General features: G+C 43.2%; 1 protein-coding gene across 5 annotated transcripts; it reads left to right on the forward strand.

Annotated features, from left to right (window-relative positions):
* Positions 1-20729: 20729 nt before the first annotated feature.
* Positions 20730-51916, forward strand: TP53INP2 (tumor protein p53 inducible nuclear protein 2). Of its 5 annotated transcripts, none has more exons than XM_033153309.1 (4): positions 20730-21134; positions 39873-40231; positions 49045-49390; positions 51409-51916. In XM_033153309.1, exons 2-4 carry the CDS (start codon positions 40108-40110, stop codon positions 51656-51658), a joined length of 720 nt encoding a protein of 239 aa, XP_033009200.1. In that variant the 5' UTR covers positions 20730-21134; positions 39873-40107; the 3' UTR covers positions 51659-51916. The 5 variants fall into 5 exon arrangements, with proteins under 5 accessions (XP_033009200.1, XP_033009204.1, XP_033009203.1 ...); XM_033153313.1 differs by having other exon boundaries at positions 20738-21134; positions 49258-49390; XM_033153312.1 differs by having other exon boundaries at positions 20743-21134; positions 49255-49390.
* Positions 51917-64241: the final 12325 nt, after the last annotated feature.

Below are 64241 nucleotides of genomic sequence, written 5' to 3' on the forward strand. Positions count from 1 at the left end.
CCCATCGGCTCCACCCCGCCTTCTTAATGACTTAATGGAGTATGTTACCTAACACCGAGACTGGGATTTGTTTTAATAAACAGTCAGATCACTAGTAGAGCAAAACATTCAAGGTAGTGTACTGATGCAACAAATTCCACTCTGCAATTGCAAAATGGAAAGCCTTGGAGAGATAGTTGAAGAAGAGCTGGGGGAAATGCAAGACAGAGAGCAACCAGCAGTGGACAACATGATGGGGCTCTGGGGCTCAACTGACCTCAATCCAACTGAGTCACTGCAGCACACCTGGATAGAAAATGTGGGGGTGCAGCAATAGCAGAGAGACTGGCACAGTGCAAATGCACCAGCAGGAATAATAGAATTGTAGAATCCTCCACTGCAGGAATCTCAACTAAAGCATCAGTGACAGGTGTCCATCCAACCTCTGTTTAAAAACCTGCAAGGAAGGAGAGTCCACCACCTTCTGAGCGAGTCCATTCCACATGCCCCTCCATCTCTCCATCCTGGTATGCTGTAATAGCACAGGCAGCCAGAGGTCAGGCAAGCAGTTCAGCCCCAACATGCTGCCTGCTGTTGGGAGCAAGACACTGAGTACAGTGGTACCTCGGGTTAAGAACTTAATTTGTTCTGGAGGTCCGTTCTTAACCTGAAACTGTTCTTAACCTGAAGCACCACTTTAGCTAATGGGACCTCCCGCTGCTGCTGCGCCGCCAGAGCACGATTTCTGTTCTTATCCTGAAGCCAAGTTCTTAACCTGAAGCGTTATTTCTGGGCTAGCGGAGTCTGTAACCTGAAGCGTATGTAACCCGAGGTACCACTGTATATGCACAGCCGTGTCAAACGTCTCCTCACTCCTATTTTGTACTCCAGCATTGTGACCACAGGATATGACCCAAACACATTGTACTAAGCTCACAGTCCAAACAGATCAGGGAAGGATGACCAAGTAAGTACAGGTTGTTAACTATGCTGTGCAAATGCTGTAGCAGCAGTGGTGGCCATGCTTTGCAGTGGTCCTTCGTGGAGGAGGCCTCCAAATTTAGTTTGCTTATACACCAAGTATCCAATGACATGCAATCTGACTGGAGGTGAAACATGATTATGAGAAGAAGAAATTTAATTAAAGATGAAATACATATCTTCAGAATGGATATACATTACAGATGCATCTTTATATGTGGTATTAACTGACATGACAAAGTTTTATTATTATTATTATTATTATTATTATTATTATTATTATTAAAGATAAATAACTTCAAACCTTCCCTAACAAAATCCACAGCTTTATCACACTAATCCCAAACCAGATACAGATAGAACGCAAATGAAAAACTATCGTCCAATCTCCCTTTTGAATGTGGATTACAAAATTTTTGCAAATGTGATGGCTACAAGATTAAAAAGAGTGCTGAAAGATTACATACATAAAGATCAAGCGGGTTTCCTTCCAGGAAGACAAATAAGCAACAATACAAGAATTATTGTGGACATCTTAGAAAAACTGGAAAGAAACATAAATACAGAGGCAGCACTATTGTTTATTGACGCGGAGAAAGCCTTTGACAAGATTTCTTGGATGTTTATGAAAAAGAATTTGGAAAAGATGGGAGTTGGAGAAAGATTCTTAAATGGTATTAAAGCCATTTATACAAAACAAAGAGCAAAAATAATAGTAAATGGTGTGATATCGGAGGAAATTGAAGTTGAAAAAGGAACAAGACAAGGGTGCCCTATCTCCCCTTTATTATTTATTACGGTCCTGGAGGTCCTTTTAAATATGCTACGAAAAGAGAAACAGATAAAAGGAATTAGGGTGGGAGAGAAAGAATATAAATTACGCGCCTTTGCAGATGATTTGATGCTATCCCTACAAGAACCGGAAAGCAGTGTCCCCAAAGCCTTGGAACTAATTGAACAATTTGGACGTGTAGCTGGCTTCAAATTAAATAAACAGAAAACCAAAGTTTTAAGTAAAAATATGAGTGCAGAACAGATACAAGGATTACAAGTTGGCACAGGCCTCAGTTTTGTTAAATCTGTAAAATATCTAGGTATCAATCTCACAGCAAAAAATGTGAACCTGTACAAAGATAATTACGAAAAACTGTGGACTGAGATAAAAAAAGATTTGGAGATATGGACAAGGTTGAAACTGTCGTTAATGGGAAGAATAGCCGTGATTAAAATGAATGTCCTACCAAGGATGCTGTTTTTATTCCAAGCCATACCAATTCTGGATAAAATGGACTGTTTTAAGATATGGCAAAGGGACTTATCGAAGTTTATATGGCAGGGCAAAAAGCCGAGAATTAAGTTTAAGGTATTGACAGACTCTAAAGAGAGAGGAGGCTTTGCCCTGCCGGACTTAAGACTTTATTTTGAAGCTGCGGCCTTTTGCTGGTTAAGAGATTGGTTCAAACTAGAAAATGTAGATGTGTTGGACTTGGAAGGACACGATAATATGTTTGGCTGGCACGCATACCTTTGGTATGACAAAGTTAAAATCCACAGAACTTTTAAGAGTCATATAATTAGGAAATCTTTGTATCAGGTTTGGATCAGGTATAAGGACTTATTGGAGAGAAAGACTCCTAGATGGATATCACCAGTGGAGGCCAAGGCCTATAAGAGACCAAACATGTCTGCAAGTTGGTTACGATATATGGACATATTGCAGCAGGAAGGGGACTCATTTAAGCTGAAAAGCTATGACCAGGTCAAAAGTCAAGTCCCTGACTGGCTGCAATATCATCAGGTTCACGAAACATTTAAACTAGACAAAAAATTGGTTTTCAAGTGGAAAAATCAAAACTGGAAACAGAACTGATCGAATCGAACTCCAAAAACCTTTCCAAGATGTATAATTTGTTGCTAGAGTGGCATACGAAAGATGAATTGGTTAAATCAACAATGATAGATTGGGCCAAAGATGTGGGCCATAACATTATGATGGATGACTGGGAGAGATTGTGGCAGAAAGGTATCAATTTTACTGTGTGTAATAGTCTAAGAGAAAATGTAATGAAAATGATATATAGATGGTATCTGACACCAGTTAAATTAGCTAGAATGAATTCTAAAATGTCGGATGTGTGTTGGAAATGTAAATCGTCGAAAGGTACCTTTTATCATATGTGGTGGTCGTGCCCAGGGGTAAAAGCCTTCTGGGATAAGATTTATAATGAGCTAAAGAAGGTAATGAAAATTACCTTTTCTAAGAAACCAGAGGCATTTCTTTTGAGCATGACCAACGAAGAGATACCCAGTCAGGATAGAGTATTTTTAATGTATGCCACGACAGCGGCTAGAATTTTATTGGCAAGAACTTGGAAGGGTGAAGAGATACCGACAATTGAAGAATGGCAGATGAAGCTGATGGAGTACATGGAGCTCGCAGATCTGACCGCCAGAATCCGGGACCAGAGGGAGGAGAAGGTGTCGCAAGATTGGAAGAAATTCAAGGACTATTTAGTTAAGCATGCTAAATTGAATGTTTGAATATTTGTGCAGAAATATATAAAAGAATCGGCTTTAGAAGTTTAAGATTAGTTATAATGGGTTTAGAGAAAAGTTTTGATATGTTAGATTTATCTGTATAAGAAGTTGATAAGATACAGAACACAAGCTAAGAAATTTATTGGTTTAGATAAATTTGAAGAACATTAGGATATTGAGTATAAGTCAATGGGGAAAGAAATGAAGCTACCTAAAAAGTATATATGTATTTGAAGACAGAGGAGGGACCAGGGGAAGTCCCCCTTAAGAAGTATAAAACAAGTTCAGAAATTAAGATAAGGTTTTGGTAAGGTATGTATAAGTTTTCTTTTTATTTTGTATGGTATTGTTGTGTTTTTTACTGTTGATTGTGTTTTATGTTTTTACTGTGTTTATGTAATGTTGTTCTTGTTTTGTTTTGTTTTATGATAAAAGAATAAAATCTTATAAAAAAAAAAGAACTTAATTTGTTCTGGAGGTCCGTTCTTAACCTGAAACTGTTCTTAACCTGAAGCACCACTTTAGCTAATGGGACCTCCCGCTGCTGCTGCGCCGCCAGAGCACGATTTCTGTTCTTATCCTGAAGCCAAGTTCTTAACCTGAAGCGTTATTTCTGGGCTAGCGGAGTCTGTAACCTGAAGCGTATGTAACCCGAGGTACCACTGTATATGCACAGCCATGTCAAACGTCTCCTCACTCCTATTTTGTACTCCAGCATTGTGACCACAGGATATGACCCAAACACATTGTACTAAGCTCACAGTCCAAACAGATCAGGGAAGGATGACCAAGTAAGTACAGGTTGTTAACTATGCTGTGCAAATGCTGTAGCAGCAGTGGTGGCCATGCTTTGCAGTGGTCCTTCGTGGAGGAGGCCTCCAAATTTAGTTTGCTTATACACCAAGTATCCAATGACATGCAATCTGACTGGAGGTGAAACATGATTATGAGAAGAAGAAATTTAATTAAAGATGAAATACATATCTTCAGAATGGATATACATTACAGATGCATCTTTATATGTGGTATTAACTGACATGACAAAGTTTTATTATTATTATTATTATTATTATTATTATTATTATTATTATTAAAGATAAATAACTTCAAACCTTCCCTAACAAAATCCACAGCTTTTCAGCTTGAGTGCCATTGTACCTTCCTCCTTCCCTCTGAGATGAGCAAAGTCATAAATGATTCTTGGAGTACCCACCGGATGGTCTTGTTTAGCAAAAGAACAGATAGTCCTCCAAGTCTGCATTCCTAAGTAGGAGATTGGAAGGGCCTTTACATTACCACTCTGTTCTTGAAGATAAACAACTATGGGAGTCAAAAAGAGAGCAGAATAAACAGTCAGCAGAACAGGAAAACCTCCTTCTCTGGGCTTCCTTGATAAATGGCAGACTTGGGACATTTTTGTGAGAGAGACTTTTAAAACAAAGCTAAAATGGTCGTATGTTGTAATTTAATAAGATTTCTGGGCCGGTGGTTCCCCTACAGCCTGTGAGTCTTCATTTACCACACAACTTACATGGCCATCACTGTGCAGCCACCATTAGAAGCAATATGAAAAGGGGAAACCCTGGCAGACAATCACAGTGCTAGGGGACAGTCAGGTTGTGCATTCATGGCAGTGACCAGAGGAGGAATGACCACTGGGAGGAGTGCAGAGAGAAGAAATGCCATGGTGCAAGTGCAGCAGCACAACCATCTGCCCCAACTGCAACAAAACATGTCTTTCCTGCATTGGTCTTTATAGTCAGAGCAGGCGCTGTAACCTTTGAACAGTTTGACTTCACCCCCAAAGGCACACTCCTCCACAGTCTCCCAGGATGGATGGATGCCAACCAACTTGTTCAGAACCTTGAGGACTGGGCTCTTATTTTATGTTTAACAAGTGAAACATAGCTTGGCATTAGAGCACATGCTTTGCATGCAGAATGTCCCTGGTTCAGTCCTGGCTTCTCTTGGCAGGGCTGGGAAAGACCTCTGCTTGAAACCCTGAAGAAGAGCAGCTGCCAATCAGTGTATGCTAGGGCTGCCAAACGTCCAGGTTTCCCCCAGAGATATCTGGGATTCGGCCATCGAAAATGGCATCCGGGGGGAATTTTCACAAATTGGCAAAATGTCCAGGAAAACCTGGACATATGGCAACCCATTTCGGAACTGAAGTTCAAAAGCAACTTTTTGAAGCTCAACAAATTTTGTGTCTGGATTTTCACTTTTTGAAATACGACAACTGTAGACAGTACAAAGCTAGATGGACCAATATTCTCCCTTGGAATGAGTCAGTTTCTTAATGAGAACCTCTTCCCTTTGCTGGTTTTTTTTTTAATTATTCTTTATAATTTAACATGTTAACGATCACAAATTCCACATTCATCAACATGAATGCCCCCTAAGTTGCTGTCTCCCATTTTTGTCATCGCTCTCTTCTCCGGAAGGTAATTAGGTGAGTCACTAACACGGTACTAGGGCACTGAAAGTCATTTTATCCTAGCCAGCCCTCTCATTCACTGTAACCCAGACAGGACTCTCCACCCCACCCACCCACCCACCCAGAAAATAGTTCTGCATGTCAGCATTTGCTGTTTTTGCAAATATGCTATTAATAGAGTGTTCCGGTCTCTTGCTATGGATGAGAACAAAATGATTGACAGGTCCCTCATACCATCACAGGCTGTGACCCAAAGCCCTTTAGACGCATAGCAATCGCTGTTGCTTACTATGGCAGATGAAATTCCATGCATACGGAATTCGTTGCTTATAGCCCTGTTTGTGTGCATAGGGCTGCATTTATAATTTGTTGGAAGCCGCCCAGAGTGGCTGGGGCAACCCAGTTAGATGGGCGGGGTATAAATAATAACTTATTATTAATTATTATTGTTGTTGCTGTTGGGCTGCACTCTCCTGCTCCACCCATAATAGGCAAAAGGAGTCAGGCAAAAGCACCACTAGAATGCGGAGCAATATGTGCAATTGTGAGTGGTGAGGGACAACAGGCTATACACCGACGTCAAAATGAACACATAGGTCTCAGACACAAAAATGCGGTGGAAACCACAGAAAGGTGGTTTTTGCTCAGGTTCTGCATGTTTCCTACAGGCATCTGGGTTGCCACTGTGAGAACAGGATGCTGGACTAGATGGGCCATGGGTCTGATCCTGCAAGCACTTCTTTGTGCTCTTATGTCTCTGCTTAAAAGATGAATTCTGAACAAATCCACCAGTGCATACTCTTAAGAGAGAAAGTTAGCAACACACCACTGTCCTAGCTGTTCCAATCAGCAGAGCTGGCTTACCCATGGGATTTGTACTACTGTAGATGCAAATAAAAGAGTCCCAAGTCCCCAGTGAATGGATGTGGCAACATTAGCAACAAGCATGATCTTTGTGCCGGGTTTGGTTTTCAATAGCAGCAGCAGGAGGAGGAGGAGGACCCAGGGTGATTAGCAGCAGTGCAGAGACTAATAATAATAATAGTGAGCTTATGTGTCTTTTGGAATGTTCAAAGCACTTATTTAAGTGGAACACTCAATGAGTGAGCTCTATTCCAACTGGGTCTCATATGGCCCCATCATGAAGGGCACTTCCAGGCTGTCACTATTTTTGTGTGGGATTCAATCACATACCAGCAAATCCAGGCCTTGCCATTATTGTGGACTGGGATGTCTTGCACAACAAACCCGCTTCCCCAAAAGATCAGACCTTTTTTGAGAAAAGGAATGTAATGAGAAATTGCACAGGAGAATGTCAGATAAGACTTGCTGTGATGAAACTGCACCTAACCTCTCCAGCAAAGCAATCAATCAATCAATCAATCAATCAATGCTTTTATTTGTATGCTGCCTTTACAAAGTTAAAACCATGCTGAAGGAGGCTTACAATGTATTTTAAAAAATTGCAGAATTACAAGCAAAGCAGAAGGAGTCATGAACAGTAAAGAAAACATCAAAAAGTACACAACCAAACCAAACAATTTCCACATAAAATGTAAGATCCAAAATGAAAATAGAAAAAATAGCATCTACAACAGTAACAACCCCTCTCCCCTATACAATACCCCAGCCCAAGATTCTGTTCAGCAGCAGCAGCAGCATTTGTATCTGGAGTCAGTCACATCCCCAGCCTCCCAGGGCAGTTGGGAAAAGCTTGCAAGGCAGGGAGCAAGTCTTTCAGGACTCACAGCCAATATGGTAAAGTTGAATGCTTAAGAAACAGGTGGTCTGGAAGGTATTCAAATAGGCATTAAACACCTACTTGCTCTTCCAAAGTACTTTATCTTGAAAGTATATGATCCTGTTGCTCCTTGATCTGCTTGTTGCTGTTTTACTGATATTTTATTGTGGCTTATCCCTACAGCTGCCTCCTTTTGGCCAAAGGGCCATATGCATCTTGGACCAACTCTTTGGGGTGGTGCAGGTGCCCCCCCAACACTCTTGCATATACAGAGCCCACATCCCTCCTCAGTTGCTCCATGCAAATCAGCTGAGCACAGCAGCTATCATCCCCTCTCTGCTCATCAAATGTTCACTCTGATGACCTGGGAGGGGGCAATTCACCCTGGGGGGGGGCAGGGGGGGGAGATGTGGTAGAAAAAAATTGCCAGCAAAGTTATTGAGATTGCAGCAAAAGTAAGAGCTGAAGCAGAGGCATGACTCTACAAAGCAGTTCATGTAAATAGGCAAAGCAGGTCATTTTAATGTTCCTGTTAGGATCAGTGGTGGTGGAGGAAATGAGAGCATGAAGCTTAGAGGGAGGGAAAAATATTCCCTTTCATTTAAGGAACAACTCTGGGCCAAACAGGTGGATAAATTTAGGCATGCTAGGGCATGCATGTTATTTCTCTTAAGCCTCCTTAGATAATGATAGTAACAGATGTTTATCACAAAGTCACAGTGAGGCAAATATAGCTACATACAGACACATAAAACTTATTACAGCAATGTGGATCAGGTGCCAGTACACAAAGTACACATTTTTGCATCACCCTTGACTAATCCATCAATATCATTTCTCTCTGGCTATCTATTTCCTCCAGTCTACAATAATAGAATAGAAGGGCCATCTAGTCCAATCTCCAGCAATGCAGGAATCTCAACTAAAGCATCCATAACAGAAGGGCCATCCACCCTCTGCTTAAAAACCTCCAATGAAGGAGTGTGATTATTTCACTACCTGAAGCCCAAATTACCTTTGAGACCTGCCTTTCATAATCTTATCTTGAAAACCTGGAGGGAGATGCTGTCAGACTGAAATCACTGGATTAATACATTCTGCAATATATTTATCCATGAAGGTGTTCCTCTGGGACTTCTTCCTCTCTCCGAAGTAAATGTACTAAGCTAGTAATTATATGCTGTATAAACAGAGAGATGGGGAAGAAGAGAAAGTTGTGAAATCAGTGGTCTGACCAGTATCATTTACCAGCTGTGCTGTTTACAAGTTCTGCTCAAATGTTCGGCTGAACATGTGAGGGCTCAAACTCTGTAGGGGCCATGAGGTCATGTGCACCATTCATCTCCCATGGCTGCATTCACACTGGCCATGGCCAGTGGATCATTGCAGACTGGAAAGATGCAAAAGAAATTTTTTAAATCTTGGTTTTGCTTCATTTAAAGCACTTGCATACTGCTTTATATTAAAACATATAAATAGTATTAACATATTTATAAATATGTTTATTTATAAACATATTTACATTTATATTTAACATATATTTATAAATGCATTCACCTATTTTAAAATTTGGTAAGCCCAGCCCTCTTGTTTAGGGGGTCACTCCTACTTACTCTACTGAGTGAGGGCCCTGAAGTCTTGTTTTGACAGCAGCACTGAGATCATGCCCCTTCCACTAGTTATCTATTATTTTATATTTCTATACCGCCCTTCATCTGTGGATCCCAGGGCAGATTACAATAAATTTCATTCTTGGCACATTAGTCCAAATTCCCCTGCCTGAACAAGCCTGCAAAGATGCAATAAGTAAAACATTCCAAATTAAACCACTCAGATTTCAAAAACCACCTATTCAAATCAGTTGCAGTCTTTCCAAAGGAGCCTAGTCACTATTTCAAGTCCCCTGCATTCTTCTTCCACAGTGTTAGCTGCCAGTGTTAGTCTGCTGCAGATAAATCAATGTAGAGTCTTGTGGTACCCTAAAAACTTCCAACTGACCTGCTAACTGAACATTCATCCTTGTTTGTTTGCAGAAATTTTGTGGTGAGGTTATGTGACAGCAGTTGTTTATTGAACATTCAGGTTTCTTTGCGGGGAGGTTAGTATTATGTTGGGTCAAACAACTGTTATTCCACACTTTCCAATGCATTTTCTTGTTACTTTCCTTATTATGTAAAGGTGGATGTGGAAATCATATTCCCTGCACAATAGAGCCAAATCCACTTCAACTACACAACCTGAATTTTCTAGTATGCAGCTGAATCTCACCACAAATAGTGACAGTCTGGAAGTGCCCAAATTTTCTAGGGCATAAGCTTTGCTGTTCTCTAGCATCCTTTCCCCTCTTCAGATAACATACAAAATAATAGAAATAGACACCCATGATGCTATGGAGAGACTAGATCTATCTAAATTGCCACTCATCTCAGGAAAGATAAACAAAACACTTCACAGGAGCCCATGACACGAATTTTAAACAACAGGAAGGGGACACACACACACACACACACACACACACGATGGGAATGATTTATAATGAAGGGAACTCCTAGAGGATGTTGGACTAATTGCAATAATAGAAATGTCTTTTCCAGTCTGGTCAAGCCTGTTAAAAGACACACCACAGAGAAAAATTGTGCGTTTAGAAAGCTTTGCAATCCATCAGACAAAGGTGATGGGATCTCCTGCATCTCACTCCTGGAGATACAGTTATTATGGGAGTTGAAATAGTTCGTGTGTGTTTGTATGTGTATACATGCAAGCACACACATTTGCAGCCACAGATCATGACGTAATAGTCTTTTCCATCTTTCCATTGTGCTGACAAGAGATACAAGAACAAAATACTCTGAGAATGAATCACACTAACATCTATCTAGGGTTTTTCCAGCATGTTCTAGGATGACTGAAACAAAGGAGTAAGTTCCATAAGATGTTAGAGTCAGCATAGGTATAGGAGGAGAAGGGGTCCATGGCAATGAGCCAAAGGTTGCTTACTCCAATACAGGGCCGGCCCAAGACATTTTGGTACCTGATGCAAATGGCAAAATGATGCCCCCTTCCCTGCCAGGGAAGAAGGGATGGGTGAAGATCTATATCAGAAACAAGGAGGGAATAAAGCTTGACATCGAGAACTACAGCCCCTGTGGATCCTGCCACCTGAGGTGGTTGCCTCGCCTTTCCTCATGAGTGGGCCGGCCCTGCCCCAATACTCTCTCATTTCTGAATCTGTTAATTTCTGGTTCTGTTAATCCACTGCATACAGTACATGTATTTAGTCTTTTATCTTAAGTCATAACATCGTAACTAATTTCTCAGGATTTGGACAAACTAAAAGATCACACTCTAGAAGGAACAACTCTACCCAGTGTTGTTCAACGGTTAGACTGTCAGGTTTGGACTGGGAAGATGTGAATTGTCACTCAGTCACACAGCTCACTGTGTGATCTTGTGCCAGTCACTATCTCTTAGTCTGATTTATTTCCCAGGTTTGTTGTGTGGATAAAATGGGGATTCCCCATGTATTCACCTTGCGCAGCTTGGAGGAAGATTGCAATGTTTGATTTGATTTATTGTATTTCTAAGCTGCTTTTCATCATGTTATTGCCATAGCATTCCCAGATTTCCTGATATGGCTCTGTTTCCATAACAAATGGGTTTCCTCATGTTCATGACCTGATGATCTCCTCCCTTCAGCTGAAAGTGAGGCGAGTCACTGTGTTTTAGGTTGTCCATAAAACTGGTGTTCACATTGAATGAAGAAAAGTTAGACTAACACTGCAATCCTATGCAGTGTTAGTCTAACTAGGAGTTCCCATTGGCAAGTCCCACTAACCTCAGTAGGAATTTCTTCTAAGTAAACATGCACAGGATTGGGCCATAAGATCATTGACTCCTGTTGAAAAAAGACTAACAGAAAGTTCACAGTCAAGTTCAGTGATGTGGCAGTTCAAAGATCTATGGCCCACCTGTTGTTTAGTGTTCTCTTTTGGATAGAAGATGTTTGTGAACATTACACAGAAGCTGCAAGATTTATATAGAATGAATGAAGGAACACACCCAAGAATGCCAAAGGTAAGAGGAGCAGGCACATCTCTCTGTCTTTGTGCTTCCTTATTTGTGAGCCAAGAAGCAACATGGGCAAAATAAAGTTGTTTATCAAGCTCTTCTAAGTAACAGTAATTGCCCACTGAGTCAGAAAATTCTTGAAAGGTTCCACCAAACATCTTTATGAACTGTACAGCATTCGTGGTATGAATTTACCTACAGCAACGTGGCAGATCAGATTGCACTCCAACATTTTATGTTACTTTTTTCACAAGACATTCTAGATTTCAGCCCACAGGCAACTTTGTTCTTGCTTAGATTGATAAATTCATTCTCAATTTTTACTTAAAAGCGGCCATTATGTCATCATGGAGTATGACAAGAAGCTTTGCATTGTAGAGAAGTACCCAACCATCATGTTTTAACTTCTATTTGATAGATCAGATGAGACCATCTCGAAGCATGGTTCTACAGGTGCCCAACTGGATTGCGACTTTAAGCAGCAAAAGGAACAGGAAGTTTCAAAAGATGAGGCAAAGTGTCAGATGCCTTCAGCTGCAAAATAGCCAAAGTGCACACAAGAGGCAGGAACTACTTCCAGCGAGACTCTTTAACTTGACCCTGCAAGCATTATTCAGCTAATTACAAGCATAGCATTGGGCAGAATAAAGGTTCCTGTTCAGCTGAGCACAATTATCTCTGCTAAAATACACTGAAGGTATGTACCGACTCCTTTATAGGCATCTGAGGTGTGGCTCTGGAAACTCCAGATAAGGGACAGGCAGATGAAACCAACCTTGTCATGTTCACAAAACCCCAAGACGTGTCAATTCCAGGCCACACCTAACAGAGTCTGACAAGAAGCTGCTGAACCCCCTCAGGTTTAATGGAATGAGGTGGTTATGGAGATGGAAGTTAGGCATATGTGAGGAGAACTTCAAAGTCAGTATCAGCAATGGAGGACATGGAAGAGGAGGAATTTACCACCATGGCTAAAGACATTTGTCAGACTGTAAGAAGACTGGAGAATGTACAATAGGGTTCTTGGATTCCTTGAAGACACTTAAGGTACTTTCATTACTTCAGTATCAATATTTTAATCAGCATATATGTAACACCCACACACGTACACACACATATCTAGTACTAGCCACAATGGCTATTCTCTACCTCCACTGCCCCTGAATTCTAGTTGCTAGGAATCACAGGTGGACAGAGAGCTTGCAGGCTTCCCATGGGCATCTGACTGGCCACTGTACAAACAGGATGCTGGGCTAGATGGACCATTGGCCCAATCCAGTAGGCTTTTCTTCTTTTCTTATCTGTATTGCAGTAAAACAGAGACATTCCTTGACTAGGTGAGGGCTCTGTCTTACTAAAAGTGATTATCCCTGCGATTAACTAACATACAAAAATCTAAGACCAATAAATAAATAAATATTGACATTTGGGGGGGTTGAAAAAAATCAAATAAAACTTAAGCGAGACAGGCTCAAAGACTATCATGTCATGGTTGAGGTGAGGGCCCCTTATTGATTAACTTTCAATAGGATAAATTTTAATAACCTTAAAAGGACAACCCTCCCTGTCAACTATTGTGCTATAAATCAACAAGGTCAGGGTCTAATCTCCTAAATTAAATTCTTTATTAGAGCAATTCCTGCAACTTCACAATCCTGCTTCTAGGATCCCCAGGCAGCAAAATGGTAACTGCAAAAGCAACAACACATGAGTAAACTGGAAGTCTCCTTAAACTGACCTTCCTGGATACTAACAAATTTGAACAGAGGGTGGAGCCCCCTGAGGAAACTAAATGTAATAAAGCTAACATCTTAACACTCATTTGGAGTTTGCTTTTACAGTGACAAAGCCGCCACACCCAGGCTGCTTGGAAGCTCACCATCAAGTGATTCAAGAGCCCACTGTATGCAAGGAGGAAGACTATTTTAAAGGGCAAAATCATTGACCCATGACATGATGCAACCTTTGGTCAACAAGAAGAGTGTTGTCCAGTTTATGCTCCTCATTTTCACCTGATGTTTTGTGCAATTTTAAAAGTATGTGTGCACATGAATGTACACACACATTTGGTTCAACAAATATTGAAGTGTCTCCTCAATTGGATAACATCTCAAGCTATCTGAATGGGGCCTGGTCTGTACTTTAAAACAAAACAAAGCAGCTGTCTGGCTCAAACCACAATTCATATCTTTTTTTTTAAAAAAAGAAAATATAGTGTTAGCCTTTTATGAGCTACTACCTCTCTTATCTACTCTTAACAACATGTGGACCATGGAATACCTTAACTGTGAGCTTTTATTTACAAACCAAAGTTCTTGAGGCACCTTGCCATAAACTCAAAAAACAAACTTAGGCAAACTTAGTTACTAAGGAGCAGGGGTGACTTATCCCATTTCATCACCTTAGGTGACCTGCGAATTGCTGCCCCCTGCACCTGCCCACCCTGCAACTTCTGCTGATGGAATGCCTTGGCTCTCACCAAACTTGGCAAGATCAATGTGTACCGCAAAGCACTGCCACTTGGCTTCTCTGCCCAGGGGGTGGGGAAACCGAGCACCAACATGGTGCCCAGGAACATCCTGGCCTTGCTGAACTTGGCATGAACTAGGGCTTTTTGCAAAGCTTTTTGTTATTTGGCTTCTCCGCACACCAGAATGCCTCCTTCGTACCAGTGGTGGGGCAGGCAGAGTGTTGCCTCTTGTGCTTCTGCCACCTGAGGCACTCACTTTAATAGGGAGACAGGAGTGCCTGGCGCGCTCTGGTCCATGGGATCACGAAGAGTCGGACACGACTAAACGACTAAACAACAACAAAGCAAGGGTGTATGCGAGCTTTCTCACAGATGTTCCAGCTGCTACTCTTGCTTCTGAATCTCTGGACAATGGTGGAGTTTAGAAGAACTAACCCAGAAATGGCTTCCAGAGCAGACAGATCTTAGCTGCTACTGGAGTGGGCTTCCCTACCTGGGCTCCATTTTTATAACTTGATTAAATAATAATAATAATAATAATAATAATAGTAATAGCTCTTGGGAACAAACGGCACTCAGTGCATATGTAATTGCTGACATTTCCATGCTGCTGAGCATTCAGAGCCCTGCCAAAGTACACACAGCCAAAGATAGTGTGAGACATTTACTGATAGGCCAGCACTCTTCACCTGTCAGGTTCTACAGACATTAGAATTTCTATCCCTTCAGGGTACTTTGTAATGTGATTGCGGAAAATATTTGTGCATTCCTGAAATGGGCACTTGCTGTTGGGCATTTTTGCCAATTAGAAGGTCCATGCATTAAAATACAAGATGTTACAATATTAGGGATACTGAACCAAGACTAAGTTAGTTACGATTCACTGAAATGGAAGGGGCTTTTGCTGATTTCACTGGGAATTGAGGAGAACTAACTTCTTCTGGATTCATCTTATTTCGTAAAATGGTATATCAGGGTGTGCATACAAGGCTTCAGAGGAGCTACTTTCAAACTGCATGTGTGTGTACAGCATATATCAGTATATACTCACTGATGAACAAGCACCTTGCTGCAATCATAACCCTACTTACCTGGTAGTAAGCCCCACTGAATTTGATAGGGATTGCTTATAAGCAGACATGCTTAGGGTTGTGCTGCTATTTCTGAAGATCTAACGTTAATAGATTTAGTGTAAGGTACTTTCTCACAATAAGCATTGCAAAGTATAAAAGGATGCGAAGAAACCCAAAGCATGCACCACACAGAAAATGTGAAGTGTGCCTAACTGGCACAGTGGGATAGTAACATTTTGCTGGTCCTAGCTATATAGAGTACCACCTGATGGTTCAATGTAGAACAAAAGAGATCCCTATTAATTAGATGTCTAGGTGTTTTGGGGTGTTTGTATGTGTGGTGGAAAGGAGTTGGCTGATGGTGAACCTTTGGAGCCTACATCTGCTCAGTTTCAAGCTGGGAGGAGGAAGCAGACATTCAAATGAGGCTCTGTCCGGCGCTGTGCATGATTCATGTTGCAGCAAAGGCTGTTGCGAAGAAAGAACATACAGGTGTGTGTGTTTCTTAATATACCTAGTGAGCCATCTCATCCTTGCTTTGCACAATTTTGTGCCCCTGGAATCCTGGTGAGGTAAGACCTGCAGTTACACTGTGTGGTGCCTGAAAAATAATAATCAAGGAACATTTTGACTTCAGCATCTTCTCTGTTATTAAAAGTGGAGGACAATGAATGCCCTTGCACATCTAGAGGGCGTTGTAATAAGCAATGCTTAATTTGTTCTTAACCCACGATTCTACAATTACAATGTGTTATGCCAGAGCAAAGTAGAGTTATTTAATGTAAGGCAACCACATAAACGAAGGCAAGTCAATTTAGTTTGTCCACATGATGCCCGGGAACTCACAGGATTCTAATGACAGAGTGCAGGGAACTGCAAAATTAGCTCTATTTACAAACTGGTTAAGTCATTATTTAAATGAGTCTGCTAATATACATATTTATGTAGATAAATCACCTCTCTCTAATGTATGTTCCATCTTAATGTAAGAGGGAGGACATGCTCAGCTTCAACCACTGGCAACATGTGCACCAAGCAGGAGCTGGAGCAGTAGTGGAGAACTCTGCCTCATAGCCTTATTAGGCCCGTGAGGCTGTTTTGGTCCTGCACACACCCCTCCCACCCCATGGCACCATGCACCTGTCAATCACCCAACACTACAATGACAACTATTGACCCATTTTCACCCAGCTGATCATTGATGCTTGCAGAGAGCCTTGCGTGGTGCTTTGAAGCCACAACAACCAGCTAACTGCTGATGCTTCAAAGCACTGCGCATGGTTTAATTTCAAACCACGCGGGCAAAATTAGTTCACCTGAAGTCATTGATGTCCTGTGACTGACAGGTGGGGGGGGGCAGTCTGCCTTCCAGCCACATGGGGGAAGATAAAGTTCCAGCATACCAGCCAGATCCAATCCCCTATCCTGATGTAGAGTTGTCTAATATTCTCAAGTCAACTGCTAAAGTTGGCTTGTAATTCCTAGCTCACAGAGGATGTGCCAAAGTTATAGATGCTGGAGTGTTCACCGACTGTTGTTTCTATGGGCCACTGAACTCACGTCAATAACATACAGGCAGGAGAACCAAGAGATGGGTGAACTGCCCTCAGCCCCACAGCTAACATGGGAAGCTTCAAGATGCAGTATCCCCACCACCACCACCGCCGCCTTGTTTTTCTGGTAAGGCAGATATTGTTTCTTTCATTGCCTTTTTAACCAAGCAAGTGGGGGTTCGTTTTATCATTTAACACCACTTCCTGGCTTTTCAGCTGTTTTTAGCTGAAACTATCTTTGCTGCTACTGTGACAGCCACTTCCCCTAGAGAGGAGAACACCACCCAGCATTTGGATAATAATGTGCAGAGGGGTAGGCAGCAGACTAGTCTCTTACTTACAGCATCACTATAAAATGTTCTTGCAGCAGCTGAGAAAGATGTATTGTGGCGGATTAGAGGCCACTTTATCAACTTAGGGTGGCATTCAACTAAGTTTTATTCAGACTAGACCAATTGAAATTAATGGACCTAACTTAGTAGTGTTCCTTAATTGCAACATGTCTACTCCAAGTACAACTTAATTGAATACCACTCTTTTGCTGCAATAAGTGCCCATCCAGGCCATACATTTAAAGCACTACGAGACCACTTCAAACCGTCATGGCATCCCCCAAAGGATAATTCTGAGTGAGAGTTGTTAGGAGGCCCCTTATTCCTCTTAATGAGCTACAATTCCCAGAATTCCATGTGAAGAGGGATTGACTGTTAAATGGCTCTGTGAGAACAGAGGTCTCCCCATAACTCTCAGCACCCATAACAAATCACAACGCCCAGAATTCATAGTGCTTTGAATGTATCCTAAATCTATCTTATCTTATGTTGTTTTACTTTTTAGATAACGTGCACACAGTGAAACAGTGGATTCAGATCAGTTAAGGGTCCAATATAGGATTTCTCCTAAATTTCTATTGGCGTGGAAACTTGTTAGTGCATTTGTGTGTGTGTGTGATATCATTTCAGTGAGTGGCTTCTGACACTATAACATACTTCCATTTGCTCCTCACCTGGGCACATCCTAGCCATTTTGTTTCCAGCAGCCCAGCCAATGTGCCAGTTGCTACCGTACATGCTGAAGGCACATAGGAATCTCAACAACCCAGTTGGGAGCAGCTTTTGTGTCAAGATCTCAGCCTTGCAGACTGTAATTGTAGTACGTACACCCTGATTTTTTTTTAAAAAAGTGTTTTTTAATACAGAGGCCTTGTGTAAGATCTCTTGCATTATTATTATTATTATTACAGTCATACCTTATGTTGTGTACGCTCCGTGTTGTGTACGTTTGAGTTATGTATCTCCGTGACCAGGAAGTCCTCCACAAAGCGTGCGCGACGTGCGGGTGCGCAGAAGCGCAAAAACCCGCAAACTTCCAGGTTTTTTGTTTGTTTGTTTTGTTCATTCGCATTACATACCCCTGGGTTACATGGCGCGACCCGGAACGGATCGCGAACGTAACATGGGGTACCACTGTATTATTAAAGTCCAATGGAAATGGATGCTGTGCAAGCACGCCCCTAAAGAAATAAATAAAGCACAACTCTCCACTCTGTTTATTGTGAAACAACATTAATAAGTGCTGGCATTATTTGCTCTTGCTGTCTTGCACACTTGAAAACAAATTAAAGATACACACACACACACACACACAGGCAGAAATACCTGTGTGCATGCAGATGTTGTGGAGAGAGGGAGAGAGGCAATTGAGGGGAGGAGCCAGAACACACGAAGATGAAATATTTCATCAACTCCCCACTGATGTGAACAGGAAATAGCAGTATAACTGTAGGAAGCATAAGACAAATCATGCATGCACAGATACAATCAGAATTAAACAACTCATTTGTGAAATATCGCCTCTGCCTGGAAGCATCCAAAGTTAACCTAACAAATTCAGCAAGAATTCCCTCCAATACCATCTTAATATTGAAATAATGTATTAACAGTATGCTTTCACTCAGAAATACATATTTGATTCTTCCAGGGGTTTTCTCCTATTGCATGAATATGCAGGAAGATGATGAGCTGTGCTATCTCAAAATCTTGCATATTGCATTGCGCACATGGGCTAGTCCTACTAACAGTTTTATTTTTGTGACCTTGTGCATCTGGACTTGGCCCTCATTTGAATCACTGACAATGAAGTGTCTATTGTCACCTTTGAAACTAACCAATGGCATTATGGCACAAGACTTTATGGATTAGAAGAGGAGTGGGTAGCCTGCAACCCTCCAGTTTTGCTGGGCCCCCAATCCCTTTGGCTCCAACCAGTACACCAGTGGTCAGGGAGGGTGGTGGGACTTGTGTACCAGCCAGATCTGGAAAGCCACAGGTTATCCACACCGTTGCAAAGAATATTATCACCATTTGGTAGGCATACACCTGTATGTAGATTGAGAACAACTGAGAAATCTAAAACAGCAAGGTCATATGACAATAACATAAAAAGGCATAATTTATGACAAGTCCAATAACACTTATATAGGTAAAGGTAAAGGGACGACTCCAGGGTTGCGGCGCTCATCTCGCTTTACTGGCCAAAGGAGCCAGTGTACAACTTCCGGGTCATGTGGCCAGCATGACTAAGCTGCTTCTGGCGAACCAGAGCAGCGCACGGGAACGCCGTTTACCTTCCCGCCGGAGCGGTACCTATTTATCTACTTGCACTTTGGCGTGCTTTCGAACTGCTAGGTTGGCAGGAGCAGGGACCGAGCAACGGGAGCTCACCCCGTCGCGGGGATTCGAACCGCCAACCTTCTGATTGGCAAGCCCTAGGCTCTGTGGTTTAACCCACAGTGCCACCCGCGTCCCTCCCAACACTTATATATTGTTGTTGTCGTTTAGTCGTGTCTGACTCTTCATGACCCCATGGACCAGAGCATGCCAGGCACTCCTGTTTTCCACACACGTATATATATGCAAAATATATACCTCAATCCATGCAGGCAAGGCCAGCCCAAGACATTATATAGCACCTGAGGCAGACTCCAAAATGGCCCCAGGGAAGAAGGGGTGAGGGAAGAGCTACATCAGGAACAAGGGAAGAAAGATTGACATTGGGATCTGCTGTCCCGGTGGCTCCTGCCACTTGAGGTGGTCACCTCACCTTGCCCCGTGGATGGCAATGCAGGAAACCCACTATGACAGCATACTTGACAGATGGCCATCCAGCCTCAAAATCCTGCAGTACACCATCTTCTGAGGCATCAGTTTACGTCCCACTGTCAATCAGGTGGCACAAACCTCCCCTGTTGACCAGGGCTGAGGAACCTCCATATTACCCTCCAGAAACTGTTGAACTCCCACCAGCCCCCACCAACATGGCCTATGGTCAGGAATGATCGGATGTCGGTGGACTCCTGAGGGCAACATCCCTACAGACCAGTCTTCTACCACATACAAGCTACACCTAACAGATGACTATTTCTTAACTTCAATAAGCGCGACAGTCCCGCAGTTCAACCGTGACAGTCCTGTAGAAAAACTTTTTTTATATTTCGATAGGGAAACTTTAGCGCAGAGGGAGAACTTGGAAGGGTCCCGATCCCCACCCGCTCGAGTTACAAGTTTCCAGGGAGCAGCCGGGCACACTTTCTTCAATCTACCCCAAGTCTTTTCGGGATGGATGCGTCCTCTTTTTTTCGGCTCTCCGCCCTCCCCCGGCAAATCACGGGCCCCGCTGACCACACGGCACCCAGCAGTGCACAGGATCCTACCTCTACCACAGCCTCACCGCGAGCCCTCCCCGTTTCCCCTCCACGGGTTCCAGCGCTCACGTGGAGCGCTAAGAGCTCCCCCCACCGCTGCGCCAAAGCCCCGCCTTCCAGCCGTTGTCCGCCTCCCATTGGCTGCAGAGAGCGGCTGCCGCTCCGGCAGCGGGCGGGCCCCTTTGTGACGCCACGATCAGCTGTTTGAACGTTCTAATTTCTGAGCCGAGATCAACCGGGGATTCAGCAATAACAGAAAAAAAATAATACCAAGACTACAGCCAGGGGAGGGAGGGCGTCCGGACGCGAGGGCAGCTGCTTGCAGTTTGCAAATGGTGCATATCTTCTGAGAAGACCCGAGACACCATTCACATCACCACCACCTCCTGCTCTTCCTCCTGCTGCATCCTTTTTTGGGGGGAAGGGTCTTTTTTTTTAATCGTTTCTATTATTGATCTTAGTTGATTTCAATTAAAACTACCTCACAGACTGCCTAAAGCTGGTGCTTAATAATAGTAATAATAATCTTGTGGGTTTTCTTTTTGTGTGTGTGGTGTTGTTTACAAAGCATTTGATGACATTAAAGGCAAGGTAAGTGCTGCTCTACTTCCCCCCCCCCGCTCCCCCAATTCCCTTTGCCCAGGGCGGTTGGTTTATTTCCAAACTTGTATTTTTGTGGCGAAAGGGAGTTTGCGAGTTATTTTTGTTTTGCTGCTGTCGACGTTTTAAGAGCCCATCCCTTTGCATGTAGTGTGTGTGTGTGTGAGAGAGAGGGAGAGGGGGGGGGACGTTCATCTCTGATATCGATTTCCCTTCTGGTGTGCCATTTGAATTCCCTTTTGTATTTGACAGTCTCTATGCGGCCGGGTGCTTCGCTTTATGTTTCTCAATATGTTGTTATGGACGCGTTGCGATTTCATCCTCTGGTTGGCAGGGAGCTCACGAATACATTATATTGAGGTAGGAGACCATCTAAACCTCAGGAGGGACAGATCTTTGTGTTGAGTTTAGAAGCAGGCTATCTTGACCTCTAGAGTCACCAGGGAGAGAGACTGGGGGTCTGGACAGGGGCGGGCGGCGACAAAGAAAGGCTCCTGTTTACTTTGAAAATCCATACTCTTCCTTTGCTTTGGCTTGCAAATGAAAAATTGACATATGTGGTGCGTGTATCTATATATCTGTGTAATCTCGTCGTTTGTTTTTGAGAGTAAAATATCCCACTTTAAAACCGGATCCCCGAATGTAAGTAATTGCAGAATCATTAATAATCATGGTTGCTCATTTATGATTTTGAAGAGCCTTCGGTAATAAACAAAAGGCTGCGCAAGAGACAGCCAGGAATAATAGGCTGGGGTTCGGGATCTGGCTGGTTTGTAACTGACTCTCTTTCTTAGCTTCAAAATGCAGAAAGAGCCTTTTGTCTTGACTGTCTAAGGCTATTAACAAAAACAAAATGTTGCAGATATTAATAATACACTGGGAAGGTGATGCGGGTGGGGAGGGAGAGGCGAAGGAGCGGAAAGAAGGCAAAACATCCCCTTGTTTGTGTGGAGCTTGTCTCATTGAGGTCATAACAGGCGAATGGAAAATGTTCATCATAATCAACTGCAGATCAGTGTGTTGGGTTGGCTGCCTGCTTTTTCGCTCAGCTGTTTCCTTGAGAGCAAGCTCTTGTTACCCACTGCAATCCTGCCAGCTACCGCTGCATATGGGCTCCTAATGCAAAATGCGGAGTTGATTTGTTGTCCTTGGCGTCACTCCCGCCGGTTGTTTATTCAAAAATAAAAACGAGAAGAGTTCTCACTTGTGTGTGACTGTGACTCTTTGCAAGCGAACTACGAACGTGCCTTATTGGATCGCTTCTTGGCTTATAGTTTATAAACCGAGCATGCACTTGTGGATCGGGGTGCGGTGGAGGGCAGGGAAGGCGAGAACCCGCAGCGTCCGGCCTTCTATGGAAATGTATCTCCGCGCCAAGCGCAAAGGGCGAACAAATGCGCTGTTGTGGCGTAACAACAACAACAAGCTTTCGTGACCTATGCGAGTCCCTCACTTCGTCGGGCTTGCAGGAGGCAGGATCGGTGCCCAGGTCCCTCCTCTTGACGTAGGCAAATGGGAACAAAAGGCAGAGCTGTTGAAACGACAAACAAGGCGTCGCGTTTCCTCGACCTGGAGGACCAGCAGCCGCTCTGCGCTCGCTCAGTTTCACGGCCCTGCTTGATTCCTAACATTCCCTTGTCTTTGCCTCTTTTGTTACTTTTTTTCCTCCACCAACGGATTAAGATTAAAGGTTGATCTCAGCCCCCCCACCCCGCATTGGCTGCCTGGGATTGGAAGCCGGGGTGACGTCGCCGTCATTTGCATATGACATTGAGTCGTCACCAAGGCCGGCCCTTTCTAATCCTTCCCTCCCGCTCCCCACCCGCGTGTATTGAAGTTGTCCTCTTTTGACCTGCTGTGTGGAAGGCTGCCATATACTGGAGAGCGCTGGAGATCGGTGCATTGCATTTCTTTGATAATTCGGTGGGCAGAGGACTGCATGGAGCAATGTCATGTTATTTTTGTATTTGCACTGCTGAGCAAGAAGCTGGTAGGGTCGGTGTCACAGCAAATAAAGCACCCAAGGGAAGGAGGACTAGAGCTCAGTGTGCCTCTCCTTTGGTGCACTTTACTCATCATCTTTTTTATAGATTTGAGTGGTAGTTTGGATTTCGGGCTCATTCAGCATGTTATATGTAACACATAATTTAATTGTGGGTGTAGCTGGGAAGAGGAGGGGCAGTAGCTCAGTGGTGGAACATTGGTCTGGCTTGCAGAAGGGCTTGTGGCTAAATCCTCAGCCTCTGAAAGAGATCCCCTGCCTGAAACCCTGGAGAGCTGCTGCCAATCAGTGTAGACAATGCTGAACTAGGTGGACTAGTTGTCTGACTTAATATAAGGCAGCTTCCTGTGTCCGTATCTTCCCAGAAAAGCAAAATCCATTATGCACTATTAAAGCGGAATAGCCGAATGTGCAAAAGAATGATGGGTTGTGTATGGAGAATTCAGGGTGTGAGCCCAACAAAAAAATGTATTATTACATTTATGTCCCACCTTTCCTTCACAGAGCTCAAGGTGTCACACATTGGGTTTTCCCACATCTCCATTTTATCCTCAAGATAACCATGTGTGGTAGGGTTAAGCTGAGAGACAATGACTGGCCCATGGCCATCAAGTGAGCTTCGTGGCTAAATCAGGATTTGAACCCTGGTTTTCTAGGTCTTAGTTCAATGCTCTAATCATCACACCACCTAGCCAGCATTTGAAACCATTCTGTTACCCTAATTGTGTATCAAGATGAAAACTATGGCAGCATAGTCTTACATGAACAAGACCTTCATGGCATCTTCTCTGAATTCAGATTTATCTAAATGCTTTGGATATTCACCAGCCAAAGATGTTGTGCTCTTCTCAGCGGCACCATCTTTTCTTTTTTATGTTCCAACATTCTGCACCAAGAAAAGCTGAATTCTGCAACTTGTGTAATTTATGAAAACTTCTTACACTATGTTAATTTGCATGATTTAGTGTGCATTTTTATTATTTTGCATGATATTTATTTGAACCATTTTTTTCTGCTCTTCAGCTGACAAGGCTCCCATAATGGATTACAAATCAGTAATAGTAAAAGACAGTCCCTGCTCTCAAATCTACAATTTGTATTCAACTAAGTTATATTCAGAGTATACCATAAATTAGTCATGTATATTATTTCCAATGTGTATATTCTGAGTTAACCCTTAAAATGTTTACAAAAGGAACATGGGGATGGGGGGGGGGGGACAAACTCAGGCACCAGTTCTTAAAGTTATAGTATTTATGGCAATCAGCTAGAATGAAAACAGTTCAGGCATCCTGTTGGAATGGATAGTAGCACTAGGTCACCATTGAGAAAGAGCCAAAGGCAGTTGTATCAGTCAGGAGAGTCTATGTTATAGCCCTGTTTCTGCTCTTGCTGGTCTGGCAGAGGGAACAGGCAAGGCTCTGAAGTCTCACACTGCCCTGCTCATTGGAAAGCTCACTTAGCGATTCCTCTAGCACCTGAAATTTCAAAGGAATTTGCCTGTCCATTCACTTTCACACCTAATATATTGGTATTGGTATTGGTTTGGAAAGGCTTCTTAAGAAGCTGAACTAAAAACCATGTCTTAAATGGTGGTTTGCTGTTCTTGCTTGCCCAGAAGGTGAACAGTGATTGTGCTGGTTGTGCTGTCTGATTTGACCAGTAATGCTGCATTTCCTGGGTCAATGTGATCATTCCTCCATATTAGTACATGAAAGGCCTTGCTTTGCTATGGAGATTTTTTTAAACAGAGCCCCCTCCAACGTAATTAATGCAGCACACATGCAGTCATCATGCCCAAGAATTTGGTTAGCTTGCTGCTTTTAACATCTGTTCTTTTTTGGGGGGGGGGGGGCTTAGACTAGTCCAGCTTTGGATAACTTGCAAGAGGAGCAATGCTGGCACTGACAGTATATGGTAAGGAAGTTTATCACATTCCCTTTTGATGTGCTGCTGCTCTGATGTCCTCTGTTTTTCACAAGTGATAATTAAACCTGATTTGCTGGTGACAAAAAGGCCAGAGGCACTAGCGTTGGAGCTGAAGTGCCTGGTCCTTTATTGATTTGTGTGTTAAAGTTGATGGCTGTTGCAATGAAACTGAAGTGTAGTCACTGCTCTGAGTTTTACCCCCTGCAGTCGCATGCTCTAGGGAAAAGATTTAGATGTTCATTTGTATCCATAGGACTACAAGTGACAGACTCCTGCATATAAGCTACTCTGCAGATTAAATGCATAAGCAAACTGCAAAGTTGCAGACACCATATTCATCTATGACCATTCATTTTACAGCTGTGTGACAGGAAGCTATGATGCAGCTGTGTACACACTCCCATTTACTCTGCATCCAGTGTGCTCCCGCTGCAGGTTTGGGAAGTGGTATACAATTGCAGATGTTAGCTGTATCTGTCCTGTCATTTCTTATTAAACCTGGTTTGTGGGTCCTCAATACCAGGAAAGGGCTGTGAGCACTTAGAAAAGGATGCTGTGATTACTAAGACCCAGCATGGGTTCCTCAAAAACAATTCATGCCAGACAAATCTCTTTGTTTTCTTTGTTTTTTGATAGAGTTACAGGCTTGATGGATTAGGGGGATGCTGTGGACGTAGTGTATCTTGATTTCAGTAAGTCTTTTGACAAAGTTCCTCATGATACTCTTCTGGAGAAGCTGGTAAAATGTAGACTGGATGAGGTAACTGTCAAGTGGATTTGTAGCTGGTTGGCTTACTAAACACACAGAGTACTCAGTAACAGTTCCTTGTCATCCTGGAAAAAGTGGGGTGCAGCATACTGCTGCAGAGTTCTGTCCTGGGCCCGGGGTTGTTAAACATCGTTATAAATGATGTGGATGAAAGTATTGAGGGGATGCTAATCAAATTTGCAGATGACATGAAACTGGGAGGTGTACCCATGCCACTGAAGACAGAATTGGGATTCAATATGACCTTAATGTATTGGAGAATTGGCTATAAACCAGCAAAATGAATTTCAGCAGGGGCAAATGTAAGGTTCTGCACTTAGGCATGAAGAACCAGCTGCACAAATATAAGATGGGGGACATCTGGATTGCCAGTTGTACATGTGAAAAGGATCTGGGGGTCTTATAGACTATAAGCTTAACATAAGTCAACAGTGTGCCATTAACAGAAGTCTAGGACCCTGGTGCTCTAGTCCATGGGGTCACGAAGAGTCAGACATGACTAAACAACAAGAAGTACCCCAATCAAGGGAAGTAATAGTCCTGCTCTAATTCTGTCTTGGTCAGACTACACCTGGAGTACTGTGTCCAGTTCTGTGCACTACAATTTAAGAAGGATATTGACAATGTGGAAGGTGTGAAGAGGAGGGCAAACAAGATGATCAAGGGTCTGGAAACCCAGCCTTATAAGCAACAGTTGAGGGAGCTGGGTATGTTTAGCCTGGAAAAGAGGAGACTGACTGATATGATAGCCATCTTCAGATATCTAAAGGGCTGTAACATGGAGAATGGAGCTGGCTTATTTTCTCCTGCTCTGGAGGGTAGGACCTGAATCAGTGGTTCAAGTTGCAAGAAAGGAGATTCCAAATAAACAACAGCGAGAACTTTCTGACAGTAAGTGCTATTTGACAAGAGACTTCCATGAGAAGTGGTGGACTCTCCTTCCTTGAAGGCTTTTATGCAGGGGTTAGATGGCCATCTCTCATGTATGACCCAGTTGAGATTCCTGCATTGCGATCCCTTCCAACTCTACAATTTTATGATTCTATAATTCTATGAAACATTGAGGTTTGGTGAATTCCCCTCTAATCCATCTTCCATCTGTATGAGTACACAGCCACTGTCCTTGAAGGTTATGGGGTTAGCCCACTGCATTAAGAAATGGGAGCTTTTGTGCCTTTATGCATTCTAAAGTTTGGGGTGAAGATTGTGCAATCTAATACTAAACTGTGACACATTAAATCTACAGTATAACACCAGTGTGACAGATGAAGCTTCCACCCTCCATAGCCATCCCCTCTTGAGTAGGTGGTGATGAAGATAGCAATTCTCAAGCATCATGAGCACATACTGCTGTTCTACAGTGTCGTGATGACAGTGGAGGCATTCTTAGATCTATTTCGGAATGTTTTCCTTGGCGAGTCTTGGCATTTGGCTCCAAAGAATTAGGAAAGGGTTTATTTTTGGGGAGCAGCGTCTTGATTCTAAATAGGTATTTGCAACACTCGTAACAGTTCTGGAAGTCCTGTCCCTGTTAATTACAAAAACAAGAGCAACCCACTCCTTCCTGCCTATTTTGTAAATGTTCTTGTGCTTCATTGGTCTTGGTTTCAATTGTGCTTTTTCTCTCTCTCCCTCCTGGTCTTACCTAACAGGGTTATTATGGAGAGCCCGTGATTCACAAAAGAAGGATAACAATATATGCCAGGTTGAGAGAAAGGAGAATAGCTCATTTTCTTTCTGGTTTTAATTTCCTTTTGCCAAACAAAAACCTCTCCGCAGTTCACTTGGATTTATCAAAATAATGTGCAGCCACCTGACATCATGAAAGCAGTCTCAATATATGCAGAAGATAACTGAAAAAATATCCAATTTCCAGGAAGCACAAATACATAAGAAGCTAAGAAGAGCTTGCTGGATCAGGCCTGTGGCCCATCTAGTTCAGCATCCTGTTCTCACAGTGGCCACACGGATATCTGTGGGATCCGTGCTGCCACATCCACTACCTCCTCACCACACCCCCAGAAACTTTTTAATAGACTGGTGCCATATTTTAATCCTGGCCCTGGAGGATCAAAATAATATTAGACCACTTGGGTGTGATCTGCTCTCCTTTCCGACTGAACTGATATCTCATAAAGCTTAACATTTGACTTTCAGACATATTGGTCAAAGCACTGATATTCATTTGGGCATGCAGTTTTATCCTATTTTTGCAGTTATGCAACACACACACACACACATGGCAAATGGATAAATCATAAGCCAATGGTACAACCTTCCAAGGGATGGAGGAGGCCCCGAAGAGTATCCCATTGGCACTGGCAGCAAGTAATTATGTTGCAATTCCATTGGGGTAGAGAAGGAAAAGGCACAAAGTACCCAACTGGACTCAGAATGCAAATACAGTGGTACCTCGGGTTACAGACGCTTCAGGTTACAGACTCCGCTAACCCAGATTAGTACCTCAGGTTAAGAACTTTGCTTCAGGATGAGAACAGAAATTGTGTGGCGGTGGTGCAGCGGCAGCGGGAGGCCCCATTAGCTAAAGTGGTTACCTCGGGTTAAGAACAGTTTCAGGTTAAGAACGGACCTCCAGAACGAATTAAGTTCTTAACCCAAGGTACCACTGTACCTTGTCCTGTCAACACAAGGATTTTGGCTTGTACTCCCCACCTAGTTTGCATGCACCCATTTCCTCCTCCCCAAATCTGCTCCAGATGGTTAGGGAAACTCCTAGAACAAATTTAGGGAGCACTGAAAGGCAGGAGATGGGGAGGGCATTATGTTGTGCAAACAAATATCCTTGCCTTAGCACTATGCTGGATTCAGCATCCAGAGAATCTCAGATTTTTGGTTTTGGTTTTCATCTTCACCTTCTTCAAGTTTCTAGCCCTCATGACTTTGAATGTATGTTTGAACATATGTAGGAGGTGTTTAATGAAAGTTTTGCTGAACAAGATTTCCAAAGGATGGAGGCCAGGCTTTCTGTTCAGCATAGCTCTTCACCCATCTCCTAAATTATGCAACATAGCAAAATTTGAAAATAAAACTTATTTTGGCAAGAATTATACAAATTACCTTGCTTTGTATCATTTACCTAGTATACATCTTTATGTTGTATATTATATTATATACAGTATAATAATTACATACAGTATAATAATTGCTATATTATATATAGTATATTAATGATTCATTATGTATGTGTTTGTTTTTCTTTGTGAACAGGATGAACAATTAACATTATCCTCTTTTCTTCTCAGTCACAGGGCAGTGTGTACTTCGCCATAACATTTTTTTTTAACTTTATCTGCCCAGGCAACCTAAACCTGTACACACATAGAAATTCTGAAATGTATACTGTAATTTTTATGCAGTTCAGCCTTTTGTGGTGCAGAATTTAGGTTCCTTAGGCAGTTTCCTCCCTCCAAAAAGTACTGTATTATTGCAAAGTACACACAGTCCTGGTAACAAGAAGAAAGATGATGTTAATGGTGTGTGTTTATTTTCCCTTTGTGAAAACATGAACAGTTACCAACCTAGTGTAAAGGATGCGCAAAAATGAAATCCCTGTGCATTGTAAGACAGAGTAAGGAAATTATTGTTAACTAGGGCTAAGCTAGATTCCATCTATCCCAATAGCATCTCAAGCTTCCTTCCAAGTGCATTTCTGAGCACAATTCAAAGTGTTGGTGCTGACCTTTAAAGCCCTAATGGCCTCGGCCCAGTATACCTGAAGGAGCGTCTCCACCCCCATCGTTCAGCCCAGACACTGAAGTCCAGCTCCAAGGGCCTTCTGGCAGTTTCCTCACTGCGAAAAGTGAGGTTACAGGGAACCAGGCAGAGGGCCTTCTCGGTAGTGGCGCCCACCCTGTGGAATGCCTTCTCATCAGATGTCAAATAAATAAACAACTAGCTGACTTTTAGAAGACATCTGAAGGCAGCCCTCTTCAGGGAAGTTTTCAATGTTTGACATTTTATTGTGCTTTTAATATTCTGTTGGGAGCAGCCCAGAGTGGCTGGGGAAACCCAGCCAGATGGGTGGGGTATTATTATTAATAATAATAATAATAATAATAATAATAATAATAATAATAACTTTTTGATAGGAAACACCAGCTGATATTGCATTCTCACCGCCCTTTGCATATTGGAGCATTTCCCAAATTACTGTAACCGGGACATGCACAGCCCTAGTTAAAACTGGAGACACATGTCGGTCTTGGATCTAAAATGGTTTGCTTTTAGAATGCATAAGAATAAAAATTACCCACCCTTTAAGGATGAGGGAGTTTTGGGCCTCCAGATGTTCTAGGTTTCAATCACCCCTGGCTATTGACCCATGAGGATTAACTCTGAACAAACCGATCACACTTACTGCAAGAGATGCCCCTGAATGTTATTCCCCCAGCAGAGGCTGCGTGGAAATCTTCCAGTTAAACACTGGGAGAAAATGCCCTCAGATAGCTGTTCAACAGAAGAACAGAGTACTTCACTGTGCGTTAGCATTTTCTCCCATACATTGTTTGGGAATGACCACCCTGTGGCAAGAAGCTGAGATTACCAGGAGTCTTTGTCGGTGAATGGGGAGGGCCAGTTGCACACAGAAGGTTGATTCCCCCAGTAGAGCTTGGTGGCACCAGCCATCTCTTCCTTTGTGCTGAAGGAGGGGGTTGGAAAGGCCTTTGTTGCCTGAAAGTGTAATCCCCTCTCACTGTGAGCAGATGGCCCCTGCTAGGCTTACTGGCATACAGTCTGAGCTGCATCATGTCACTTTCTTATTTACACGAAGGGGGGAAGAAGCAGGGGCAGGGAGCTCAATCAGGTACCCCCCTATTTCCCACTTTTTGCTGGGCCAAACTGCTGCAGAATTGGGTCACATAAAGACACACAGGATATAGCATCCCAGCATGCTTGCTTTGCTCAGTAGTGAGTACCTCCTCAAGTCCCGCTGCAGGTTTTTCCTCCCCCGGTCATATTTCCTACTTTTCTGTCAGTTCCCAAAGCAAGTAAGGCTTGCCAACTCCCACTGTTTAAAGGGTATTACTGAGATATTCAAGGGAGATCAGGCATAACGTAATTGTTATAGCCGCAATTCTGTGCACGGTTAATTATTTTCAAGTGAGATCTGCAAGAATATGTTGTAGTGTGGGGAGCTTCTGATCTGTGTTCAAGCCAGCCAGTGATGCCTCCCTCGCCTCATCCGTTGCCCCATTGGGGTATTCTGTTCCATTCTAGTCTCTCTATCTGAGAGCCAGTGTGGTGTAGTGGTTAAGAGTGGTAGACTCGTAATCTGGGGAACCGGGTTCGTGTCTCCGCTCCTCCACATGCAGCTGCTGGGTGACCTTGGGCCAGTCACACTTCTTTGAAGTCTCTCAGCCCCACTCACCTCACAGAGTGTTTGTTGTCGGGGAGGAAGGGAAAGGAGATTGTTAGCCGCTTTGAGACTTCTTCGGGTAGTGAAAAGCGGGATATCAAATCCAAACTCTTCTTCTTCTTCTTCTTCTTCTTCTTCTTCTTCTTCTTCTTCTTCTTCTTCTTCTTCTTCTTTCCAACCCCAATGCTCACAGGATAGGACAGGGTGCCACCACTGAGAAGACCCTTGCTCCACTGACCACCCACCTTTCTGGAGGTGGCAAGGGCACCCAAAGGAAAGCCTTACTTGGTGGTTTCAATACATGGGGAGGTTATTATACATTAGGGAGCAGGGCTGCTCCAAAGATGGCTAGGAAGGATGAGGCACTTAGAAACAGTGCCTGTAAACACCAAACATTCTTGCTTTAAAAGCTTTGGTTAATAAAATCAATAGAACTACTAGCCTTCTGTGTGTTTATAGAAGGGCTTAAAAGATGCAGATTCTGTTCACAGTTCAGTCATTTAGGAGGATGTTGTGAGAAAAAGAGCTGGTGAAATTTCAGGGCTATGTTGCTGGACATTTCATGATGTAATCCTGTGAACTTCTGCTATGGGCATCTGCCATCATATTTACTACCCTGAAAGTCAGGTTGGATTATTGATGGCTTTTAGTGCCTTTTCTGTGAAGGGAATTAGCCACAAAGGTAAGAAACAGGAAAGTAATTTATTAGTAGTGCACCTTTCATGGACTTACACCAAACATTGGGCACACGTCTTTAGCAGGGATAGCACATTAGGTAGAACGTGAAACTCTTAAACTCAGGGTTTATGAGTTTGAGCCCCACATTGGGCAAAAGATTCCTAATGAATAAATATAGATGCAAATTTAGAAATAATGTCTATAATTTAAATAGGAATTCAGTGCATCTTACCATAGTTGGGGGTGGGGGAGAAATTTGATTCAGTTCACATTTAAAGCCAAATTTATCAAATTGAGTTTTTGTTTCAATTTTGATGGTCTGAGAACTGAAACATAGCCATCCTTTTAAAATTGCATTTATCCGAATTTTAAGATACAGTTCTCCAACTGACCAGTGTTTACAAAAAAATGCCTATATTAGGTAAAAGTGTGCATAAAAATGAATATATATGTGTGAAAATAACATACAAAATGCATTACATTAGGAGAAATTGCTTGCAAAAAAAGTATACATTTGTCAAAACGGTATACAAAAATGTTTTCATCTAGAGAAATTTGCACTAAAATAACTAAGAATTTTCATGAGGATTTTTTAAAAAACAAACAAATAAAATTGCTGCAAAAATGTGGAGACCCAAGTTTAAGACTGGAACCCTGAGGAGCTGAGAGGACCGCAATGGTCAGATTCTTCCACCCTTAACCATAATGGAGAAGGTTTTGTGAACCGGTGATCTGTGCACCAGCAGCTCAAGAGCTGTTGATGGGCAGCTTCAGGGCCCCTGCTCTCCCTTCCTACAGTTCTGTTTCTTTAAACCACACTTGGACTAAACAGCCCTTTGGAGGTCACCTTCAAATAGAGGACTGCCCTCTGTAAGGTAGGACATGCGGGCTCTCTCTCTCTCTCTCTGAATCATGCCCACAGCATGTAGCTATTCTGGTGGTTCTGAGTCAGTGAAATCTGGGTCTCTGTATTCTGTTTATCGAGCAGTTCAACGAGGCTAATCGTTTCTTACTTCATTACATCCCCTGCCAGGTGCCTAGTTCTATAACTGAAGTTACCCCTGCGGTGTTATGCCTTGCAGGGTTGGTGTCTCACCCACTGTATAAATGAGTTAATCAGATAACTAGATCAAATAACATACATTCATATTAATCTGATCTCACCCATGAAATTCAAGAGGTCCTGCAGATTTACACTCTGGCTGGTATAAAACAAAACAATTGCCTGCGTGGTCAGAAACAGATAGAAATTTTGTTCATTTTGTTTTCTGCCAAGAAGGGCAGGCCATATTATTTTTTTGTAGGAATTGATTTATATAAACTCTTTGATCATTCAAATATCATGGCTGTGTAAAAATGTATATAATGAAAGGTTGCCAAACACAGATAGTATGGTCAGATGTGCACTGTATATTTAAATCAAATGTAAAGCACATTTATGGTACTTGGGCTTCTCCCACACTAATTTTGAACTGATAGAGGATAAGGCAGTGTGGGTGGCACAACTTGATTTTCCACTAGCAGGACTGCATGATGTAGAGATGTGTTTGGTCCATGTAGCCTTTCCGAATTGTGGATTGCACTGTGGAGGTGCAGAAAGAGCTGAAAGATGATGCTGAGATTAGTGATGGGTTGGGAGGAGAGATGACTGTGGCCTCTCCAGTTTCAACCTATGCAAGAACTCTTGAAAAAGTATTTGAATAAGTACAGGTAGATGCTAGGCTCTTTGGTTTCAACAAAGGAAGTGTCAGAATATTCCAACAGAGGACTATTCAGGGATGGAATCTTGTTTACCCATTTTACCCAGAGCGCACAATGCACATGTAACACATCAATTGCAAAAGGCATGTGGGCATGTCTTGATTTCGATGGTCTTTTCTTTTTCCAAACCTGATTAGGGAGGTTTGTGATACCATGCTAAATCATTTTGTGCACACACCGCATTATTTGATAATTAAGACTACGGCAGGCCAATCCAGGGACGAGGAAAAGTTGAGGTTTGCAACAAACAATGCATAGGCAGGAAAAAGAGCATCAGGATCTTTGCAAGTGAGTGAAATACTCCCCCCCCCCAAAGTAAGGATATAACCCATATAATTTGTAAAACTGGAATCCTATATATCAAAGGTAGAGAACCTCAGGCCACATGCACACCTAACAGGATGGATCAGTTTTGATCCAGCAACATCTCTGATCGCTAGTGACACTACAAAAACCCAAGAGAGTAGCAAGTGGCTTCATGATATAAAACAAACCTCCACCAACTTGGCATCCTTCCTCCAGAAGCTTTGGATTAGACCCCCCACCAGTCCCAGGAAGCATGGCCAATGGTCTGGCATGATGGTGTTGTGGTCCAAAAGTTCTTGGAGCGAAAGCCAATTCTTCCATCTCTCATGATCAGGAAGCCTCTCATTATTTTGCAGAGATTACATTTTCCCCAGATGTACATCCCGCCCCCCCTTAAAGATCCTTTCCCTTCTTGCTTCTGTGATACAGGCAATGGCAAGATACAGGCAATTTCTTATCATGGGCCAACCTGCCAGCCAGAAGCCCCTCAAATACCGTACTCCCTGTGCTCTCTGGATGAACTGCTGTCTCCCCGACCCCCACCTCCTGTGTATTTTCCATCTGCATTGCTCACATTTCCTGTTCTCAGCTGTCTCAGTTCTTTGCAACATGAACATACACTCCCTCCCCCCCCCCCCGGGCCCCACACAATCCTCTTTTCAATGTCACTAATGTGACTGAATTTCAGGATGGATTTGCTGATTGGTTGAAAGGCAGAAAAACCCATCATTGTCCCCCCCTAAGAGCACAGCTGAGCTTGTTTGTGAAGGACTCTGCTCAAGGCTGGAGCCGCCGAGTGGGCTTTGAAAGGAGCCTGGAGCATTCAGGAACAAAGTGCAGGGCTCACATTAGATTCCAACATTTGTGCTAACAGCAACTTGCCAGCACCACCATTTTTTATTTTTTATTTTAAAGTCCCTTGTGAGAGCCAGTGTGGTGTAGTGCTTAAGAGCGGTAGACTCGTAATCTGGGGAACTGGGTTCGCGTCTCCGCTCCTCCACATGCAGCTGCTGGATGACCTTGGGCTAGTCACACTTCTTTGAAGTCTCTCAGCCCCACTCACCTCACAGAGTGTTTGTTGTGGGGGTAAAAAATAAAATAAAAATAAATTAAATAGTCCCCTTGCTGGTTTTCACATAATTCTATGAACAATTCTGTTGCAGTGTGGAATACAGACAGAAAATGCAGTACTACAATGAGTACTATAAAAAGATCAGATTCATTCATTAATTCATTAATTCATTCATTGCATTTATATCCCACCTTTTTCTCCAAGGAGCTCAAGGTGCCATACATGCCTTTGCCCCTCATTTAATTCTCACAACAACCCTGTGAGGTGGGTTAGGCTGAGAGGCAGTGACTAGCTCAAGGTCGCCCAGTGAGCTTCATGGCTGAGTGGGGATTTAACTCTGGTTTCCCCGGGCCTAATCCAGCAGTCTAACCACAGGACCAAACTGGCTCTTATATCAGTAATAACCAGTTGGGAAAGACTCTTAGGTGTGATATCTATTTTATTTAAATGTTGCTTAACTTTCACCCTGATGGAAAGTTCTGGTGGACTCAAAAGCTTGCTTGTCATTTTGCAGCATTTTGGTTGTTCATAATAAAGTGGCTTCAAAAAATTTAAACACCACAATTTAATCCTTAGTATTTGTGCAGATGTGACCTATCCCTTCCTCTGATTAGTTTATTTGGTGGGTTCTGTTGGAGGGGGGTCTTATTTATTTGGCATGCAAGAGACTGGCAGATATTAACAACAGCAGCACTGCTGTGAAATGTGGTGTGCTTCATCCCTGCCTGTCCCTGCTCTACCTCACCAGAGCTGGGCAGATGCCAGGCTTGTGGGATCCAAGAGTGGCACTCTGGGTGAGGCAGAGCTGCTATCTTAGCTTCGTGACAAATGAGGCACTGTTGCTTACAAGAAGGAAAAGGGAGAGAGAACGAGGTGTTGGGGATGTCAGCATGGTGCAAACACGCCAGCAGTGCCACTAGATTGGCTCCACCAGTGCATTTACACTGTGCTGACCTCCTCACTGCCTCCCCTCTTCACCCTGAAAGATGAAGTGACCCACCTGCTGGGGAGCTGGAATAGCAGCTCTGCTCTACCCCATGAGCCACTTCCAGTGGGATCTACTTTGTTTTTAATTAGACCCCCAAGATTCACTGAGCAGAGCCTGGTGCAAAAGACATACATTTAGAATTAAATAATTCCGAGTCCAGGACTTTGTTTTGAGTACTGGAACTGAACGGAGCTCACAGTCCTTCCACCCCAAAACCAATTCCAGTTTACCCCCAATCTTTCTTTATTTCAAGTAGTATAATTTCAGGTGGAGAGGGGTGATTCTGTTGCTGTTGTTGTCAAACAATTCATAACCATAATTCCTTGCACATCTACCGCAAATGATTAGAGATTGACCAGCAGGTCTCAATGTTACTAAAGCTCACCACTGCAAAAGGCAATGAGCTCAAGCAAATTCCATTGAAATAAGTCAGACACATTTCTAAGGAAACAAATAAAGCCCCAGCTATATGCTGAGTATGAATGCCAACTTACTTGTCTCACAGACCTCTGAGATAAACTACCCTACCAGGTTTCTCCTGTGCTGCCTGCTATGCCTACAGGATCCATCCATTGGTGCCAAGTAGTATATGTGTTTGCTGCCATCATAATGGCTTCCACTGCAGCTCCCTGCCTAGGTAATTGCAGCAAGCCATCACTGTCATGTGTGGGTCCCAAAAGGCATTGAACTAAAGGCTCTGGACAGGAAAGGGGTCATTATGAAGGAGGAAGGAGCAACCATCTGCCTTTGAGCCAAATCATAGTCCTTTGCAAATCCAATTGGACAGAATCAGTGGGATGTGGGAAGAGAAGAACTTCTATACTTAGGCAGAGGGGATGGAGGAAAACCAGGAGAAAAAGGCATCAGTTCAATAAGATGTGGGGCAAGTATTAACCTGCTTGGAAAGCTGTCAGGATGTATTGACACTTCTGGCTGGGAAATCACATTCCACCAGCTGTGTTTTCCCATGATTGACGTTTGCTCTGATTTAGCACTAAAGAGCGGGGTTTTTTCCTGGGAAAAGAGTGGGGTACGGACAAGGGTAAAACTAGTGCCTCTGAACTTGATTTACTGGGGAACATGAGTGTGGAGAGTGCTGATGTGTTCAGGTGCTGCTTGTGGGCTTCCAATATGTATCTGGTTGGCTGCTGTGAGAACAGGACATTGGACTAGATGGGTCTTTGGCCTGATCCAACAGAGCTTTTATGTTCTTTGATATGCAGGGAAAGGAACCGTATAGCATAATGGAGTAAGTAGGTTCATCCCTGAAGTCCCTAATTGAAAGCTTTCCTGGGCACATAAGAAGGCCTTAAGGCTAGCCTCCATGGGCAACAGAGTTGGGGAAAGATAATGTGATATAGTAGAGTTCTGAATTCAAATCACTGCTCGGCCCTGAAGCTTGCTATGTATGTGATATCAGGGCAGTTGCTCTCTTCTAGTCTAACCTATGTCACAGGATTGTTGTGGCAACAACACAGGAGCACTTTGTTCCTCCATGAAAATGCTATTTTCTATGGTCTTGAGACTTCCAGCAGATCCCTCATGGGTGGTTACATGTCAGATTGATTTGCTATAGTGCTGCCCAATGCCCACGGGTCTGACCAGACAGCGCTTTGTAATAAATGGGTGCAGTTATTAGTGATGCATTGTGCTGATTAAATAGGCTGCGCTGATTAATGGAAGCCCTTTGCTGTAGGAACAGATGGAAGCAGAGCAGATATAGGCAAAATGATAGGAAGGAATTTCTCTGACAAACAAATCCAAATGTTCCCTCTTCTAAAAGATTATTGGCGATCTGATCCATCACAGTCTAAAAGATCCCAAAAGAGAAATTGGATCTTGATGTCTCTCCTCTGGTTCTGGATGAACGTGCTGCCAGTTTTCAAATACTTAAAAAGACAAAAGGGTGGAATCTACACACATATAAAAAATGCTGTGAAAATGCTTTAAAAAAAAAAAGTTTTGAAATATACATTGAATTTGGCCAAGCTCACTGTTGCCATCTAGTGCCACATTTGTATGTTGCGTTTTACAGCACATTTAAAACGTTTTATTTGCTGCTGTATAGCTGAGTCCAAGAAAGCAAGCTGTTCACCTCATTCACTGAGTTTTGACAAGTTCAGAGCCAGCATAGCACAGGGTTTAAGAATATTGGATAGTATTCCTCAACATGTGCTTGACACAATAATAGTGTACTGGGCCGGTGGATTTATTCTGCTTTATTAACAGTCCTGTGATGCTTCCTTAATGCTACCAGTTATGCTGTCCAGATGGACTATACTGCAGCAAAAGCAGGCCATGAAAACCAGAGCATTTGTTCTTGGGGTGGGGTGCGGGTTGTCCTGCTTTAGTTGTGCTATAGCCCCTATAGCAATAATGTGGTGGATTTGAAGAAGCATCACAGAACAAACCAAAGCTAGGCTGAGAGGAGCTGACTGGCCCAAGACCACCCAGTGAGCTTCATGGCTGAGTGGGGATCTGAACCATAGTCTCCCAGGGCCAAATTTAGCGCTCTTAATGGCTACACCATACTGGCTCTCATATAGCTCATATGGCTCTCGTACAGCTACCCCCATGGCATCAAGAGCACAAATCCTCATGAAAGTGCAAAGAAAAGGAAGACTGGAGGGCATCTTTAGTTACAAGCTGAATTACAGTGGAGCAAGGGAATGACAGTGTTGTGCCAAATGCTTTAGAGGCATGGTGGGCTTTGGGGAGGGATTTCAAGAAAGGGGAAGAGCATCACAGAGGTGTTCAGAGGTGCTATATCATGGGAGAAAGTGCAAAGTCTTTGGAGGGAGCAAGAAACCTCCTAAGATGGTGAGGGATGGAAGAGCTGGAGGAACAAAGATCTTAGGCAGGGATGTATCTGAACATAAATGAACCATGCCACCTATCTCCCACTGCTGTGGTCAGGGGGAATATGGAAAGGGGCAGTTGTCTGAGCTGTGACAGGCACACACGGAAACTCACACAATGATGATCTACTTTTCCTTCCAGTGTTCCTGACTGGTGCTTAGCACATGCAGCACAAGGCTTAGGGCAGGGGTCGGCAAAGTTTTTGTGGCTTGGGCCAGTTCACGGTCCCCCAGACGCCGTGGTGGACCGGAGTGCACACGCACGCATGTGCAAATGCCATTTCCGGTGCTCCTTCCGGTGCGGAGGAGGCATGCGCAGCTTCCCATTGGCAGCAGGAGCTTCCTGCAGCCAATGGCAAGCTGGCCAGTGTTGCGGAAGGCAGCCCCTGTGTTGCTCCGTGCCGGTTTAACGTGGCACATGGGAGCTGACCGAGTGGGCAGCGGGGGTCCCCGAGCAGATGGTGGGGGTCCATAGGCCGGTTAAATGACCCCCATGGGCTGCTTGTGGTCCATGGGCCTTAGGTTGCCGACCCCTGGCTTTGGGCCTCCTTCGCCCACCTGATGCCCCCCTCCCAGCTAGCTGGGACTGATGGGAGTTGGCATCCAAAACATCTGGAGGGCACCAGGTTGGCATAAGAGAAGCCACAATTGTTTTCTTTGCCTGCATGTAAGGGGAAGTAGGTTAACCGTAATCAAAGCGAACAGGCTGCTCCTTGCCTGGGGCACCCCGTAGGGTGAGAGAACTCGACTCAGCCGTCTTGTGAGGTGTTTATTTCTATAGTAAAAGTGAGGAAGGCCCACCAGGCAACCCAGTGGGAATGCAGCTGAGAAGGCACTATATGTAGGAGGCAGAATAAAGGGAAATGGCCGTGGTGAATTGGGATGACGGTCCGTGCAAGGGTTCCCTTCTCACCCTTCCTTCAGGCCATCTGAGTTCCTCGTGATTCCATCAGTGTTTGGCCTGAATGAATTTTCCCTTTCTTTGGCAGGCCTTTGCACTGAAGCCAAGTGAAGAACCTTATGATTGCACTATCTACGTAACTCAACTCAGATAAGACTCCGCTTAGGAAAACAAGCAGCTCTCGCCCTTGGCAAGGAATCCATCCATTCAACACTCCCCACCTCGTGCTCCCGCCTCCACACCAGCTTCCACAAGCTCAAGCCAGCGCCTACAAACTCATTCCCGCCTTTTGTTCCCAAGTCCACCTTCGAAAAACTCCAGCCATGTTCCAGCGCCTCACCAGCCTCTTCTTCAGTGACAGCAGCGCACCTGAGGACCTTGAGGGACCTAAGCCGTTTGTCTCTAAAGAGGAAGAAGAAGATGGGTGGCTCATTATTGATCTTCCAGGTGAGAAATATGAGAGGGAATGCCAGGGTCTACCTAGAATGGGTGCTGGGGCAGGGCACCTCTGGCCCTCCAGGTGTTGCTGAACTTCAACTACCACCGTCCCTGGCCGTTGGCCATGCTTGCTGGGGCTGATGAGAGTTATAGTTCAGCGATATCTAGAGCAGGGTTTCCCCAGCCTTGGGTCCCCAGCTGTTTTGGGATGACAATTCCCATCATCCCTGGCCACTTTGTCCTGCTAGCTAGGGAAGATGGGAATTGTAGTCCAAAAACAACTGGAGACCCTGATCTATAGGGCCAATGGTTCCCTAACCCTAACTTAAGAGCCATAACTCTCAAACTGGAGAACTGAGGAGTTGTGGTTTGTTGCTACTAGATAATAGAGCTCCGTCCTGAGGGCTAGCAGCTCCTCTTTCTTCAACGATAAGAAGTTGTTTCTGTGGGAAGGGTAGTGTCAGTGTGTGGAGGATCTGAAGCTCAGTCTGGACAAGATTTGCCTGTAGGGCAGCACTGGCCAGGAAGGGGTAGAAAGAGGGTACCAGTCCTGAGCAGGAGGTGTGGGGAGCCTCCAGGCCCTTATTGGCAGGTGCCATGAGGGAGCCATGGAGAGAGGTTGTTGCTGGGGTCAGTACCATTTAGGTGTGTGGTTGCTTAGTGGCTAGAGTCCTCCCCAAACAAGTTTTAAAGTCTGTCCCAGCCTCCCTCTTTGCAGCTTACCATTTGTGTTCACATTTTTCCAATCCTCTCTCACGAAATAATACTGGGTGGTATTCAACTGTTTTACTCAGAGTAGACCCACCGAAATTAATGGGCCAAGCTTAGTCATGTTCATTACTTTAAATGGGTCTATTCTGAGTAAAGCTTAGCTGACTGCCAACCCTAACTCGTACTCTGCCTTCTTCCTTCTCCTGTTTCTTATTGTCTCACACCCACATAGTCTCTGCTTCTTCAAACCTTCAACGCTGAGCACGAAAACTAGAACTCAGCTGCAAGTTGAGATACCCTTGGCCTTGGTAGTGTTTCCCAAAATTCAGATCAGTTTAAGAGGTTCTGCAAAAGGCAGTTTAAGAGGTTCTGCAAAAGGCAGTTTAAGAGGTTCTGCAAAAGGCAGAACTTTCTAAGTAGTTTTGGTTCTCTAGGTTTTGGAATGAAAGGTGTTACTGTGCCCTCCACAGATTAGGGGATAACTGAAAAATTTCTACACACACACACATATGAGATGAGAAGGCCATGTGGCTAACTACAGCTGGAGACCGAATTCTGCACTGCATTGACCTTTGCTATAGCCTAGCAAGGTGAATGTATGCTCATTTTGGCTACATTACCTAGGGTGGAAGATGCTTCTGTTCTGCCTGGAAGTCACAGCTACCTGCAGATGCCGGAGTGTCTCACAAACCTGGTTCCGAATAAGGCACTCAGGTGTATAGTGTCACTTTTCAACCAAGCTAGAACTCTTGTAGCTATATGAGTCAGTTAACTTGCCAGTTGCCTGTCTTTTCCTGCTCTGGTGATGCAGCAGCCCAGCTGCCTTCTCCTCCTTCTCCAACTATCCTGGGCTTAATGGTTGCATGATGCAGCAGCAAACAAGGGAAGGAAAGCAGGCATCTGGGCAGTTGCTTTTCCCTTGGGCTCATCTTATGCAACAAACAAAAAACTCCCTAGCTGGCTATTCCTGACTTACCCTGTTCCCAACTTAGCATGTATTTCTCTCTCAGTGCTGAGCCCGTTCCATATGCCTAAAATGGAAGCAGAGAGAAAGAATGAGTTAAGGGCTGGCAGCCAAGTGCAGCCAGCAGATTAGCTCTGCCTTTGCAGGCATATCCTGGCTCTAGGGTGGATCCCAGCTGGAAAGTGAGCTACCTCCTTGCTCATCACAGAACAATTGTGATAGAGGCTATCCTTGCCATTAGGGAGCCTTGGCTTTATGCTGGCTATAATTTTGCTCTGGTCTTGTGTTCAGGATTCAGTTGTGCCACTGTTCCTAATCCATACTCTAATCCATACTATACTCTAATTCCCATTCCTGGCAATAGCAGCACTTGCAAGAGCTTCATACAGCAAATGCCCTGTCCTTCCAATGAATGGGCTGGCACCAATGAATGAATGCACCAGGCTGATTTCATAAAATTTGATAGCATCACGTCGTCTTTCTTGAAGTCAAACTGCAGTCAGCATTTTTATTTTTGAGCCCCCGCTTTTTGCTAAAAAAAAAAAAAAAAGCCACAAGTACTTGTTATTTGGTGATTGAATAGCTGGAGACATTTGTTTCCTAGTGGCTGAAAGTATTTCTCTCTCTCCCTCCTTCCTTCTTTTTGAGTGATGAGGTATATTTATAAGCATCATCTACCTTGACTGAATGCAGCCTGGCTGTAGATCATTATTGATTCCTTAATACAGTGGAACCTCATGTTACCTACCATCCTCCTTACGAATGCTTCGGGTAACGAGCTCCGCTAACCCAGAAGTAGATGCTCCTGGTTGCGAACTTTGCCCCGGGATGGGAGTGGAAGTCGTACGCTGGCGGCGCAGCGGCAGCAGGAGACCCCATTAGCGAAAGCGTGCCTCGTGTTAAGAACGGTTTTGGATTAAGAACGGACCTCTGGAACGAATTAAGTTCGTAAGCGGAGGTACCACTGTATATAAACAAAATACGCAGAAGTGTCAAACTTCCAGACATGAGACCTGATTCTACATTTACAGCTTACTAAACTGAGACCACTATACTTGTCCAACAGGCAGGCTTTATATTCAGTGAAAGTTGCTCTATTTGGGCAAATGGAGCCTGCCCCACCAACCTCAATCTGCCCTCAGACAGCCCCACCTGCCTAACTTCTTGCTTACAACCAGTCCAAGGGATAGCACTGCCTGTATCTCCTCCTCCTTAGTCTCAAGTGTTGCCCTTGTAGAATTCAGCAGGAACAAGGATAGGGGGGAAAGGAGAATTATTTGACTGTGCCTGTTATTGGCTCTGGCTCTCCCTAGTATTTATCTCCCTGCTTTCTGCCCTATCAGCCTTCTTCATGGGCTCCAGCTTTGTGTTACCAGCTTTTGAATCCACCTCTGTGGCTGTTCCTTTAAAACTGGATTGATCTGGAGCAGCTAGCAGGTGACCATGTTTAGCTATAGCTGCTGGTTTCTGCATAGGTGTCATAGAAAACAGCTTTTTCTGAAAGCAATTGTTTCCAATACTTCTCTAGGAGAACTTTCTTTTATTTTTAAAAAGATTGGCTTGATATTGTCGATAACTCACATGACATACCACTTTTAAAGAACCAGTGCTAATTCAAGGTCTCCTTTACCAAATCCAAAGAAGTTTATTCAAAACTTACTCCCAAGTAAGTGTGCTTAAGGCTGCATCCTTCGCTTTGAAGGTCTTTGTGACTGCCTAGCTGCTAGTTTCTCAGGCAAGTGAAAGCTCCTCCATCTTAGTCACTGATTTTTGCCTTTGCCATTTTGCTGAGCGGAAGTCAGTTGACTCAGCATTCAGTGGCAACCAATCTATGACCCTTTTTGCTTGCAAATTTAGCAGAGAGAACCCAAGTAAACAATGCCCTGTGTCGCACAGATCCACCCTTTTCTGTTCCTGCTGACAATCCATTGCCATGTGGGGGGAAAAACATCCACCAGGCACATGCTTGTGTTACAGATATTTTTAGATAGCCTAAGAGGGAGCTAAGAATAAAGCTACCTATCAGTTGGAAAGCAAGCCCTGTTTGTTACGTCCTCAGAATGCTTTTTGCCTGACGTTTGGAGATTGTCTCAGGGTCCCTGAAGACTGAGGTGTTTTGTTTTGTTTTACAGGTGTACTTTCAATATGTCATTGACACAATAATAGTGCATTAGTGGTGGATTGACTTGACTATCTGCACAACTGAAAGGGCACCTCTTGTGTAACAAAAGTGAGACGAAAAATCCCAGTGATTAAACCTGGCAGATGCTCTCCCACTGAGCTATGGCCATCCCCCAATGTGTGAATGTTGAGTTAAGGGGCAGGAAGAGTATTTCTCTTCTCCTAGTTCACTGCACAGCAATACTGAACATGTGGGCCTAAATCTGGCTGTATTCAGTTAGGATTACTGTACTCTCTGAGTGGGTTTAACATTCTATCCTTGATAATCTGAAAAGGCCTCGCTGGGTCTTTTCCTTTCTCAAAGCTTTACAGTGATCAGAAACTCAGCTTCTGTCTTCCACTCATTCCACTCCCTCAGCCCAGACTAATAACAAAACAAGGCTGTCCCAAAACATTTGCTCCACGCCAAGAAAACACAATTACCTTGGAAAACCACATGTAGCAATACTGCCGGGCAACAGATGCCGCAACACTGATTTCAGCTTCACTTCCTGTCCTCACCTTTACTGTATGCAGTGCAACTTGTTGCACACAGAGAGGGAACAAAAGAAGCTGGCCATATTTGAGTAAGAAATACATCTGGTGTATTCATTAGCTGCATGCTTTGAAATGCAAAGGTGCCTAGTACAGAGAAGAAAGCCCTGGCTAGGAAACTGAGATGTGGTGCACAGAAGAAGGTGGAGAAACAGATAAAGCTAGCCATGATGGCTGGGGTTGATGGGAGTTGGAGTCCCAGCTACATTTAAAGTGCCTTAGGTTTCCTTTATCTGATCTAGAGCCATAGGAGCCAACTCCTAGGGACTGTGGGAGCTATCGCCACCAGAATAAAATATTTGAGGGGGGCAGGCCCCCACAAAGTTGATGGGCATTCCCATTCAAACGGTGTGTGTGTGTGTGCACTGCGTCATGTGATTGATTATGTGGGATGGGGCTTACCTGGGCCCCCCACGATATTTTATTCAATTTGGCACCCCTGTCTAAAGCAAAGCTTATTTTGAACCAGGGTTTGGCCAAGGACTTATTTATAAAACCAGGCCTCTGGCAGGAGAAGAAACATGTTGACATTGTCTTATAACACAAGTTAATGACAGTCAGTCTGTGCACATCAGGGATTAGGAGAGAGAGAGAGAGAGAGAAAGAGAGAGAGAGAGAGAGAGAGAGAGAGAGAGAGAGAGAGAGAGAGAGAGAGAGAAACTTCTGAGGTAGAGGATGCAGCTTCTAGCCTTTTTTCTTTTTCTAGTCTTTTTTCTTTTTCCCTTTGTTTTGAAAATCTAAAAATACTTCAAGCCAAGGGGTGGGGGACCTGTGGTCCAGCAGATGCTGTTAGGCTCCAGCTCCTGTCAGTCCCAGGCAGTACGGCGAATGGTTAGGGATAATGGGAGTTGTAGTCCAGCAATATCTAAAAGGCTGCATATTCCCCACTCCTGCTTTAATAACACTTAGCATGCTTGTTGGTATTTTGATCTCTGTGTTCATTCAGCTACACACCCTGCCAAGAAGCGATGCTGTTTACATTTTCTTTTCTTTTTTAAGATCCTGCATTCCTCCTGTCAGTCAGGGCTAATTATTGCCACCTTCTTCCTGGTACTGGAATTGCACAAGCCCTAACCAAGGCCCCTGCTGAACTTCCACCTTTCACTGAATTATATCTTTGGTGGTGAGCTAATACTGTCTAGATTGAGTAACATCCTATGAGACACAGGGCCAGTCAGCTGGACCAATGAGATGCAGCCGTGTTGCCAAATGTTTGAGAATTCTTGCACATATGCATGAATAAGGGGCATCCATAAGAGGAATGAAACACTTTGCATTCTCATACTGAAATAAACAAGATTTTCTCACAACAAGCTACCCCCAACTTGGCAACACTGCAAAACTGTGTGTGTGTGCGCATGCCAGGGTTTTTAAAACTATTAAAACTATTTTTTCCCCATGGTCAGTCCTCAATTAACCTTCAACAATGGATCTCCCAAGTAACCTTTAAAGTAGCTGCAGGGGAGCTCTGATTTTGATCAGAGGAGTTGCTTTGTTAATTGACCTCTCTAGAGGGCCAAATAGAAGCTGGATAGAGGGACATTGTGTTTTTCTCCTAGCAGAGCTAATAGCAGCTTGGGGGTGATTTAGAACAGGGAAACTTCACAGGGAAAAGGGTTAAGCACATGTTCCTCCAGTGCAACTGCTAATCTAAACTGGATGGACCTACAAATTTGTTCAAGTAGCACCCCCCAAAAAAAGTTTGGATACCCACTCACAGATCCGCTATATGATGTCATTTTGGCCCTCTAACCCATTTTGCAGCCCTCAGGCAGTACCTCACCACATATGTAATAATAGTTCCAGATCCAATGTCGTAGGGAATGATACCCAGTGTGGGGATGCTAACTCAGGTCTGTCACAAACACTTTGCAGGCATGCCTTTTGACATTTTGGTCATATTTTGTGAGATGACCTAGGATAGCCAGAGTAACTCAAATTGGAAGAAAGAGAGAGAGAGAGAGAGAGAGAGAGAGAGAGAGAAAGAAAGAAAGAAAGAAAGAAAGAAAGAAAGAAAGAACAGGACCTTGTATACAGAAGTCACATCTACCCATATATTCAAAGGACTTTAACAGTCATGGCCACAAAAAATAATAATAATTCATGGGAGTTTTAGTTTGTTAAAGGTGTCAAGATTTATTAGGAGACAGCTCAAGGAGCTACAATTCCCAGAACCCTTAACAAACTGGAGCTCCCAGGATTGTTTGGGAGGAAGCCATGCCTGTTAAACTGACATAAGAGTTCTTTAAATGTATGGTATGGTTGTGACCTAAGGCCCACTAAAATGAATGTTATTTGCACATTCTGCCATATTTTGAAGAGCAAAAAAGAGGACACATTTGCCGACTTCTGCTTTTAACTATGGATCGCTATGACTCTCATTTTACATACCCATGATACACATTATCATCAATGTAAACTTTGATGGATAATGTAAGTTCAAACATGGGCCCCTGCTTGGTTTATGTTTCAAGCAGAGGAGGCAATAGAGAAAGGAAGAGGCGAGGGTAACAGGAGAGGAATATGTGCAAATATGTTTCTGTGCGCTGATACAGGTTGCATGAATACAGCGCTTGTGCGAAGGAAATGCCCCCCTTCCCCCCCTGCATGCCCTGCGAAGCATCTCCTAAGGATCAGGGTACCCCCAGGAAAGACCTGGGATGTGGCATAGGGGATTACAGTCTGCATGGGAGAATCAGATCCTGGTAGCTTGTGCTTATTGCTCTCCCAACTTGATGGACCTTAATGGTATTCTATTGCTCATCACATAGCCATCTCTGTGGCTATTTTTAAAAGCCAGTTTCTCGTAAGCTAGTGGGAAGTTGCCGAACATGTTCTTCACACTCTCTGAAGGTTGTGCATTTTCAGAACAGGTTACAACAGTGTCCGAGTTACAACATCCAGAGTGTGACGCTGCTGCTGTCTTCTTGACTAGGCTGCTGCTTCATATTACAGCCCCTAGTGGTTAGCCAGTTGCCAAGTTTTCTGAGTATGCAGATGTCCCCTTAATTATGACAGGGGGAAGCAATGATTTGTTGTGCCCCTCGTGAACTAGTGAGTTCTCTCCATAGCGATCGGCAGTTGCTCTGTGTTCCAACTCTACCGATTTTGGCACCCAAACCTGCTTTGCTTTTCCTCCTTTACCTGGAGGATAGAGATACGTTTTTCTCGCTTTCCCATAATATGAGAACCCATGGTCGTCCAATGAAGCAGAAAGTTGGAAAATTTAGGACAGACAAAAAAAAGGGGAAGTCCTGGTGGATAATTGTGCTCACTCAAGTGGGTAATATTGGTGTTAAAATTGTGTGTGTGTGTGTGTGTGTGTGTCTATATATGTGTACGTCAGTGGGACTTGGTGGCACATCACTGTGTGTAGGGTTGGTGTCTTAATGTCAAATGAAGCATTTCTGTTTTCCCTCTGCCCAGTCACTGTGTCTGGATTTGGATCTGTTGGGATGGGATAGATTGGAAAGGGAGGTGAACTGGTGAGGTCTCCTTTTTTCTATCCTTCTCCACTAGGGATGCCATCTATACCAGCCTGCCTGTTTCTTGTACCTTATTTATTGTTTTGCCATCCATTTCATTCTTCTATTTATTACTTCTTTTCTTTCTTCTTTTGAACCAGTAATTCCTTTTAAATATGCATACATTTAAATATATTAGCACACATGGGTATGATATGTCTGGTTTTCACCATCTTGGGAGAGCTAGGCACTCTTACTATTTGGCAACGCTCTTTGTAGCTCCATGTTCCTCTGGCGCTTTGATAACCCACCATGGGAGGACTTCCTTGCTTTGCTCGTGGGTCGTCACTCTTGTTGATTTCCCCTCCTTCAACCAGCATGGTGGCTCACACTTTTGCAGGGCTGGACTGTGTGCACAAGCAACCCAAGGCGTCTCTTGGGGACTGCCATGTTTTTAGGGGCATTGACGTGGCAACAGACACTCTGAGAGGAGCACCTCCAGGTTCCCTGCCATTGTTGCAAAGGATGCTGGGAAACTAATCTCAGCTGCAGCTGCAGTTGCAAGTTCTGCTGGGGCTCACCGCTCGGGTGGCAAGGCGCAGCTACCTGGGGTGGCAAAACATCTTGAGCCAGCCCTGACTCCTCAGGGAAGGTTTTGGGATGAATTACAAAAATGCCTTTGGGGTGTCATTTGTACTAATAATGCCCCCTCTCTCTTCTCCCTCCCTCACCCCTTCCTTCCCATCCATTGTATATTGAATGTGTGTGCCACTTCTCCCCTCTTAATCCTCTCCCCACCCCTGCACTGCCTTGCACAACCCTTGCATGGCTTTGAACAACGGTAACTACCTTTTTTTGTTTGGTTGGTTTTGAATTTTTTATTTTTATTTTTATTTTGCTGTCGTTGCTCTTGTTCTGGCTGTCCTCCCGTTTTTGTGTGGGTGGTGACTCTTGTTGTCTCTCATTAGATAGTTACGCTTCAGCCTCCAGTAAGGAGTGGCGGGTAGGTGAGAAGGATTCTGTTTGTGCTTCTCGTTGCCGCCGTGGGTCCCCTCCACCTACCACGTCTTCGCCCCACTCCCTCAGTGACTGTGTCAGCAGGTCCATGCCCTCTCAACCTGACCCCTGCTTGATGGACGAGAGTTGGTTTGTTACCCCTCCCCCCTGTTTTACTGCAGAAGGTCCTGACCCCGTCAGCATGGAGAGCAACCCTATGGAGGACCTTTTGATTGAACACCCCAGTATGTCCGTCTATGTCACCAGCAGCAGCATCATTGTGGAAACGGAGAATCCTGAGGAGCACATCCCTGAAGGGTAAGCTCAGATCTTTCTGGGAAATGGGCCAAGACATTGGATGATCAGGGATCATTTTAAAATTAATTCATTAACTGATGAAGAGTATATGCAAATAGTGTGCAAAGTGACAATTGCCACAATGTTTAGCAATATAGATGTCTATGAAATTAAGTAAAATAACAGAGTTAGTTTATTGCCAAAACAAAATAAAAAATTCATTCCAGTAGCACCTTAGAGACCAACTAAGTTTGTTCTTGGTATGAGCTTTCGTCTGCATGCACACTTCTTCAGAGTTTATTGCATTAGCCATTTGGCCATAGCACATAGAAAAGAATCCAGGCAGAAACCTGCCGCAATTATACAAAAATATGTTAGATACATTTGCAAAACAACAGATATAAAATCATGGTAGATAAAACAAGATATGGTAAAAGCAGTAATAAATCATGTAGCTATGGGTATTTCAGAATGTTTACAAAGGTCCAGGGCTAAAAGAAGTTAACCTATCAAGGTGGCCCTGAGTTTCAGGGCCTGCAAAATATAGATGGCCACACCACAGGTAACCATGGGGTTGGCGTCCACCAGTAAGTATTTCATGCAGTCATCTTGCATGACAATGGACGGGGGAATTAATAGGAAGAGCCTCGGTCTTATTGAGTCATATAAAGAGCAGTGAAAGAAAAAGTGAACAAAGTCCTCTATCTTTCTCCTGTTGCACGGGCAAAGGTGAAGATCAGGAGGAGTGTTGGAAAATATACCCTGTAGGAATGCTGTAGGAATGGAGTGGAAGCGGGCAAGTGTGAAGGCTCTTCTTTGCGTAGGATTCATCAGGTAGCTCAGATAGTGGGCCAGAGATCTTACTGCCTTCACACAGGGGAACCATGTAGATAGGCTGGCCGAAATTAAGTATTGTGCGGGTGGCACTGTGATCTAAACCACTGAGCCTCTTGGGCTTGCTGATCAGAAGGTTGGCGGTTCGAATCCGCGCGACAGGGTGAGCTCCCATTGCTCTTTCCAAGGTTCTGCCAGCCTAGCAGTTCAAAAGCATACCAGTGCAAGTAGATAAATAGGTACTGCTGCGGCTGGAAGGTAAACAGCGTTTCTGTGCACTCTGGCTTCTGTCACGGTGTCCCGTTGTGCCAGAAGCAGTTTAGTCATGCTGGCCACATGACCCGGAAAGCTTCTGTGGACAAACGCTGGCTCCCTCGGCCTGAAAGCAAGATGAGTGGCGCACCCCATAGTCACCTTTGACTGGACTTAACCATCCAGGGGTCCTTTACCGTTACCTTTTTTTTTACCTGTGTGGAAAAAAATAATGTTCCCCCTGCTCATAATACTACGTGAGAGAGGGAGTTATTGGGTTTTTTTTTGTTTTATTATGTATTTTGTGTTCTTATTCTGCATTTTTCTACTGTAAACTGCCCTCGGATCTTTGTATGAAGGGTGGGATAAAAATAATAATAAATTGAATAAGAATAACTCAGGGACATCCACTGAAGCAGAATGTTGATCAGTTATGTACTGTTGCCTTTTCTACTTCCTCCATCATTGAATGTGATAACTTCATTTAAAAAGAATTGGGTGTGTTATTCTTGCATCTGACTGTTTTGATGTTGTAAATGCAAACGCATTCAAACATAGCTGATTTCCTACACACACATTATTATTATTATTATTATTATTATTATTATTATTATTATTAAAGTGACTAGGGTGTAGAAATAGTTCTGAGACTTGGAGGATGACAGTGAAGCTCATTTGTTCCCACCATGTATACAGTGTAATATCCCTGCGGACAGGAGGGAGATCACATGAGTTGTCTCTGCATACAACTGGTTCCATGTTTTGTGGCAGGCGCATTGGGAGGGCACAACTATTTCTGCTTCCTCGCTACACTTATGAGTGGGCTGCTTTCGGTAGCTTTGATGAAGAAGGCCTTTTGCAACTTTAGGGGAAGTTTCTTAGGTCCTCTCAAGTAGGCCTAATCCTGTCAAGCCTTGAACCACCCTGAGTCTTGTGTACCTTTGTTTCTGCAGTGAGGTACCTGAACGCCGTTTGCAGCGTCATGCCCCTCACCACTCCACCTCTCTTGCCACCAAGGCCGCCATCTTGGAGAAGGTCAACCAAGTGCGTCGGATTCAGAGGGCAAAGCAGCTGTCGGAGAAGCACAAGTTCAGTCAGAAAGTCATGCAGCGGCAGAACCGCACCAGAGAGTGCCGCCCACGACGGGCCAAACACCAAGGCAGCTTTGTCTACCAGCCATGCCAGCGCCAATACAACTACTAAGCTACTTCAGGAAGTCTACACTGTGGGGCATTATCCTTTTAACTTTCAGCTTCACCAGTTCCTCACAATGCTTTCTTCAGCCAAGAGGGTCATCTCCGTCCATTTTCTGAAATAAACCCACTCCCCTCACCCCTTTGAGAAAACCTCCTACATTCTTCTGAACTGGCAACATTCAATAGTTGTTCTTTTGTGGGCTTTTCATGGGCTTTATATCTCCACCCACCCCTTTTCCAGCAAGAAATACATTTTCTGATCTACGGCTTCCTTTCCTTTTTGGGTTTAATCTTCCCCATTCCAATCCCTCCATCCACGAGCGTGGATTTTGATTTGGATCTAAAGGTGAGAGAAACCCAACATGACCCAGTAAAATGTCCCAGTAATAAGGCTGCAGGTCTATTTTGAAACTCCAATGTGGGTTGTTGTTGGTTTTAAAGAAGTGTTGGAGAAATATGCATGTCTCTTAGTTACCAAGAAAGGCCATTTATCTCTGGTTATATTCTTGGTCTCCAAGCGGCATGAAACCACACACTGGTTATTGTAGAAATTAATTGGCTAATTGGTGATTCCAGTGAATATATCACATTTCAATTTCTTTCCAGTGAGTTACGTACATAGTAGGGCCAAAGGGCCTTGTCATTTCCTTTGGTCCCTTGTTGTTGCACTAGGGAGCCTATGACATCAGTGCCTTTCTTTATGACATCACACTCTCTACAGTGTGGTGTCACAAATTGAGATACCAGGTTCATGTGCAAACTGGAACACAAAAATAACAAATAAGCCAAACAAGACCCAATGGAACTACTTAAAACTCTATCTTATGACAGATGTCCTTCCTATAAAAATACATGAATTGCATTATTTGTTCCTTTCACTGGGCTGATATGGTGGCTAGTCATGAGGCATTCTGGCATATCCTTAATTTTATTGGGGCTGTAAGACCCATGAAAATCTATGGGAGTTTTGCCATTGACTTCAAATAGAAGATGGATTGTGTCTGAATCTTCAGTTCAGTAGTGTCATGTGATGTGAAGTGGAACCTTTGAAAGTTCATTTTGAGCAGCTGTAGCTGTAGTTTATGGGTGCTGCAGAGGTTCACAGTTATTGAAAGGTCAAGCTTGTATTAACGTTGTTCTTAATCACACATGGCCTTTTTGAAATGCATGCAGCAGGCTCTTCCTCCCTCTGATTACTGGCATAAAAGCTATCCTAGTTTTTCTTGCAATATCATTCATGGCTCCATAACTTCATGAGCAAGTGTTTAAACCCATGTGTACAGAGCACAGTTGGATGTGGTACTTTTCAGAAGGACATCGGTGTGTGTGTGTAAGTGTAAAATAAAATATGGTAACTTCTAAAAAGAAAAGAAAAACAAATTTTAAAATCCTAAATTTGCATCTTTACCCCATGCATTTTATCCTGAGGCTGATCATGGCAAACTTCCTCTAATGGAAATATTTCCTTGTCCTAAGTAAGGAAATTATTAAAAGTAATCTGAATAAAATAAAAAAACAGATGTTTGACAGAGACTCTTGTTCTGAGGACTTTTATCAGGTTGAGTTTTAAGGGCACCAACCAGATAAGTCTGTGACAATTGCTTTCAATGGGAAACAGATATGTAAATAGTCACATTTCTTCCATTGATTTCAGTGGGATGGCAGGATCATGCCTTAATATTATGTTTAGTGGGAAAACATCATTTATCGATCCTTGCCAACAGTAGAGCACTTCATATTCATTCATGTTATATTATTCTGGTGTTGATGCTAATGCCAAGGACCTCAGCAAAGAAAAGGGCTTACACATGATTTTAGAGGTATTAAAGTATGTTGGAGGAAGTAATGAAGGATGTTAGATAAAAGATTGAATGAGGCTGGAGCGTTGAAGTTAGTGGGTCAAAGACAGAAGGTAAAATAAAGTGTCCTATGCACACTTTCTCAAGAGTAAGCACCACTGAATTCAGTGGATACATAGGTTCAAACTGTGTTTCAGTGACAAAGGGATCTGAAGCTGTTGACCAGGTGTAAGCCAAAGACATGGAGGTCTGGACCCTAGAGAGTAGAATGAATACCCTCTAGAGAACAGCATGAGTACCCACACTTTGAAGAAAGCCTTTTAGAATCTAGAGCACCCAATAAACATGGTCATTAGATTATGAGAACAAATAGCTTTGATTCTGTAGTCAGATGCATGGAGGAGGTCTCCTCTGATCAAGACCATTTCAGGAATAATTGGGGTTAACTCTAATTATTTTAGACAAGCATTGTCCTGTTAAAAACAATCCCATATGAAATGAAATGCCTGCAACAAGACTGTATTTTTTTTTAAACATTTATACTGTATTCTTGTTCATTTCCCCACCCACCCCTTCTGCCAAGTTAATCACAGTGTTCACATCCTGATTATGGTCACAATGACCATTGATTCTTAAACACTTGCTTAGTCTGGTTGAGATCTGCAATTTTCTGTCATATTTAATCAGTCCTGAGCTTAGGAACCTCATAATGATCATTTGGTACTGTCTATATATACATTTAAAAAAAAAATAAGCTTGATACATGTTTAGAATAAGAAAGTAAATTATGTGTTGAAACTCAGTTGAAAGGAAAAAAGGTAACATTTCAGTGCTGTGGTTTTATAGGGTTGCCATATTTCAAAGAGTGAAAAGTTGTTGAGCAACCCTAGGTTTTAGAGCCACCCACCCCTTAGACTGTATCATATCACATTCTGCATGTGTTTCAAAAGTGGTTTAGCATGTGAAATTTGGAGAAGGGGGCTGCTATTCAAGAAGTATAAGCCTAAGGCCTCTTGGCTAAGGAAATTAGCTGTGTGGTCCTGGGGGTCCTGGGCTGTGTTTCTAAAGCCAATAGCTTTATATTCACATGACACAACCGAACAGAAGATTTCCATCTGAACTCAAATCAGACTAAAATTGTCTTCCACCTACCCGATACTGGCACGATACCTTGGCAGAACAGCATAGTAGAAATCCAGCTTTGTCTGTCATGTCAGTGTTAGGAAAGTTGCCCCTATTGAATGTCTGTCTGTTCCACTGCTGTCAGATGAGCAAAAAAAGTCACCCTAAATGTTTCTCCAAAATTTAAACTACTCAACCGAACAGATGTCGGAAACTTACATTTACTATACATTTGAGCTGCTGGTGAAGAAGGTAAATAAAGACCAGATCTCACCCTAAATGTGGACTTCTTCCTGTTCTTCTGCCATTCCCACCTGCATTTGCCTATTTGCTGTCTTCATGACTCTTGAATAGCTGGTGTTCATCACCTTGTCCTTATGAAATTGATGGCAAAACCCCCATATAGGATCAGTCTTTGTGCCTTTCAACTGCTGCTGAAGAGGCACCAGTTTCAGCCAGTTATTGGTACAGAGGACTTGGCAAGGCACCTTAACAAGGGCAGAACCTCAAAACTTGGTTGCTGGCATCCCTTGTCACCAGCTGCATGTTACCTCCAGGAGTAGCAGTTGAGAAAGACATGCCAAAACCCTGGTTCTTCATTTCTGAAGAGAACACTAGACAGTTGCCCAAATTTCATTTTATGTGTGAGTGCTAACACTTCTGCAGAAAGCCATGGGGCCGACCTAACAGATAGAGAATGTCAAAGCTAATTGATTTAATTTTAGTTCTGGGGCAAATGCACTTGACCTAGAACTGAAAGCAGAGCAATTACATTTATGACTGATTCTTCCACTTCTCCTTTGACTTACCGGGAAAGCAATAGAGCTGGGAGGCCTGAGTGTGAGTCCTATGTACCTGTATGGTGGTGGTCACAGATTATGTTGGTTTCATTTGTGTCTGATTAAAATAGGGGGATTAACACTTTCTCTAATCTTGTGAAGTGTTTACATCTTTTTGCCTCTGTCATGTCACATTAAATGCCTTTTACCACTATAGCAGCTCTTGAACAATCAAGGTGGTTTATTTGAAGAGCTGAAACACATTGGGGGTGGGGTGGGGGTGGGGAGTGCAAATTCAATGAGTTTTGCATGCGGGAATCATCACACAAATGCCCAGATCCGCTTTGAATCTGACAATTCAAAGATATTGAAAGCTGCATCTTGAATGTGATAATTTAATATGGAACATTAGGAGTTAATTTTGGGGTGGATTTCATATGTTGATGAGTCTATATAGCTTAATATTCCAATTCTGGAAATAAGACTTTTGACATCCCCCTCCCCACCCTAAAAAAAAAAAATCACAAATATTGAATATCTCTGCTTTTTAAATGTCATTTGAGAAAGAGAGTGATGTTAGCGATTTCTGTTTTGATTCACTGGGTACTCTTTATTTTCGTTGCTGCGAAAATCAATTTTGGGAGGGGGCATCTCACCAGAACAGGGCCTCTGTCCCTTTAAGTATGCAGCTCTGTGACACACCATGATGTCTGGTTGTGATGGGGGAACTACACCTCAAAGCTCTGAAAGGGCCGGAAGACCCGATCCGTTTAAAATGTGGGCACCACCTCGTTTTAGAAGCTGTAGGTGAAATTTATTCCCACCATCTATGCTTCATTGTTAGTGAATCATGATTTACATTGTAACTGAACTTTTGCAAAGAAAGACAGACTTCTGAAAACACCTGTATCCCAAACAGTGGCTTCAAACAGTAGATGAGTTTGGAGCCTCTCCTTCCTTCTTTCCCCATGTCCTTAAGAATCCAAACTGTTTCATATCTCCACAGGAATGTTAGAAAGTCCACTTTTTCTAAGTAAAAACTGGATTAGGTCCCTTATTTACCTTTGCCTCCAATGCCACTTTCTGTCCCCACCTCTGCAACATGTCCAAGAGGTTCTGACACCTTAAGGCAGAGATGGGGAACCAGTGGCCCTCCAGATGTTGTTGGACTGCAGCTCCCATAATCCCTGAACACTGGCTATGTTGGTTAGAGTTGATGGTAATTTGAGTCTTACAACATCTGGAGGGTCACAGTTTCCCCATCCCTGCCTAAAAGCAACACTTAGAAAAAAATTATATTGGCTTCAATGGGATATTCTTGCAGGTGTGCTCAGGGGAGGGGGGCAGTCCCAGTGTTAGATTCCTTCTAGAGATGTTGCCCTCCTATGGGGGTCAAAAATTACGGCAGTGTTTCACTCTGAGCAATGGGGCCTGGCTTCCTACTTCACGCCCAATTAAAATTAGCATCGTATCTTTGACTACAACCTTAAACATGTTACAGTAAGTTGTGTGATTCCGTCCTCTGGTGATACCGTATAATCTCGCGGCAAATTTGTGAGATCAGCTCGGTTTCTCAACTGGGTGACTTTGTTATGTGAGCACTTGTACCTTTTGATTGTTTCTGCTGGTTTGGTGCCTTAGCAGTGCACACAAAGAAATGCAGACAGCGGTTAACAGGAAAAAGAAGTATTGTACTGGCACAATTTTGCAGGTCTTCCCACCATTTTTCAATTATACTTGAGCACTTGGCCTTCGAAAAGGCTCCCAGGGTAGTGGCATTCCTTTCACAATGAGTAAAATAATAATAATAATAATAATAATAATAATAATAATAATGTACTTTAACAACTCACAAGTTGTTGCCCTTTAATGATACCCAAAATCATCTGCTTGAAACAGCTGCCTCACTCTGCCTAATGGCAGTGTCAGCCCTAGCAACAAGTACTTATCCCATAATATTATTGCTTCCACTCTGAAGACTATTGCGAGCTCAGCCTGAGCTCAAACCGTGCCCTGTGTAGCTTATGTTGACCAGATTTGTGACACCATCATGCCACAGGCTTAGTTTTTTAATATGCTAGGACAGGTTTTTAATATGCTGACAAGTGGAGCACTAGAGTTTCATCATGTTCCTGTGATGCTAAAGACAAACGGGGCTATTGCATCATGTCCTGCCAGTGAGCTTCCCCGAGGGATTTTCCTGGCTAATGTCAGAGACAGATTGGTGGATTAGAGGGACTCTTGGTCTGATCCAGCAAGGCAGTTCTTACAATGCAGGAGAAGCAAAAAAAAAAAAAAAAAATGCTACCTAGAAAAATAAATAGCTTTGCTGAAGGGTGAATAAAGAGCTGGATGACATCACCTGTCACCCTTTCAAAACTTGATCAGTTTCATAACAAAAACCATTCAACCATGTTTTCTCCTTCGCGTACTGGCCATGATCCAACATCACTTCAAAGCTAAGGGTGGGGGTAATCTCTCAAAGGTGCAGAAATGTAACCAACTTCTTAAGCTCAAATTTTGGGAAGGAGAAAAGGTGCAATGGTTGAGTGTGCGATAGCTGAATTCAGAAAACAGAAATTCAAGCTATTTTTCCTCTCTCAGATCACCTGGATCTAGTTCCCATCTTTAAAACGGGAGCCTCATAGCCACGTTCTGAGAATAAAACAGGACCTGGAGTTCTTATGGTAAACACAAAAGCCTCCTTAACTGCAGAGCAAATTCCAAAGTCTAATGATAAAATGTTAACCTGCTCTTTGTCTACTTCCTATAAACACTGTAATTTAAAACACCTGTATAATGTCTGCATTGTTTTTGCTGTCACTAGCAGTTCAGGAAAGCCACCTTAACATTCTCATCCTGGCAATTCAGTGATCAGTCCCAAGAATGGTGTTCCAAAATGCCAACTACATAGTGCTCTCCTGTGTTAAGCTGAAGGAAAGGTGCTTCAAATAATAACTTCTGTGTGTGTTTGTGTATGTGGGTGTGCATTCACATTTGTAAATATGTTACAACAATGAGAGGATGCAAGCATTTTTTTAAACTTCAACCATTTAAAAGTTGTGACCAGCTGTAATGCTCCTGAATGAATGGCTAGGAAGAGTGTGGCAATGACATTGTTTATGGGATAGGCCAGGGGCAGCCAATGTAGTGCTCTCCAGATGTTGCAGGATTGCAACTCCCATGATGCCTGTCCATTGGCCATACTGACTCCAGTTCATGGGAGTTGTGGGCCAAAACATCTGGAAAGCACTGTGTTGGCTTGGCTACCCCTGGGATCGGTTGAGTTCTTATTTCTTTTTTATTTGTATAAGGAAAATTTACAGCATGGACTCAGGGACAAAACAAACAATGTTGTTACCTTAAAAACACATGTTTTAGAACTGTTTGATTTGGATGGGTATTTTGTCGTTGTAATGTATGAGTCTGTTGATACAAATTTGCATGTCCTAAAGAAAGTTACGAACTTGATAGAACTGTTTTGTTTTTCTTAAAAAAGAAAGATATACCTTAGCATAATTTGTGAAACATACTCTGCAACTAGCTGCTGCCTTTTGGTCAAGGAAAAAGGACTCGGTTGCCACTGGCTAGGCTGTATAACAGAATTAAAGCCAGTCTTTGGGATGTGACCGTTTTTAACAATGGCACGGCCGTATTGTGGTACTCCCGCACGGCACGGTGTGGATGACAAGTTGGAAAAGTGAGAGTGGCCATTTGTAACTCACTTCCTCCTTTAAACCTGTTCTCTTGTAAATACTGTTACATATGTACTATTATATAATATAAATATATTTAAGCAATATTTTTGTCAAAGTCCCCAAGTGTTTTTAGGGGGCACTAAGGAGGCAAAGTGAGCCAAGGCTTGTGCTCTGGAGAAAACCATAGCCAAGCCTATCACTGAGCTACAAACCATGGGGGAGCTCTTGCCCACCACTGGAAGTCAATGGGAATGAGGTAGAATTTCACTGGCAGAGAATACTCTGGGATATTTGCAATAAATGGCATAGGAAAGGGAACCTCTACATTCATTTGTGTTTTTTTTTTGTTTTAGTAATAATGTAATTAGTCAGTTGCACTTAAAAGCAAAAAGAAAAGCAAGGAAGGCTAAAGCGCTCGATGGCAATCATACATCATGACAGAGATTTATTTTCACAGTCACATTTAAATGAGTTTTGTTTCTGTGTACTGCTAGCCGCTGTAGACCCTTCCTGACTAGGCAGTAAAGAAGAAACTGAAGTCAGATGCCTAAACACACTAACTAGAAAATAAGTCTCATTTAACTGAGAGAAACTTGTTTCTGTTTGGAATGGATGGTCAAGGCCATCTCAAACATTAAAGGGGGGAAAATAGGTCTCCACAGTGTTTCATTGATGTCTTTGCTGCACGATTTCAGAGACACGAGTAAGCCCCAATAATCAGGAAGAAAAGTTTAGTTTGATAGGCCAGACTACATATAATGGAAACATCAGTTCTATTGATGTTCTACATATAATGGAAATATCAGTTCTATTGACACAGTAAGCGGCCATCTTTACTGTGAGGATACACAGTAGGATAACAAAATTTAAATATGTGGTTTTGTTATATGCATATATCTTTATTTCAAAATATACAATTGGTGATGCCTTTTAATAATCCAATGGAGTTCAAAGTTCCTACCTCAGAAAACCTTTTCTGTATTGATTTGTTTGATGCAGAACCCGTGAGTGTTGCAGAAGATTCTGGAACACATTCCAGGGTCCACAATTGATGCCAGAGAAGCCTGTTGGGCCAGTCAACCTATGCAAACTAAGAGTAAATTCTAGACTATATCCAATAATCCCGACCTGTGGTTATACATTGCAGAGAAAGTTTGGTAACCTTGTCACAGAGCTCATAAGAAGCCTTCTGAAAAGAACAATCTTTATTTGACCATAATGTTACATAAACAATGACTACTGCTCTGTGTGGTCATTTGTTTTGTCCCCCCCCCCCCTTAGAAACAAAATCATGTTAATTTTCAGCCAGATGTGCTAAATGGAAAAATGTAGTGTCCCCTTTCACTCTTATTTTCTGGCAGTTCCTAAATTCTTACAGAAGGGTGAAGCTTATGTACTGCGGGCAACCAGCCAATACCCAATTGCTGATTTCAGAACTGGTTTGCAGGACACAAAAAAGCTAGAGCAGGTGGCTAGGGATACCATACTTTTGATTACTTAAAGCGTAATACCCATTAATTTCAGGACAGATCCAAGAGAAGTGGATTGTGCTCATTTCAGCTCATGCACAGCTCAAGAGCAAATTGATAGAATACAGAGTAAAGCCAGAGCAGTAAAACACACACACAGCCCTTTCCCATTTGCTGGAATAGTTGGCTGGTTTTTGCTAGTGATGTGACGCATGCTTCCACCTCGTTTTTCAGTCCTCTTCTTTCCTTTGTTTTTAAGAGAAGGTGATTTATTTTAGTTCTCCCTTTACATTATCCAGGCCTCCATTTTGAACTGAAGTTATCCTCAAAATTGGTCATGGTCATGATATTTTTAATATCCACATAATTTTCCATATCACCCCTTTTACTATTTAAAGTTACATCTCACTGAAACTAAGAAATAAATCTTAATGTAAATAATAGACTAGAGATGGGAAACATGGCGCATCGGACATTGTTGGACAACAACACCCATCATCCCTAGCCACTGGTCATGCTGATTGCAGGATGATGGGAATTAGAGTTCAACAATATCTGGTTCCTTATCCATGTAACAGGGACGTGGGTGGCGCTGTGGGTTATACCACAGAGCCTAGGGCTTGCCGATCAGAAGGTCGGTGGTTTGAATCCCCACAACGGGGTGAGCTCCCGTTGCTCAGTCCCTGCTCCTGCCAACCTAACAGTTCGAAAGCACATCAAAGTGCAAGTAGATAAATAGGTACCGCTCCGGCGGGAAGGTAAACTGTGTTTCCATGCGCTGCTCTGGTTCACCAGAAGTGGCTTAAGTCATGCTGGCCACATGATCCAGAAGCTGTATGCCGGCTCCCTCGGCCAGTAAAGCGAGATGAGCGCCACAACCCCAGAGTCGTCCACGACTGGACCTAATGGTCAGGGGTCCCTTTACCTTTACCTATCCATGTAACAGTCTAAAGGTGGATTCCACATGGCAAATCTCCAGCTACTAGTTTTGCAGGGAAATCTTACACACCTGATTGAAACAGTTATGCTTAGAGGAATGTGTCCAGAGTGTCCATAGTGTTGACATTACAGCACCTTTTGTGATATGCGATTATCATCACAATTGATGTACCATGTGTAAACATGTAGCTGCATGCTTTTGGAGATTCAGAACCACCATTGCTATTAAAAACAACAGCCCTAACCCAGCTCCCTAATTAGCTTTGTGTCCTGTATGGTGAGGACAGGAAACCTATGGCCTTCTAGATGGCTGTTGGACTCCAACTCTCATTATTTCTATTCAATGGCCATGTTCTCCGAGGCTGGGGGGAGTTGGGAACCCAACAGCAGCAGAGCCACAAGTTTCCTATCCTTGCTGTATGGACATCCACATCAAAACACGTTTTCATACTTCGTCTCTGATCTGGAACTAACACTATGCACTTCTGACACTGCATATGTCTTTGACAGTGTTGGGGATGCACACTTCCATCTTGAAGTGCAAGGAAACAAACTTCCTTAGCAATATACTGCATTTCTGATGCCAGTTGCAATGGATGTTTCAGATTCATTAATGTTAACCGGGGGGGGGGGGGATGCCTAACCTGGAGGCAAGGCCAAAGAAAGGTGGGGAAGGTACCTAGAGGACTCAAAGGGGTATTCTAGTCTACGCCCTTTTCCTGAATTTACTAGGGAAATGTTGAGGCAGAGATGAGAGGCACCTCTTTCCACAATTGGATTGTGGCTCCAGGTCTCCCAGCTGCATTTTAACTCCTTCCTCAGTTGTTCTTCCTTATGATGAAAATATAGTTTATTCTCCTAACAACCACATTCCTGGTCTTTCCCTATTATAGCCTAATTTGACCTGTCAAGTAGCATTTGTGTGGTACAATATTTCCTTATAATCAGCCCTGCTTTCTACTCATATTGCTTCACTTCTGCATTATACATCTTCACACTCTATTTATTATTGATTTGTGCATCTGTCTTTCATACGCCCCTCACCCACTTTTGCATGATTTGGCTTCACTATTCTCTAAGGAACATATACATCAAAGAAATGACACAAATTGATTCAAGGCCACTATAGTTAATGTCCTACTTCACAAAGATGGCTGCAGATTAAATGCTACAAATATATGTATGGCGGTTTTAAAATTCCAGGCTTTTTTTTTTTTTTAAGAATACTAAGGGCTTGATTTGATAAATATTGTATATTGCCAAGCTAAGGGTCTTTTGGAAGTTGCAGTTTTGTTCCTTTGTTCTCAATATACAGGTAAGTAATCTTCAGGATGAGAGTCGCAAACACGAAAAACAATACAACACAACACAACACAACAATACAATACATGGCCAACCTTTCAACATGAGGTCATCTATACCTTTAGCAAGTACATAGATGGGGAAATTTCAACAAGTGCAGGTTTTTAGACCCCTTCAGCACTGTGACATGACAATAAGCTATACCTGCTGGAATTCCACTTCTACACGACATGGAACATACATAAACCCAGATGTTGAAAGGTTAGGCCTCCTCCATTTGTACCGATGTTTTAATCATGCTTCCAGACAAAAGCACACTGTGAAACCAGGAATCTCTCTGTAGATTCCCGCATCAGTCACAGAACATTGTGATTTTGGTTACAAAAATGAGTCATTTGACTGCTTAAAACAAAACAAAATGTAGAAAGCAGCCACCACTGATTTCCGCAACCTGTCAATTGAGCTAGGGACATTTCTGCAGCATAGAACCATAAAAAATATGGATCCAGCCACCTTTCCCATGGAAAATCTTTGCTACATTCTCAAATTCTCACATTCTTACCCCAAGTCAGGTTGTTGGGTCCACCTTGCCCAGTATAGTTTACACTGACTGGCAGTGGCTCTCCAGGATTTCAGGTGGGGGTCTCTCCCAGCCCTACCTGGAGCTGCTAGGGATTAACAGAGGGCCTTCTGTGTGCAAAGCAGATGCTGTACTACTGAGCTACAGCCCTTTCCCTACCACCAGCATTTTGTCAAAATCATATTAGGGTAGCTACCTTCTGTTTCTTTTCCGAAGGCTTTTCGAACCAAAAAGTGCTGTTTTGGTTTTAGTCTTAAAAACCCATTAAAAATGTATTAAAACATTTATTTTATTTTAGACACACAAACACACTTACCCCCTTCTCTGCTGTTATAATGCCACTTCCAAAGGTGGGAGGGGGAACCTTTGCATTTCAAATACACATGCTAGAGAAGAGGCTCATCAGTGTTCGAGGCAAATTCATTTCTGGTCATTCTCTGTTCTGTTCTGCTGACGGGGAAGCGGGGGGCATGGTTTTTAAGCATAGATCCTTATTGTATGCCTTACAATAGAGGGTCTGACTGGATGAAAGTCTGCCCACCAACCTTTCCCCCATCACTTATACCATAGAACAAATACCTTGTTTAAACAAAATGTGTCCTTGTGTGTTTGTTCCCTGCTGAAGAAATATAGCATTGGCTAATGGAAGGTGGAAGCCCATTGCTTGTAGGGTACTGTTTAGGCATTTGCAAGTTGTTGACAGAGCAAAGGACAAACTGCCTCAAAGTGTTCTGTGGTGTGCCTGTGTGTATGTAATATGGTTTTGATTGTTAGACTGTAATGGTGTCCTCTTTTGGGGGGGGGTAGGGGTGGGACAAGAAATAAAAAATATATTTAAACCATAACCGATGTGTTTACTGGATTTCTTAAAATACATGACACAACATGTTACAGTGATATAA

Source organism: Lacerta agilis, chromosome 6 (genome assembly GCF_009819535.1).
Source record: "Lacerta agilis isolate rLacAgi1 chromosome 6, rLacAgi1.pri, whole genome shotgun sequence".
NCBI lineage: Eukaryota > Metazoa > Chordata > Lepidosauria > Squamata > Lacertidae > Lacerta > Lacerta agilis.

What these genes read in the sequence shown, in the direction of transcription:
- TP53INP2 (XM_033153309.1), top strand. Translation starts at nt 40,108, where the DNA reads ATGTTCCAGCGCCTCACCAGCCTCTTCTTCAGTGACAGCAGCGCACCT. An exon ending in GCTCATTATTGATCTTCCAG is followed by an intron (nt 40,232 to 49,044) that starts GTGAGAAATATG and finishes GTCTCTCATTAG; the next exon opens with ATAGTTACGCTTCAGCCTCC. An exon ending in GAGGAGCACATCCCTGAAGG is followed by an intron (nt 49,391 to 51,408) that starts GTAAGCTCAGAT and finishes TTGTTTCTGCAG; the next exon opens with TGAGGTACCTGAACGCCGTT.